Raw genomic sequence first — 72,089 nt, 5'->3', positions numbered from 1 at the left:
TCGAACATGGTCTACATCCTGGCCGTCACCCGACCGACACCTTATATCCAAACATCTTCTCTGTCCATCAAACACTAGTCCTCTCGCTTTATACCTATTTCTCCGATCAAGCATTAAGTAGGAGAGTGTATTTATAATCGCTTGTCACCTTCTTTAATGGTGCCAGTCGCTGGCTGGACATCGTCAGCGACAGACCCCTATGAAGGTTGTATTGATTGTCTGCCCTTTCCTACCAGAAGCAGATTGTTACGGAAAATCAAACCGCAATTGTTTTTAACGATTTATTAATTTTTAGTTTGACGTAAAGCCGCCATGACTAAGTTCAGTTTTTGCAATGACTGAGCGGAAATATATATTGGAGAAGCCAAGTGAAAGAAAAACTAACAGAAAAGATGAATTTTTGGAAAAAGATACGCTCAGAGACAGGACTCGAACCTGCGTTCTTATGCATTCCGTGCATACGAAGGATATAAGGTGTCGGTCGGGTGACGACCAGGATGTAGACCATGTTCGATGTACGTTGCTACCATGTCTGTGAGTTTTAGTGTGGCTAAAGCAAGATCAGAGTGGCGAAATGGTAGCGCGTATGCACGGAATGCATAAGAACGCAGGTTCGAGTCCTGTCTCTGAGCGTATCTTTTTCCAAAAATTCATCTTTTCTGTTAGTTTTTCTTTCACTTGGCTTCTCCAATATATATTTCCGCTCAGTCATTGCAAAAACTGAAATTATTTTGTCGATTACGTCACTTGTAAACAGATATACAGGCTCACATATGAACTGTGTGTAAAATTTGCTCAATCTGCGTGGCGAATACTTGCAGATGTCACCACGATCGACACACGATGCCACCACGATTTGGGTTCCGCTTTCATATGAAATACAATTTTGGGTGCAACATTCACTTCACGCTAGATTTTTGTTTTGCTGTTGGTTAAAATGACAAGTTTGTTTTTGTTTTATTCCGATCAAATTCTCGTGTGATTTATATGACATGGAAAAAAGTTGCCTTTCACACTTAGAGAAATCTTGTGATGAGTGTTAATATTGTCGTAGTTGGAATATTTCTATAACAGGCAGGAGGATTTTGTTATCGTTCCGGAACGTAGTGGAACGTTTTGGAAAATCGCGTGTTTCCAACGTATAGCAAATTTGAAATTTACACAGGATTTTGAAAAAAAAATAGTTCGAACCTGTATATCTGTTATCTGTTACATCTCCATGAACTCAACTATGAAGTCAGTAACATCATTTCCCGGTTGACCGGAATAAGAGCCTTTCGGTGCATTGCACAACTCGTCAAGTCCACCGTAAATAATTCTCGAACAAAATGTATTGGCAACAAGTGGACATAGTGACATGAAATTATTTTCAGCCTATAAGTAAACAAAAAACCTTCGAGTAGTTATAATGTTTCAAAAACTTGTGCACTTTTACCTCACTTCATTCGACGAACCCTTCAAGATATTTTTTCGTTTGGTTAATAAAAAGACACTTACTGACTTACTGTTTGACAGTTAGTTTTCACGACAATCAATATTTACAGAAGTTCGGTTATTGGACGATTATTTTACCATACGGACGATATGGTTTTTACCGTACTCAGTGACTATTCAGATTTACCGTATGAATTGTATATCTATTTACAGAACTCTGTAGTAAAAACTTCGTCTGGCAAAAATTTGCATAATTGTTGTAAAATGAAGTTCATGTACCGAAATCTCGGTAATTTCTATTGATTACCAAAAGTTTTCGTCAGAAAAATTACCGAACAACGGAATCGAATCTGAGTGTGTACGTAAAAAGTAGGGTTGACTCTGTAAACCAAGAGTATGCACTGATGAAAATCGACTCGCTGGGCCGAAGTATTTCACACTAAATTTCGCCGCACATGACTCGACACTTAAATTGCAAGTGTAAATCAATTCCATTACCTGAAAACACAAACCCATCGTATGAGTCATGAAAACAAAACTAAAACAGTGAACAAGTTTACCTTATTTTCCTATTGTTTTGACGCGATCATGAACATTTTCACTGGTCTAGAGATTTTTTTCACTCAAGACTAATTTATGAAAATGGCGTATACGTTTTAAGCCACACTATTTTCAAAGAATTATAACTAAAAATCAATAGTTTCTACCAAAAATATGACTAAGAAGAATTTGTAGATAACCAATACAATTATATTCTAAAAAACCCTTCTTAATCCACCTAGTGGTGTGATAATGCATTTCTCTTCTTTCATAACAGTGTCATGAAAATATATTTCATACTTTTATTAAATAATTTCGGACACTAATTTTGACACCAATTGATTCAGATTGATTAGAGTAGTTCACAAAAGCATTCTTCAGTGTTTATGTCACACAGTCGGCATCATTTTGCCAACCTAGTGCTGGGTACATGAAATTTTTGAAATCGAAAAAAAATTTTGATGCCAAAAGTCTTATAATTGCATGAAACGTCGAGATTTAGTTTCATCTCGAGAAAAAAATTTTTTTTTTCGATCGACTTTCTGGGACTTTCTAATATTTCTCAGTCCCAGACAGTCGATTTTTTTCAAAAATTTTTTTTTTGAGATAACACTAAATCTCGACGTTTCATACAATTTTAAGATTCTTCGCATCAAAAAAAATTTCCGATTTCGGAAGTTTCATCTACTCCCCCCTATGGTGCTTTTTAAAGATCGAAAGTTTTCAAACTTTAACCGCTGGGCAGCAACACTTACCCTTACCCGATTTAGCTCAAATTTTGCATTTTTGGACTTTTTTCGAGGTGTTTAAACTTTTGAACAATAGCGCTTTACGAAATTAGTGATCCCAAAAGATTGGCACTCTTATATACATTAGAGCGATAAAGTCGTTTTGTCGGTTACGTCATTTATACCATCATATTTCCGGAACCAAAAGTAACAGCCATTTGATCTTCGAACTTGATTAATGACCCGACAGTAGCTTTCAAACGAGCCTAAGTTTGTTAAAATCGGTTCAGCCATCTCTGAGAAAATTGAGCGGTAAAAATATCTTCGAAAAGTGCACACACATACACACACAGAAATTTTCCGATCTCATCGAACTGAGTCGAATTGTATATAACACTATGGGTCTCCGAGGCTCCATTCGAAAGTCGGTTTTCCAGCAATTCTAATACCTTTTTATAGAGAAAGGCAAAAATATAAACTGAAAAAATATATTTCGATTTTTCGTGAAATCGAAAATAAAATTTATTTTTCAAAATTGTCAGTAATTTTACTGTACGATTATACTTTACATCACAAAAAACGTCAAGTTACAGTAAAAATACACATTTTTTTATAAATTAGGTATGGTTTTCCATGCGGAATCGGCGAACGAGGTTTTCCATTATTACGAAAAAGTCTACAACAATTATATTTTTCCATCATTAAATCACTGAGCATACTACAGTTTATTTATGCTAGTTTTCACACTGACGCCTTTTATTTCAACAATATGCTTTTATAGTTGGGTGCAGGTAACCTTTTATATCATAGGTAAACTTTTATATCTAAGAGTAGATATTTTTTCCAATATGGCGGTTACTCCCTTGTTGAACCTGTGATTTTTAAACTCAGGCGATTTTTCTTCGATTTTGTTTTCAAAATATCTCCAAAACAGCTACTCACATCGTCTTGATGTCAAAGAATAATTTATTCAAAATTTCATGAGGATTATAAATTTGGCGACTAATTTCCGCCATCTTTTGTAAAGCAATGTTCATCTGCTTTGGCTTTGCCGGCATCTCTTATTTTTAATCTTTCTTCCGCTGAAGGCTATTTTCCTGCGAAATGGGAAGAAGCTGTAATAGTACCAGTTCACAAATCCGGAAACGTACATGACGTCACGAACTACAGAGGCATTTCTATCCTTAGCTGCCTCCCAAAAGTTTTCGAGCGTATGCTGTTGGATATTATTTACCCATAAGTAAAGCACATTCTCACAACCGATCAGCACGGCTTTGTAAAAAAAACGATCAACTACTACGAATCTAATGAGCTACGTTTCTACTCTGATTGACCAACAACATGCGGTGTATTTCGATTTTGCTAAAGCTTTCGATTGTGTTCCTCATGTACTCGCTGTTGAAAAATTGAGACGAAATGGATTTCATGACTGGATAACAAACTGGATTCTTTCGTATCTTACAGATCGTAGTGCTTCAGTTCAAGTCGGAACTGTATAATCTGATCCATTTGATATTACATCAGGTGTTCCACAAGGTAGTCATCTCGGTCCACTTCCGTTTGTGGTATTTGTGAATGATCTTTGCAATGAACTGTCGTCGTTGAAAGTAATGTATGCCGACGATTTAGACCGATGAGCCTTGTAGATTGATGTGCGCTACAAATGGACATTGAATGTGTCATAAGGCGTTTTTCATTGAGAAACACTGGTGGCGTGGATTGCTCTGGTTTTGCACTTTCGAGCATAAATGGCAATGAAACACCGTCAAAATATTGCATTTCTGCTCGAAAGTGCAAAATCAGAGCAATCCACGCTACCAGTGTTTTTCAATGAAAAACGGCAATAGATTGGTGTGATAGAAACGGCATGAGTGTTAATGTTAATAAATGTAATACCATAACATTTGCCGTCCTGGGACTTATCAAACGCAACACTAAAGACTTTAACGACGTTTATTGTCTCAAGGCTGTTTACATTGCTCTAGTGCGCAGTATTCTAGAATACGGAGTTGTAATCTGGGCTCCATACCACAACGTTCACATCGACCGGATCGAACGAGTGCATAAATGTTTTGTCCGATTCGCGCTTCGAAGACTTCCTTGGCTTAATCGACTTCAGCTACCACGTTCAGTGTTGGTGATTGCCGAAAATTTCACAGAAACTGCTATATTGCTATCTATATTGTATACAACATTTTCAATCCGATAGAAGATGCTACAAGAACTCGAGTCTCTCAATGCATGAACCGCGAGAGAATTTTTCTACATTCGTTCGCTCCACTTCATACTCTGAGTATTTCACGACCCTTAAAAAAATACAGTCTGATAATGATCGTTGCTGTGTGGAATTTCCCAAGAGAGAATCGCAAGTTGACAATTATCGCAGAAAATCGAGTCGATGATTCAACTTGATGATTCTCATATTAGGTTGCAATATTTCAAAACCCTTGTGTGGAGCATTCACATACATTTTCATAGACACAACTTAGACAAAGATTATATGCATATAGTTAGAATAAGCGGCAATAGTGAAATGATTCTATCGCAATTATCAACTGCCTGTATAGAATCGGATAGCGAAACAAGAATAAGCGACCGTTTGTTGCTTCAGAGAAGATCCCCACAGCAGCGTGCTAACCTTTGATTCTCAGAAATGTCATCGAGAGAAATTCGCTCTCGCACTGGTGTCGATTCTATGTTAAATGAGCCATGCCGGGTTTTTTGTTGTTGCGATGATTTCCAACTCTTTTTGATGGCACTGATTCAATCGTGGAAGAGTTGCGAGCGAGCATTCTATGATACGATAAAAGCCATCCTTGACCACGTTACGAAGATCGCTGTGTTCTCATCAACTTACCCACGCTGCAAAACCGGCGGATATTTCATGAACGACTTTTCGTTTTTGATTTGCTTAATAATAACATCGACTGCCCCACACTTCTGGCAAGGATTCATATCAATGTTCCGGGAAGATCTTTGCGAAGAATAGACTTCCTACGACGATCAGCTCATCGCACACAGCATGGAAAAATAATCCAATGGATGTTTGCTGTAATCAATTCAATAGAGTTTATCATCTGTTTTATTTTACTTTGAACAAAGACACATTTAATTCGAAAATTTTGTTAAGTTAATGTTTTTAGACTAGATAGATAATAATAAGTCTGTGCGATAGTTTTCACTCTAATCGAAGACAAAAAAAATAATTTTTTTAAAGAGGGCGTATTCTCATAAAATATCAATTTTCTCGTTTTAGTTCGACATATATCTCGAAAATGACTGCATATAGGAAGTAACTTCCTATGCGCTTTTCCATTGAACGTAACTTTGAGAATAATATTTCATTACTCAGATACATTTGTTCCTATAAAGAACATCGTTTTTCGAAAATTGTTAAAAGGTTTTTGTTTGGGAAAATTTTTTATTTATCATCTCTCCAACTTTCTACAACATTCATTAGTTTCCTTGTAACTTGACTTGACTAGTAGGAAGATTTTTTTTCAGTGTATTTTTTTAGAAAGTTCAATTGATTATTTACAACTTCTTCTTAGACATATTTTTTTTTTGTAAAAGCTTTTGATTTCTAGTTTTAATTGTTTGAAAATAATGTGGCTAAAACACACCCTTTTCATAAATTAGTCTTGAGTGAAAAAAATCTGCAGGGGACGTTGATGTTTCTGGTGACTAGAGGTGAATCGTTCACGAATATTTATCATTGTGATTTTTGCTCGGAGTGCTTGGTCGTGTCGTCGCTGTAACTTACTTAGTAAACGACAACGCATAATATGCATATATCCATGAAGCTTTTACAACTTATATTTAAAACAAAGAAGATGATAAATATTAAAAACAGTTTACGGATATTGTCTGCCCAATAACGCTCTAGGAGCTTTAGACAATAATGCCATAAATTTTGTATTCAATGAGCTCACCGAAAATTCTAATTAAAATTCCCTATTAATTATGACATAATCATTATCTAATACCACCGCAATATCGGTTACACGATTACTCCTCCTCTTCTGTATAGTTGATGATACTTCCTCTCTCTCTCTCTCTCTCTTTATAGAATGTTCATAGAATTTATGTAAAATATGCTGTTTTGAACAGCACAGGTTGAAGGTGCGTTGCCGGCTGATTATAGCAGTCAGTATTGGAGTTGATGAAGACGTAAAATCTGTCATCCGAACCTACACCGGCGATTAATGGGTAGAGAGCGATAATACTCGATGTGCACCCCAATTCCTGCTATCGCCTCCAATGGTCTACGGTGGGGTGATGAGGGTTAAAACGATGACAGTTAAAATATTACTACTTCGAAGCAATTACGGAACGCTATGGCTCCAATTGAGTTGTTGATGTAAATTGAGTAGATCTGAATACTGTCAAATCATCCAGCATATTCAAGGGAAAAATAGACGTTTTTCCTTTAATACACATACATACACACCAAAAAAATCTGAATAATACAGGAGACTTAATTCCTCATACGATGTAATTCATAAAGACCTAACTCGTCAAATGACGCGGATAATTTCATTTGTATTGACTTAATGTTAGATTAGCTTGAATTTTACTGGTTTCGACTGTAACTTGCATTATGCTAGCAGTTGCGACTGTATGAATTTAAATGCAACTTTTATCAACCAAGCAGATGTATGTATGCTTCTGTGGCTCAGTCGATTAACAGACGTACATGCGATCCAATGATTCTCGGTTCAAGTCGCGGCGGTTGGTATCAGTATTATTTTTTAATTCCAACGAATTTCATATCATGGAGTTTTAGACACAATATTAAATGTTCTTCCACGTGAATTTGCGTGAACTGCGACGCTCCATTTATGTGCATCTAATAAGATGTAAAATCACAGGGACGCAACCAACTAAATTGATCAATATAGACAAATCAAAATTGATTCAAACATTAGTTACAAAGATTAAATTTTCAAGAAATTTGAGCTCAGTTTACTCCGTTTCCCTCAAACGTAAACATAATGACAATTTTTTAAATTATAATTAATGGTTTAATTAATTACGTATCACACAGAACATCACAACTTAACGCGGTGCTTTACCAAAAATCCGGATAATTTATGACCGGTAGCATTCTTTAATACCAAATGATAATAAGCTTCTCCGTAGTCGGAAGCCTCATTTCATTACATAACATATAATGATAATAATAATAATGATGCGATGATGATGCCGCCTTTTCCGAACAGCAAGTAGAGTATAACGAATCAATTGAATTCCGCGCGCGCTGCCTCGACGGTGCGAGGGAGGAACTGACGGCGGATCATGGGATGTAAATACTTTGGTCGAGATGAAAGGAAATCTTTTATCGAAGCTGCGGATCCGGATCATAAAATAAAAGTTGGCGAGTTGGCTGTAAAAGGAAGCTCCTCTTCGCGACGTGCAATATTATGCTCTTCGCCGTGAGCCCCGGGCTCGGGTTTGGGTTCAGAAAGCAATACAATTTCGGCTAACGAATGGCAGAGTAAATATTTTATGAGATGGTAATAAAATACAAGCTAACGGGTATTATTACACCGCCGAACTTTGTCTACATTGTGGCATTGGCTTTACTTGTTGTAGACTCGCCAACTTTTGTTTATTTTTTAATATTCACTTTGTTTATTTGATATTGAGAATTTTACAACATTGTTATGTGATTATTATTTATGTATTTAAGGACTGGGGATCCGGAAATTCGAATCTCCAGAATTGTTTTTTCATTTTTCATAACAAAACAAAATATCAAAAATCGAAACAAATTTGGCTTGCGAAATATTTTATTAAATTAATGTATTTAAAAATCTCTTGATTCGATGATATTCACAATATTTTTTATTCCTCATGTTTGGGAGCCCGTAATACTGGAGTCCCCTCCGGGCCCAAATGTGTACGATGATTTGAGCGTCCAAGCAAATTTCTTAACGTTCATTGTCATCCTCTTTTTGTGTCACAACAAGCCTAAAGGCTTGTAATAGTAGTATTTCATTTGCGTTCCCTAAGTTCTCTTGTGATTTGGAGCCCTACTGTATTCGTTCTTAATTTTTGTGTGAAACTTTGTAGTCCAGTCTAGCTCCATGGTTCCTGAAATACACCGAAACCTCCATTTACGTAATAATCGGGACTACGTAAATCGTAAAAAAAGTTTTCCTTATGTATATGTATTATTAGATATGTATAACATATTGGATAGTTTTGGAACGGAAATCCAATGTTTTATGTAATGTAAAATTATATTGGCTATATTTTGCAAACATTATTTAATTTAATTCTCAATTTATTGAGTAACTGTGGTTAAACCGGAAGTCGCCATCTTGGAATTCAGAGCCACCTCAAACATCGTTTTCCGATATCTACTCATCAAACCCGTTCCGAAAATACCCATATTGTGGTAATTTCCATGGAATATAAATGAGCCGGAATCAATTTTCATTGTATGCAAAAACCTCTTTTTACGAAGTAGGTTCGTACAAAATGTTTACGTTATTTGGAATTTTCAACGTAAAAAAAGATTACGTTATTTGGGATTTTTGTCGTAAAAAGAGTTACGTAAAAAAAAGTAACGTAAAAAAAGTTTACGTAAACGGAGGTTTGGGTGTATTGGATTTTGGGTTGGCTTTATCGCGACTTGATACGACAATTAATGTATTGTTTTTCAAATCACAAATTGGGAAGTGGAACAGAAGGTTGAAGCTACACAACGATATAGATAACTTGGGTGAAAATCTCGTTGTAATGGATGCTTTTTTTCAATTTCCAAAAAGTGTCCGGATTAGCCCAGTTTCCTCTAAATGGTGCTGTAAATTGTGAGTTCAATGTCATAGATTACTTTGAATAAGGAGTATATCGAAAATAAGCTATCCACATACATTTGTGTTGTACGCATGTATTTGTGATGGTTTCTTATGCTCAGATCACAGCATGCTGTGCGTTTGGCTTTCAACTTCTTTTGTTTACTTGTTTGTGCGGTTGAAATTCTGCGTTTTCAAAATGTCGCGTATTGAAAAGAAATTGAAAATTAAGGTTCTGGACACATGGCTAAGTGAGAAAGGTATTACTATGCGAAAATTGGCGAAGCGGTTTGGAATTCATCATGTCATGCCAGTGTTAAAAACATAATTAATAAATTTGGGGAACATTATTCTTAGGATGAGCTACCAGGAAGAGGCAGAAACCCCGGTTCATCCAACCCGAAACTGGACCAGAAAGTAGTATCTCTAATCATGAAGAACAAATCAATGTCAATACGTGATTTGAAGAAGAAAGCAGGAACGAGTGTCGGAATGGTCCAGCGTATCAAGAGGCGAAATCACCTAAAGACCTACAAGAAGCAAAAAACTCTCGGAACAAAGTGTAAAACAGAAGAAGCAAGCAGCAACAAGGGCCCGGAAATTGTATTCGCGTCTTTTGCAGTGTCCGGATGCATGCGTTTTGATGGACGATGAGACTTATGTAAAAGAGGACTCAAAAACCCTTCCAGGTCCACAATACTTTACTGTCGTCGTTGGGGAGGATGTGAGCGATGCGGACAGGTCGATTCAAGTGGAGAGACTCGGTCGAAAGGTACTAGTATGGCAAGCAATATGTTCCTGTGGTTTGAAGTTAATAATTTTTTACACTACCGGAACTATAAATGCAGAAATCTATCGATCTGAGTGTGTCCAAGAGAGATTGCTGCCTTTATATAAGAAGCTTAGTACACCTCCACTGTTTTGGCTGGATTTGGCGTCGGCTCACTATGCCAAAACCACTCTCAATTGGCTTGAAAAAAGGGTATACATTTCGTTGAGAAAAATATCAATCCACCAAATTGGCCTCAACTTCGACCCATCGAACGTTACTGGGCAATTGTGAAGAGGGTCTTCAAGAAGACTTGTTAGGCAGCTGGGAACATGCAGGAGTTCAAAAAAATTTGGGCTCAAGCGTCCAAAAAATGCGATGCAACACTTGTCCGGAACTTGATGAAGAGCGTTCTATCAAAAGTTCGAAAACTCGTGAAGGAATATTTTAAATTTCATCCGGTTTTCTTTATGCTCAAGTTTAACCTCGTACAATAGAGGATCAATTTTTAGTTTGAATATAATATCGTTTTTTATCATAATTTGAAGAAAAATTTGTGGATAGCTTATTTTCGATACACTCCTTAACGACAATTTATTTCAAATATTTTTTACGAAAAACACGAAAGGGACTGGTTCGAAGTTTATAACAAAATACCTGTAGTTGGTAGTTAAAATTTAAAAAAAAATTTTGGCAAGTTTCAGAGTAAAAGTTCATATACGATATATTGATCGGGTTTGCTTCCTTTATACACACTTAAAACAAATTCTTGAGCTCAACATAACGAAAGACCGAATTTGATCGGTAACACGATATTTTACTGATAGTTCAGTAATCCATATGCTCTTTTCTGAAATTCATTAATGTAATATTCTGATATCTCGGTAAAGCGCGTTCTTTTGCCGAAGTTTGGAAAAATATTATGCTAAGCTTGTCAGTAAACAACAAATATACCGAAATCAGCAAATCCGTTTGCCGAACAGTTAGTTAGCTTTCACTGAAACTCGGCGAAACACTTGTCATTCTCTTGTCGAATGTGCAAAACACCACAGTAGCCATTGCTGGTGGAGCGAGAAAATAATATATCTCGAAAAAAATGGATGAAGGTCAAAAATTCTTATATTTCTTGAAAAGTTCTCAGTAATTATTATTTTGCCGAGATGATTACCGAACTCTCGGCTTTGCAAATCTCGGCATTTTTTTCGAGATTCAGCAATGAAATTTAAGTGTGTAACACATGGTTCAATAAGTCCCGAGACTAAAGCAGAGATGGCGCTCGTAGTAAACCAGTAACCACGTCTTTCTAGAGTACTAACCTTTGCTTGAAACGGGTCAAAATTTTAAGTCGATCCGACCAGAAACAGCTGAGTTATCGAGTTTGGAGTAAAGTCGTTTTGTAGTTTGTTTAAAAAATGGGAAAAAACGAGTTTCGTGTTTTGATAAAACATTGTTTTTTAATGGGTAAAAACACCGTGCAAGCGCAACAATGGATTGAAAAATGTTATCCGGACTCCTGTCCATCAAAAGCAACGATTTGTCGGTGGTTCGCCGAGTTTAAACGTGGTCGAACCGACACAAATGACGCGGAACGCTCGGGTAGATCTGTGGAAGCCGTTACACCTGAAAATGTGAGTAAAGTGACAAAAATTATAATGAAAGATCGTAAAGTGAGATTGTTGAGATGACACAGATATCATATGGAAGTGTATTTACTATCCTTCATAAAAAATTGAGCATGAAAAAGGTTTTTTCTAAGTGGGTGCCGCGATTGCTTTCGATTGAACAAAAACAGCAACGAGTCGATGATTCAGAAAGCAGTTTATCGTTATTTACTCGCAACAAAAAAGATTTCTTGCGTCGTTACGTGACCATGGACGAAACATGGATACATCACTACACTCCAGAGTCGAAGCGGCAGTCATCTGAGTAGCGCACAGCTGGCGAAAGCCGTCCGAAGCGTCCCAAAACGCAGCAGTCAGCTGGCAAAGTCATGGCGTCAGTTTTTCGGGATACGCATGGCGTGATTTTCATTGACTACCTCGAAAAAAGTAAATCGATCAACAGTGATTATTATATTGACTTACTGGTGCGTTTGAAGGAGGAAATCGCAAAAAAACGACCGCACATGCAGAGAAAAAAATCCTTTTTCATCAAGACAATGCACCCTGCCACAAGTCGATGAAAACAATGGCGAAATTGAACAAATTGGGCTTTGATCTGCTTCCCCACCCTTCATACTCGCCAGATTTAGCCCCCAGTGACTACTGGCTCTTTGCTGATCTTAAAAAAATGCTCCAGGGAAAAAGATTTGGCTCAAATGAGGAGGTCATCGCTGAAACTGAAGCTTATTTTGAAGGGAAAGAAAAATTTTTTTTATAAACATGGTATTGAAAAATTGGAAAAACGTTGGAACCATTGTATCACCCTAAAAGGTGATTATGCTGATGAATAAAAAAAAATTTTGCAAAAAAATGTTGTTTCCATTGTTAGTCTCGGGACTTATTGATCCATGTGTTAGGACACCTGTTGTCTCTTTGAACAGGTCCGATAATACAGTTTCGACTAAATTTAGTTAGTTCCAACCATCCAACCAATCGTCTCAAATTTTCTACTGCAAGCAGTTGAGTAACATGGTCTGAAAAATAGAAAAACCTTTGTAATTAGTGGCGTTATGCTCATTTACGGTGTTGTGTACTGGTACTATCAACGTTACTTACCAATCTATAAGAAAACAATACTCTGCAGCAGGTTGAAAAGCAGAGATGTAACAAGGTAGCAAGTTAGTTACTATCCTATTTGATCCACCAATTCGTTGTAGGTGCACTTTTTCAGTGTCTTCTTCCGTCGATTTAAATTAGAATCGTTAAAACATTTTCCGTCGGCATCATCAACGTCGCGACGCTCATTATTAACACCAGCTGTGCGATAAGTTGACTAATGATTTACACAAAGCACTTTTATTTGGAACATACCTCAAATCGCAAGTGAGATTATACAAACTAACCGACTGTTTTTGGTATTAGATTTTATACCGTCACTGCTAACCTCAATCGAATGAACACATTTTGACAGTCCAGCAGTACTGTTTGTAAACAAAGATTTTTTGTTTGTCTGTTATGCCCCGTTTACACTTCTGCTGGCTGCCAGCATGCTGGTGTCAGTGTGCTGCCCTCTTAGGAAAAAACGTTCAACTGTGGTCCAATGATCCAAAGTATTAGACCAACGAAGGGGCATTAACAATTTGGATGAGACAATTTACGGTCCATATCGCCTAAATAGAGTTTTAAAACATTTGTTCACGATTGGATACGGTTTGCTTTTAAGATTTTTTAAATAAAAGTGACTAGTTGCAAAGTGCAAAGATGATTGTTTAAGGCGTGTTCTTCGATTTTTGTTTAAGCTTGTTTGTAAACAGTACCGCTGAACTGTCAAGGATGAATGCTTGTTCATTTGTAACGTCACGATAAAAAATCTAATTTTGTTCTTGTCCAGTAAACCAGCCACATCAATGAACCCGTTATCTATAATAGAGAATTCCGATTCAATTTTTATTAAGAAAAACCAAAAGATTATTTGTATTTGTATTATTGTCAAGACACTTTTTTGGGATAGGAGGTTCTATCATTATGGCCATTTGCCTCACGACTCAGGAATGCTTTCTGAACCTATCAGATTTTCACTTTTACTTTACAAAGGATGTGGAAATTATTGACAGTCCAGTAGGATTTAGTTTTGAGTTTACCTAATGTTGAACAAAGTTGCCTTACGAAGAAAGTCCTACTGGTCCTGTGTCAATTAGGTTTTTTACCGTCACTGCTAACCTCAATCGGATGAACACATTTTGACAGTTCAGCAGTACGGTTTGTAAACAGAAATTTCTTTTGTTTGTTTATTGACAAATTGGATCAGACCATGTACGTTCCGTATCGCCTAAATAAAGTTTTAAAACATTTGTTCACGATTGAATACGGTTCCTTTTTGATATTTATTAAATAAAAGTGACTAGTTGCAAAGTGTAAAGATGATTGTTTTAGATGTGCTCTTCGATTTTTGTTTAAGCTTGTTTGTAAACAGTACCGCTGGACTGTCAAGGATGAATACTTGTTCATTTGTGTCGTCACGATAAAAAACCTAATAATAAGGTTTTTTTTACCGTCGCTGCTAACCTCAATCGGATGAACACATTTTGACAATTAGATTTTTTATCGTGACGTCACAAATGAACAAGAATTCATCCTTGACAGTTCAGCGGTACTGTTTACAAACAAGCTTAAACAATAATCGAAGAACATATTTCAAACAATCATCTTTACACTTTGCAACTAGTGACTTTCTTTTAATAAATCTCAAAAACAAACCGTATCCAATTGTGCACAAATGTTTTAAAACTCTATTTCGGCTATATGGACCGTAAATGGTCTCATTCAATTTGTCAACAGACAAACAAAAACATCTATGTTTACAAACAGTACCGCTGAACTGTCAAAATGTGTTCATCCGATTGAGGTTAGCAGTGACGGTAAAAAACCTAGCTAAGCGGTACTGTTTGTAAAAAGACTTTTTTGTTTGTTTGTCTGTTGACAAGCGAATGAGAACGTTCACGGTCCATATCACCTAAATAGAGTTTCAAAACATTTTTTAACGATTCGTTTCAGAGATTTATTAAATAAAAGTGGCTAGTTGTGAAGTGTAAAGATGATTATTTGAGATTATGTTTAAACTTGTTTGTAAACAGTAGCGCTGAACTGTCAAGGATTAATTCTTGTTCATTTGTGACGTCACGATAAAAAATCTAATATTAAATTCAGCTGAGACCCAATGTGCGGGATCAGGAAAGGATCCCTAGTAGGCTGCGTTTTACTCATCACACAATTATCACCCCCTTGCGAAACTTGTGTCGTTTTCTGACTACTGTCAAATTGTTTGTTTGAAGCCAGTTTCGAACCTGGTTTCAACATCATAGAACTGAAAATCGAGGCAATTTCGAACCTGATCCTTATATCGGGATTGCTTACATCCCTGGTACTAATGTCGTTTTCGCTTGAGTTTCTAAGGGATAAACAGTCTCGGAAAACCGTTTGTTTATTACTAGATTTCCGTTTTTTGTACATTTTCCTGTAGTTTAACATTTCAAAAATATTGTGTCAAAATTTCAAATCAATCAGATGATTCAGTGTAAGTTACCAAAAATATTTAATTTTTCTGAAAACCAATTTTTCGAAGTCTGTTAACACAATCCTGAAAAATCTACTGAACCGATTCTTTTCGAACTTAGAACATACATTCTTGGTATAAAAATGCCTTCCCCTACGTTTTAGAAACTTTTCCATTTTTATATTATGGTAGTTTTTCACCTCAAACTTGGCGGAAAATTTAGCGTAAGATCGCATTTTTTGCTCAAATATGTGGCATATTGCGAAACTAGTGTCGTTTTCTGAACTGTTTAAAAATCAAAATAATTACTTGAGAACGACGGAGGGGGAAGAAATAACTTGTAGTTTAAGCAAATACAAATTATAATACGGAATACTACGACAAATTTTCAAGGACACATTTTGCATCGTGCGGTACACTGTCATGATACACTGTCAGAGTGACAATGTACTTTAACGAGTTTCCTATAAAACTAGCAACACTGAAGGGTAAGAACAAGTTCACCATAGTTACTGTTTATTATAGTGAAAAATAAATAAACAAACAGTTTTTATCTGATAATCAAGATCACAAGCGAAATGTAAGTTAAACAATAATCTAGAATGGTTAGGCCACCATGAATATACTACTAGCTGTATTGATATTTGTAGATTCGTGGGTGTTTGTGTTCATTTTTCATATTTTGTGCTAGTGCCTGTGATATTTAGACTGATTGTTGCAGTTTAATTCAGCCACGATAAACATAAACAAACAAGTTTGTTTTGCACCGTAGCAACTAGCATAAAGCGTTGCCTGAAACGATCTCCTTCCACATTTTCAAACTATCGCAATGAAAGGGAGTAATTTGCTAGGCTTACTTGTTCAGGCTGTGAACCAAACATTGGTGGTTCGTTTATATGGGACTTTGGGGTATTATTATTTGTATTTGGTTTAAGTACATTTAAGAATATTTTTGATTTCAGAAAATTCTACGCCGAATTATTGTGTTCACCGCACAACGTGATTCTAAAAAAGAGGTTTTGGGGAATACTCTGTTACCGCATTATTTTGCAATATTATTATATGGAAATTTAACTGAATATTCTTTAAATGCTTTATAATGTAAAAAAAAAGTTTTGAATAAATTTGCTTAAGTTGTTTCTTCGCAAAAAAATACTAAAAAAGTATTTTTTGATTCAAATTGTCCCTTACTCCCCCCTTAAACCAAGGTAAAATTTGGTAAAATTTATCTATGATCTTGATTGTGTAATAATACAATAAAGTTTACTGTTTAAATGAATTGTATTGATTTCCTTTCTTATAAAACAGAACCATGTTTTTCCCTACGAATAAACTAGAGCATCATTTTATTCGTAAAAACAAACAAAAATGTATGATCTTTGCAAACAAAAGCGTTAGTTATAATAACTAAATTATGGTTCATTCATTTCAACTAAAAAAATTGTAAATTTAAAGTGCTACAATTATTAACTTTATCAAAAGTTTGTTCATTTGAAACTAATTTCTCACATTGAGTTTACTGTGAAATTGTTTGTCCAGAAATATACAGGAACGCAAAAGTAAAATATTTGTTATTTATATTATGAATTATTGAAACTGAGGAGCATCTGAGCAACCGAATGCAATATGTATCAATTGAGGAAAACAAAAATGTTAACGGTCGCATAATTACTGGTGTTCTACAAGGAAACACTTTAGGCCCAATCCTAATTCTATTCTTCATAAATGATCTCGGTTTACTAAACATGAGAGACAGCGTTTGTTTTTCGATGATACGTCTATGTTATGTTCTACTAAACCCTGAAAGTACAGCGAAAAACCAAAATCATATAATTGTAAAATGAATTGTGAATTATGAAAAAAGCATTAAGAGGAGGTGTTATGCCTACGAGAAAATGAGATTCTTATCTATGTTTTATTTCCACAGGCCTTTTCCTGCTCAAGATGAAAGTAAATATAGTTATGTATAATATTAAAAAAACGTAGGAAAAGGTTCAATTATTTGAAGAATACAAAATCAAAGGAAGTGCAAGATGTTCGCACTTGAGCAGAATGAAGAGTGATGAACACGTCATATTTTTACGGATAAATTATTATAGCGTCGTATAATCAAATTATTCAAATCATCAACAAAAAATCTAAGAATTACGCATGATATGTAGAATAATGTTTTATAGTTTTTTTTTTCAATTTCTTCCTAATTAAGTGCAATCTATCTAGAGAATAGACATTTTTCATTCACATTTTTCAAATCATGGAACGACACCAACACAGATAGCGCCCCCCATTAATGACAATCCAAGAATGCATTGGCAATACAATCAGCGGTGACAGTTCATGCCGCAAAAAGCCAGCAAACGCCGACAGCATTGGTAATGACGCTGAGATTTCTATGAATTTTCATCTTCATTACCCCCTGGAAACGGAAGTCGAGACACGTATTTCAACTCCTACACACCATCACCGGAACAGGGACCTCGCCATAGGCGAACGTCGGGGCTGGTAAGCTTTGGAATTCTACGCTTTCTCGTTCCACCCGATTGGCCCCTTTCCCGTTTGCCGTCATCGCAGCACGATCATGAACATTGTGTGCAGCCATCAGTTAATGAAGCGGTACATTGGGGGCAAATGAGTTGCTAGCGCCTATATCAACCTCCCGGCAGAGGAGCCCCATCATTTCAATACTCCCTCGGAAAGACTGGCATACCACGAAGAGTGTAAACATTGTTCCAAATAAATTGGGCTCTCAGACGTTGGTGGGCTGGAAAAACAAACATAATACCACCTGCCACCTGCTTGCTCGTTATCGGGTGTCTCGTTCTGTCACTGGCAACGCGATGCACGTGCCTCGCTCTCGCCCCGATCAGGGGAAATGAGAGAGAAAAATATGCTGAATGTGAAAAATGGAAAAGGCGGAGTTTTACGTCGCTTATGTACACCGGGAAAATGGAGTTTAGATTTCCTACACCAACACAGTGAATGAATATTAGGAAAAGTCTTCTCCGGGCCAGACTCTGCTGGATGGATGCATTCTCGGCCGGCACTGGTAGGTGCTTTACCTTTACAGAACGGCCAAATATTGTTCATCGGACTGAAGCATCACCAACATTATCGGTAGCAAAAATTAGCTCTGTCTCGATTTATAATTGTATTAAAAGCAAATATTGCGCTAGCTTGTATATACCTATTCAGATCGAGCAAATTAGATTTAAATAACTAACATAATCTTTCACGGCAGTAAATATCTGATTGGTGAATAAATAATCATGATTTCAATTATTCGTTATTTCTTTTATTGCCTAACTTTTATGGTGGTCTAGAGAAACTTCCAAACTTTTTAAGCATTTGGAAATGTTGCTATGCCACTGTAAGCGTTTGTAAAAGCTATTCAGTTTGCAATGAAAAAAGTTTGAAAATACACTGCAACCTCAGTTTACGCGTAAAGTCGGGGGTTCGTAAATCAGATTTCGTGTAAATTAAATTAAAGATCACGTTATTTCGTGCAAAATAAGTTTTTTTTTAATGTTATTCAATTCGAGTATAAATAACATAAAAAATCTTAATACGATCATACACAAAAGCATCTGGTACCATCTGGTTATATTTTGAGACTCTGGAAATCCTTAAGAGATATATCAAGATCCAAGGACTACTTGGAATATTGTCCTTAGGGACTACTTTGCGCCACTGCAAGAACTACAACGGGTAATGTCTATTTTTTGCTGTTCGTGGTTCTAGAGTTACACATCGCTAACTTATCTATTTATAGCTGTTCCAGGTACGTTCTCAGTAGTCCAACAACTTCAGTGAAAACAGGTGTTAAGATCTACATGAGCGATCAGCAGCCTAAGATTTACGTTTCAATGCTGCTCATAGTCGTGGAGCTTTTGGTCAATACTGCTTACTTGTCTATTCTGATCTGTTTCATAAATACTTTCTATCATCCAAGGACTTCAGTGAGTCACGAGTATGGATCGAGAAGATTAAGATGTTATTCTGCTGGATCTTAAGGTCTGAAATTCAGGTAGTTTAATTCACAGTAGGCCTATTGATTACATGTGGTATCACGAGTGTGGTCAATTAGTTCATTGATGCACTTTGTTATGCTGGTATATCATATGGCCTGAATTACCGGTAGTTTTTGGATAACCTAGAATATTCACAATAAGTCAATTTCATCAAGTCAGTCAATTTTTTCAGAAAACTCTTGGAAACCCACGATTCTAACTAGAATCTATAAAACCAAACAATTCTGTAATAAAAATTTCCTAATATTCAATTTACTGAAGCATGTTGGGTTGTTTTGTATACTCATAAATAAAAATTTCCTTCATTATGCAAATTAAATTAAATTAAATCGAAAATCGCGTTATTTAAAAAATAAACGCTTAAAAAAAGTAGCGAAAATTAAAGAAATTAAGTTCGCAAAAATCGTGGTTTTAGTAAACAAAATATAGGAAACAGATCAGGTTTTGCACATTCTAAACTGTGAAATCGAAACGAGTCACGGAAAGTGTGCTTTATTATTTCTCAGTTCTCTCTATCTTTTGAAATACTCGTAAACTTGGATTCATATAAAAGGTTCCATAATTCTATAGTCGGCTATTAAATATTATCAAGATCCGTCTCTCGGATTAGGCTTGACGGTAATGAATCTCCGATGACGACTTCCGATCTATTGATATTCCTATGAAACCCTTATAATACGAAGTGTGACAATTAAGTAATAAGACCGATTTTATTGCGGCGCTTATAATAAACCTGCAACCTTGAAATTTTATTCCCCTTCCCCGGCACCCTTCTTCACATTATGGATGGTAAATAATCACTCCAGCTTGTTTGAGTTCACCTGGTGTGTCATTTTGAGGTGAAGTAAATATATTATATATCAATATGGATCACTTAAACGAATCCAATACAATACCTATCGTCTTCTCTTTCAAGAGTTATGAAGTAGTATTCAACTTTCTCATGAATGTTATGATTAGTGCTGAAAAGACGAAATCTATAGACTGTGAAGGCAATGTTTGGCAGATCACTTCTGATATATAGAACAAAATTATAATGAAATGGACGGTGTATTACATGTTACTTTGATTGCGATATTTTTTTTTCATTGCGTTCATGACATTGAATTTAAATTAGCTGCACTTTTTTTTTTCTCTCAGGGAAAGTTAGAATGTAAGAGAAAATTGTCATTTTTTTTAAATTGTCTATGAATTAAAAATGCTTATACTAAGCGATCTGTCCCTTGCTGTGAACTGTTTTGCAAATAGTTTAAACTTTTAGTCAAAATTTGAAATTTCGATATTTATTTTCTAAAAAGTAATTGAATCTCATTCAACAGACGAACCATTCCAAAATTCGACAAATAGTAAGTTTGTTTGTCACTAAAAAAATGTTGATAAATAGTATGATAAGTGCAATACAGTAAGCAAAAGAACAAGTTATACTTATTACTTTTACTTCAACTGATAGCTCTCGTTAAGGCGAATTGCGGTTTATTCATATACTACATTGTTTTGTTTTGAAGCATTTATTTATTTATTAAACAACCTGATATTGTATATTTCTATCACAGTAACCGTAATTTTTAAAATCAATAAATTGTATCACATAATTCGGAAAAGTTGGTAAAATTCTGGAACTAACATTACGATTAATTTGTTTAGTTCTGCGTGCTAATTTCTCACATGTTTATATAAATAGAGATTTTTATAAAAACAAAATGTTCTCATCCGATTTAGTATCAGATTGCGATTCTAAACCGTATTTACAGCTTATTTTTTTCGTGCAGTAGATATCGAGCAAAGTTCCATATATTTGGAGTTGTTTGATTCAGTGTAGTGATTGGGAAAAATGTAATATATGCATTAAACAATTTGTAGTGTATTAGTAACCTTCTTGGTCGTGTCCAGTCAATTACATAAGCGGAACAGTAGTTTCAAAATTGTGTTTTTTCTTTCATTTGCCCTTTAAGTCATTTGCAGTTTCCAGTGAAAATCCCATAGCATGCAGTGTCGATATTCAACCGAAGCTGTGAGAATCGAAAATGACAGAATAAGGTTTCACAATAACTTATACCTATTGGTGCTCGAATTAGTAGTTGTTTAGGTTTCCAAAGAGGTTCTGGGATGTAATTACTTCGATTTGTCATATCTTAGTCACTATTTATAGCCAAGCGTCACAGATTTTTAATACATCGATGAAAGAATGAGAATTGAAATTCTGCTGATGCTCCCTGAAGACGTTAGTTTGGTTTCGTCTTGTCCTAGAGGAAAGAGTGACGTTGGCAATTATACTTTTTCGTTTGTTCGGTCATTTACGAATGAGACAGTAATATATTGAAAATGAGGCTGTTGGATTGGATTCTTTCATTGAGAATAAAATGACAATTTTAAGCTCTGATCACCAAGTTATCGAAGGATTGCGAAAACTAGTTGCAACAACCGCCTTATTCGACCGATGTGTCACCCTGTGACTTTTTTTGTCACAAAATCGGTGGTCAAAAGAACCCATTTTGAGTCAAATACCGACATCCAGGCGGCCGTGACGAAGGTACTTGCGGACATCCTAGTCGAAGGGTTCCAGAAATATTACGAACCATGGAAAACGCGCTGGAATCGTTGTATAGCTGCCCAAAAGAAGAACTTTGAAGGTTGTGGCAGAGTTGTAGAATAATTTTACAATATGCGGTTTTTGTGGAATCAGTCTCATCACTTAATTGTCATAATTCGTATGGATATTTTCACCGCTGCTTCCGTCCGGCGGGTCGGCGGCCAACTCAGCTGGCGTCGCCTCGTCGGCTTTGTGCTGTCGAGCCATCTAGGCTATGTATTCAAAATTACCCTTTCGTAAAAAATGATTCTTTCGGCGAAAGGGCCCTTTCGATGAAATAACCCTTTCGGCGAAATGATCCATTCGTCGAAACGACTTTCAGCGATATGGCATTCGCCGAAACGACTTTCGGCGAAATGACCCGCTCCCCACCACCCATCAAATCATTGAACAAATATCATATTTTTCCATCGTGTTTAAAATATCAAATTTTGTGTAAGAGCATTAATTTTTTGTTTTCATTTGAGGAAATTGCCAATGTCTTCAAAATTTAGTTGAGAATATTCTGTTAAATTTTCAGAATAATTCAATGAGTTTACCGTTCGTGTTATATTTTTTTCTGACTGAAGAACTGCCGAAAGTTGCAACGCTTGGAAAAGCATACCTCTACTTGTTCATCGAATAGCTCATCTTTTAAGGCCGATATAAGCCTGATCTACCGAGACAAAGTCTGCATAATTCGGTTTTATCCGCTTGAATTTCCTGGTAGCGTCCGGAAAAAGTAAAGTAGAGGGGAGATATATAATCGGCTCAACAAGGTTTCTAACCACACAAACGCAAAGGGAATTGAGGGAGCCTCGTTTTCGACTAAAAATTCCTACGCGACCCACTGTGCTCAGACCTCAGTACTAACTGTTAATACTAATACAGCTACAGACAACAAATGATCAATTTGAACAATTAATTGATCCGAAAACGGAAAGTATGGGCTAGAAGACACAGCAAAGAACCCGCTGTATTTACTAGACTTGGCTCCTTCCGACTACCATTTGTGTTCATCGATTGGCTACGGTTCGGCTGAGCAGAATTTCGATTCTCACGGAGAAGTAGTAAATTTGGTGTCTAGTTGGTTTGCTTCAAAATATTTGAATATTTTGTCAATACTTTGAATATTTTCTAAAAATTAGTGTTTCATTTCAATAAAAATCGCTCACTTCATACCAGTATACCTAGTATAGTGATCCTCTATTGTTTGCTGATGGCCATCAAAATTTATAAGACTATTTCCGATAGAAACAAAAAAATGTCAAAAATTCTGAAAATGGAATTGAATAAATTTCTCATATTAGAGATTATGACATTTAAACAAGTTTTGGTAATCCTTATAACTTCGAAATAAATTCGAATTCCAAATTCTGCAACTAGGGATGTTGAATAATCAAGCGATAAACCGAATAATCGAATAAAATTTGAAAGATTAGTTTGAAAAACAATACACGATTATTGAATATTCGAGTTAACTTGAAAATTTTATATTGAATAATCGATCGAATAATCGAATAAAATTTATTCATTCGCATGAAAAATAATACTCGATTATTGAATAATCGAGTAATTCGAAAAATCCGACATCGCTATCTGCAACTCCTAACAAGTGGCATGTTGCTTCTAGTTCAACGTCCACTTAAAGTTTTTTGAAAAATTACAATTTTGTCTAACACACTAGACATCATCTGTAAAATACATTCAACTATATCTCTGTGCATCAGTGTCTGACCGATCATTTTTTCTTTTCATATCTACATACATTTTCAGTCGACCACCCGAACGAAAAACGCTACTACGGAAGATACTGAGGTCCACCGTGCGGTGGGAGGAGGATTAGCATCATTAAGTTTTCCAACGGTGACTCGAGCCTAGCATCACGACAGGACGACGGGAGGCAAACATCAAAGACTGAAAACATTTTAATTGAAATACTTTCAACGCATCCTACGGGAGGGGAATCAGGAAGTGCAATTACCGAAAGGAACTCACACATACAAAAGCAGCATTTCGTTTGCGACGGTAAAAGTTGCTTTGAATCGTGTATACTTCAACGTTTCAATTGTGAAACAGTGAGATGAAAACGGGTTGTGTTCCGCTTCCACAGCACAGCCTGGGTTGGCGGGTAGCGAGGCTCACCAAGTATTTCGTCTTATTCTCAAGTCTCCTACGTCTTATTAGAAGGCATCAGGAGCGTGTAAATGAGCCTCTAATTTCACAGATTGTAATTGAGTTGTTGGATTTGTGGCCAGGGCAAATTAACTGGAAAACGGTTCGCATTGATTGTTCCATCATTCGTCACGTTTCCGTTTCCGTTTCCGGATCGGATAACGAAAGGAATGGGATTTTTTCCAAATAGGTTCAATTGGAATAGCTGCATTGGGTGCTACAGGATTGGTAATGTAGAGACGTCTGGGATTCGACACCCCTTTTAGGGTTTAATACATTCATTTATGCAATGAATTTCAATGTTTTTGAAACTAAATTAGCTCTCAATAAATACTCTAAACTCAATAAATAAATAAATATTTTAGCTCTTTCATTAATAGGACAAGGCTCGGGTTCTGTCTATTTCAATATTTTAAAGAGTTCTCAAAAGAAAAAAAGTATATAGACGATTGAAATATTTGACGAAAATAAAAAATAAGTCTCTCACAGAGGTAAGCAGGCGATTGATAGAAAAAAATCTTGTTAGATGAGTCTGGAAAGTGGAGACTATTATATGAGGTTATTAGACTTCAAGCAACGAGTTTCGATCATACCATTAACCATCTGCCATCTGTTTTACTGATTTGTTTTAGTCTTGTTAAGTCGTAGAGCTGCCTTAGGATTGTTTTAAGGGGCGGGTAGGGTCTAACACTTTTGAAAAATAATTTATTATTTTCTTTATATTTTCTTATAGTAAAACATTTGAAGAATTTTCTGTGAAATTTTCAAGCCTATTGGAACGAAACTCTGGAAGTTATGGACCTTTATCTATGGCTATCTCATTCTACGAAGAAGCAAGAGCTCGGCTCACAGGCCCAAGATTTCTACTTCGATTGACTTCAAAACTTGACAAAACATTCTTGAAATGTTTCCTTTTAATAAATTATAAAGAAAAAATATGATTTTTTGAAAATGTTAGACCCTACGGGCTCCCTGGAGTAATAAATTGTTTCCATTGATTTTATAGACAAAAACCTTTAAACGCGTTTTCTTCGAAAGCAGATTTTGAAATATATAATAGGTATATAAAAATATATATAAAAAACCAGACCCCAACGTTTTCCTTTTCGTTATTTGTTACTTTGGGGATGTTTAACAGCTACAAAATGGCGGATTTTTTCGTGAAAAATCGTAGTTTTCACTTTGAACAACCACCAAAAATTTAAAAAAAATCAAACAGAAACGTTAGGGTCTAGAAAAACTTCTACTATAACTATGCTGCGTTCATTTGTTCACTTCTGATTAGTCTGCGCTGAGATATAGTGGACACCGCAAATCATGATTTTTAAGAAGCGTTCTCGAAAATAACTCTTCACCGACTTATTTCTCAATATTTTTCCACGAAAAAATTACAATATGTTGTTCGAATGATGCTCTTTGTCATGCAAAACAGTTGAATTTATTTTGTTGAGCGATAATTCTGGAAAATATTCGCAAAAATTATGATTTTTTTCATCGTTTAGACCCTACCCCCCTTAAATTTGATCAATATCTAACGAGAAAAACAGACTTGAAAAAATACATGTGAATGCAACTATATAATGAAAGCCGCAAAAATGATGACGCTAATATACCCCATAGGCAGAAAATGAAACAAAAACATAACCTCAAATCAGCGTCTGACGGCAAAGCAGAAAGTGGAGATAGACTTGCGAAGCGTTGTTGTGTTATCTTCTGTTGGATGGGTTCCCATAGAGATAGGACTATAATTGAATGCTGCTATAGGACTATAATTGGCCAAGTAAAGCAAAGCATACTTATTCATTTACAGGGTACACTGCGAAAAATAATGAAATTTACAGGTGACGCAAATGACACAATTTATAAAAACATAATTCGCAAAATGGTTGAATTTTACAAGAATGATTTAAATATGTGTCAAACATAACCCACTTTCCAAGCAGGCGTGTAATTTTACATATTTTAGCTCTGAAAATGTGTCAGAACGCATTGAACATGTGTTAGATCAGCTGTAACAATGCATCATTTTTGACGCTTGAATATATCGATATCAAAAGACTTAAATTTATACGAATTTTTCTAGGCGTGTAGTTTAATTGGCAAAACAATTTCCACGGATAGGAACTAGCTACGGGTTCGAGTCCCGTCTCTGTGGGAACATTTTCGACCATTCGCATGTCATTTTTTCATTCTGTTTTAGTTATTTACCTCGCATAAAGAAAAACCGAATAACTCTGAAAATTCGCATAAAAAAGTCGCCTAAAAAACCGCATAAAAAGATCTTAGTGTACTAATTTTCGATAACTGTGAACAGATGTTCAAAATGAGTAGATTTAAAAACTTTCATTGAGTCAAAATTACTTAATTGCGCCATTCAACATTTTCAAGGTTTTTCAGGTTAGAGACCATTTTGGAATATATGACCACTATTTCCTGTGCTTCCGGAACCGGATACCGGGAACCAGGATAACCGAAATCGGTTTATTTAGTTGTCTACTGCTAATGGCAATCGATTTGTGTAGTTTTGAGACCAGTTCAGAAATTTTTTTACGGTTTTGGTTTCGCCGGTTTAAGTGACGGTGTACAATATTTAACACACTTTACCCTATAACTCCGGAACCGGAACTCGGATGGGACGTATGGGACCGTAAGACCTTTCATTTCAATCTTTTGTCAAAATTGGTTCAGCCATCTCCGAGAAAACCTAGTGAGAGTTCAGCCATCTCCGAAAAACCTAGTCTCTCAGACACACACACACGCACACACACAGTTTTCAGATTTTTTCAATGTTTATACTATGTTCACACCTGCAGAAAATAACACGTTTTAACGATAGTAATATAAAGTTAAAACCTAACTGTTCTCACTTGTATTATGTTATACGCATGACATATTGTTTGTTATTGAGTTTGTTTATAAACAAACTGCAAAATGTTTACGTAGCAAATATTAAGCACTTGTTAAGAAGATAAATTTCTGTGGAACTTTACTGGGTTCCGGAATTCTCAAAGAATAGTTTGTTGTACTTCGGAATAGGAGAATCTACAGTGAAAAAATTGAAGATTGCATTCCCGGTTTCAAGATGCATGGTTTTTCACAATGCCTCGGAAAAATTGATAAAAATATTATGTAAATCGCTTCAATTTTCCACTTCTTCACTCAGAAAGTTTTCTTCTACGTATTAAAAAGTCGTTTCCCTTTTTTGGTTTAAAATGTTTATATCACGTTAGTTGTCAACCTTTCGAAGGGTATTTGCTTCGAAACTTTGGCAATTTACGTGAAATAAATATTTTTAGCAATAAATGACCAAAAAACTCATGTCTTTTAACAAAAAACGAGCATGGTTGTACAAGTTTCCTGTTCTGTTTTGTCATGGCTACTCTGATGGAAAACTGTTTCGATAAAAGCTTGCCAATTGACATAGTCGAAAAATGACGGAAAATGCTAGCAGGGTTGTGCTTGACTGATCATTATATCATGTTATTTTGGGAAAACATGTTTTATGGTGATGTTTCTGATTATGGAATAACACGGAAGAAAAACATGTTATTTCGCTTAAAACACGAAATCAGAGTTAAAACTCGTTTTAACTCGTAGTGTGAACGTGGTATTAACATCTGATTTCTCCATTTTACTAAATTATCTTTTCATTCAACTCCATTCTACTTACCAATTTTTGAATCTACCAGAATCGACCATTGCGGCCGGAATTCGCCACTACCCTAATGATAATACCCTAGTTTTAAGTTAGTCATTAATTAAAATTAGAAAATGCCCTTGGCATATTAGAGCTTAAGCAGTGTGCCTTCAAAAATGTTACTATTGAATAAAAAAAACCTATCAATTTCCGGTTAGCTTCGGAGAAAGTATGTTTTTTTCTTCCATGTCAGTGCATGTCTTTCAAGATTATAAATTGAATGATAAAAATCAACTATTGTGCAAATCCGTTAATATTACAAAGTTAATAACAAAGATAACATATATCGGCATATTTCATAATAATAGTAAAAAAATACTTGTTTGTTTGAAAAAAATAAATAATATTTTCTCCATATCAACCAATTGATAATTTTAATAAATAATAAAAATAATGAAGCGGAAATAATAAACAATCAAGTCGCGCGTGAAATTTGTTGACCTTTGTCTGGTGATTTGAAATGACTTTTAGGAATATGTCACTACAATGAATCAACTATTTTTTCACTACAATAAATCAACGACTTGACTTCGGGAAGTCAGTGAGTTTAGTGGTGCATCCGAGCATCATGAACATACTAGCTCGCGCGCGAATACAACCATTATTGAAATTTATACTAATAAATATCCTTCTCCCGTGACACTTGTGGAGTGCGCAGTAGTATATACGGCCTCTAGTAACAACAAGTATTGGACTAACATCCCTTCCCATTCCTTAGACGATCTACGTTCGGGCCTTTCCGGCGCCGGTACTGATCAACGAATTCTGGGGTTACCAGAAGATGTACATTGAAGGATGATTTACCAGTCCCAGGTCGGATCATCTAGAAATACTCTGGACAATTTCAGCTAATCCCGATCAGTAACGGAGTAGTAACCCGGACCAGGTGGTCGGTCAAGCTCAAGCTCAAGTTTTTCACAACCTCCTTGATCACTTTCTTCGCCGCAGAACTTAAATTTGCCTTGAACTGCATCTCATTCAAAGATGTTAATCTTCTCTGTGTGACGAAGAGCAAGTATAATTTCTCCCCTCGCACTGACAACATCAACGAGAGCTCTTCTCTTTCTCACACATACACCACTGTTATATAAAGTGTGCACGCATCATGAGAGCGCGTGTTTATTTTCTTTCAACTCCAGCACTGGATCACACCAAATCGCTAGAGCAGAGCTCTGAAGTTCTCTGAGGTGGATGAAGATATTTTCTACAAAGTGTGCACGCCGGTGAGGACTCTGGTGTACGGATCGCATAAGAGAAGCGTGGGACATGCATATTCAGCAAAAGCGCAATTTATCGTTCAAATTTAGTTTGGGTGTATTTAGGCGAGAGCGCGTGAGAGCGATCCATGCGAAGAGAAAATGTTTCACTCGCACCAGCTTTTGTAACCACAAGCACACACTTAAGTTATGTCTATTTGACACTGAAAAGAAATGCTTTTTCTTTAGCACGAAGAACATTTGACTCCGAAGTGCTCACTTTTTTGGCCACATCCCGTACTGAAACCTCCTTCTTTTGCTCGAACGCCTTTAGTATACGTTTATCGAACTGAGTGTTAGCAGGACCTTTTTTTCGACCCGTTTTCGGTTTATCCTCCAAGGTGTTATCCTCACCGAACTTCCTGATTGCATTTCGCACGGCTTTTTCACTTACTCCTTTCATTTTTGCTATCTTTCTCAGTGACGGTTCGCGTTCTGTGCACCATTTGTACACAATTTTTCGACGTTGTTCTGCTGAAAGTCCACGCATTTCGAAACAAACTAATGAAAACGAATAAACAACTGCACAAGTGGTTAGAGAAGAGTGTAAACAACAGGACGCAGCCATAACAATTGACAGATTCTGAACCATTGCGAAATGGCAGCGGTTTTTGGTTGCTTCCATACTTTCTGGGACAGTCTTTACGGATACAATATTTTTCGATGGATGGTATTGGACAATATAATCTTGAGTTTATCTTTGGTTCAACTGTTGATCGAAAGGAAAAAAGTGACCAAAATGAATTTCTGTACAGTGAAAAGAAATACAAGCGCATAGTTGCAAGACACAAAAACCTGTTTTAATCCACCTAGTGGTGTAATGATGCCTTTCTCATGTACATATAATATTGTGGTATTCTATTCAAAAATTGTCTCTTCGATTTTTGAAAGAAACCAAGTGATTGTTTATGCATAACATACAGAATAAAACAGTGCTTTGATTGCGTAAGCCATCCTTAAGAGAACGAAATGGGTTCACTATTATATGCACTTCCGGCACCGCAACTCAAGAACCGGTATAATCGAAGTCGGTTCGTACGGCCATCAACTAACATGACACACAAACTCTTCTAGTACGCACCCTATAACTCCGGATTCGGAAGTCAGATCCGGATGAAATTCAGGAATTCCGTATAAGACCGGGAGACCTTTCATTTGAATCTAAGTTTGTGGAAATCGGTCAAACCATCGCTGAGAAAAGTGAGTGAGATCCATTTTGGTATATATGACCACTACTTCTGGTACTTCCGGAACCGGATACCGGGAACCAGGATAGCCGGAATCGGTTTGTTTAGTTGCCTACTGATAATGAATATCGGTTTGTGTAGTTTTGAGACCAGTTTAGAAAAATTTTCACGTTTTTTGTTTCGCCGGTTTAAGTGACGGTGTACAATATTGAACACACTTTACCTTATAATTCCGGAACCGGAAGTCGGATCCGGATGAAATTCAGGAATTCCGTATGGGACCACGAGTTTGACCTTTCATTTGAATCCTAGTTTGTCAAAATCGGTTCTGCCATCTCCGAGAAAACCTAGTGAGATTATTTGACACATACACACACACACACACATACATACACACACACACACACACACACACACACACACACACACACACACACACACACACACACACACACACACACACACACACACACACACACACACACACACACACACACACACACACACACACACACACACACACACACACACACACACACACAGACATTGCTCAGCTCGATTAACTGAGTCGAATGGTATATGGCACTTGGCCCTCCGGGCCAATTTTCACTAGTCGGTTTTTCAAGTGATTGCATAACCTTTCTATATGAGAAAGGCAAAACGTAACTATACACACGTACGAAGTTCAAATGGCACCGAATCGCAATGAACGGCAAAATACGGATTCCGGGACTGTTGTTTTTCATTGCTCATCACAAGGTTCATGTCCCAGAAGACGTTAGAAAGCAGAAAATATCAAAGTTTGCCAAAAATCACATGATTTGGCAATCAATTTGCTCAAGAGAGGCACTTCATTTGTGACAATCAATACAAGCAATAGGCACGTGCTTCCAATGTCCAATGTCCAATGTCAAATGGCCACACAATGGTCCTACGCTTTTCTGGCTTGATTTAGCTTCGTGCTATTACTCGAAAGATGAGTTGGAGCGGTTCAAGGCTACTGCGGTTAACTTCGTGTCGAATGACTTTAATCCCCTGAACACACTGTAATTGCAAAATACTAGGCCATGTTGAAGCTGCCGCTTCGGAAACATGCCAAAGAAGGAGAATAGGAGGAATACATGAAGAAAGAATGAATTTACACGCAAAAAAAAATGTTGGGTCAAACGTTAAAATTGAACAAAGCGAACATGACTTCCTAAAAGTTTTGATAATATCGGTTGAATGCGTAAATATTGGCGAATATTTTCTAGTGATACAATTTCAGTCCATACACCCTTTGTATTCTAAAGACAGCATTAAGAAAGTGTGTCTCTACTTTTTGGAATGAATTTTTGACTGTTGATACGATCGGTCACAATCACAAAATATTGAGTTCTTGAAGTAAGTGAATTGGCAACAAACAACACACCATTTCTATTTGAAAAGAGCAATTTCAAATTCGAATTAACTTACCAAAGCTTTGATGGACTATTATTCGATACTTAAATTTGAACTCAAATTTATCATTACTTAGGATTACTGAAGGTTAGGGGTTTGAATTTTCAAATATTTTAGAAAATTGCATCTTAAATGTTAATAATTTGAAATCAAAATATTGCTCATAAAATATTCTAACGAGTTAACGAAATGATTTGATAATACTTGAAACATTTCAATTTAAATAACACTATTCCCAGATGATTTTCTTCATATCCCAGAGATATAATGTTGAAGGGAATGGAAAATAATTATCGTTCAAAATGCCGTCGGAAAAACCATTCTGTTCTATTAAGGGAACTAATTTTGTCCCTGCTAATGTCTGGACTGGCCCAACGATAAACTGAAAATGGCGTTCGGTAGGGATCAAACCGGAGAGAGAGTAATCTATCGACAGGTGGGTGGGAGCTACCACTCATGCGCGTTGCATCCGTACATAAACCCAACTGCGAAGGGGAAATTGTTTTTGTTTACTCTCCTGCTTTCGACAGATCATTGCCCATTTACGTTGACATCTCCATTAGGGTCTGCATACAAATACAACCGTATGGGAGCGGCACAGCGCCTACTGAGAGCTCGATTCATTTGTTTGTGGGAAAAATTACCCACATTCTATGGCTAATGCTGTCATCGTCGTCATCGTCGTCAAGTGTTATGATTTTATTTTCAACCTGCCAATTCTCTGGTCTACCCCTCCCGAGAGTCTACAGTGCCTTCGCACAGCTCATATTTCACGTCTGAGGGCAGGAAAAAAACCATTCACAGCCGCATCGGTTAAGTCCGGATATACAACGTGTAATATCGCATTTATATATAAAGGTACCTATTTAGAATCACTGTATCGCATGGTTTCGCTTGGATGATGGTATAATTTGTTGCTCTTTCATACGGGAGTTTGAGAGATTTTATAGTATCCATTTATCTTTTTTTTCCGATGCATGATTTAGGACCGGTTACCAGTTTTTGTTTTTTCACAAAATCGATAAGTTGGTATCAGAGTATGTTCGGGAATGTTTTAGTTCTAGAATGCCTATGACAGTTTTAAAAATTGAATCTACAAATTAAAACAAAAATACTGGCAACCCCAGCAGAGTTTCGTTCATGTTTCAAATAAAGAACAAGTAGAACTACAGTGTATATCATTTTAAGTTTGACAATAGAACTGTTAAATTTCGAGCTGCTGACTATGCTTTAAGTATATAGATTATAAATTTACGGATGAATTTCGATAAAAAACCAACCAAGCCTGCTACTCTGAAACATGTTCTGAGTCTGTTTGGGCAACTTTGTTAGCAAAAGAATTGTGGAAACTTTTTTAACTCAAATGTATTCTTCTATTCTGACAACACTGATCCAGCTAAATAAATCGCTAGCAAATTAAGGCAAATCGTTGTCCTGATTTGATTGTTCGCAGAGGGTGGGGTGAGCACGCACCGCTCGCTTTGCTCTCGTTTTTCAGCACTCCTGCTCAACCCCTCGACCATTCAGAGATGACCTGTCTCCTCTCCATCGTAACCGTAATCATCATCATCGTTATTATCCTTGTCTATCGTGCACCGCACCACATAACACACACACTCACATAAACGTACTTACATAGCAATAATAGCTCCGGAGGGATCAAGGCGGCAGTCACTAGCTTTACACATTTTTGCATAACCTTATCAACTTCCGTGCCTGCTGTAATGAGGCACCAATGATGAGCAAGTCGTTTACGGTGCCACGGAGAACCTGATACTGCCTGCAGGCCATCAGTCGGTTCTGGTCCGGTCGACGTACAGCACATACTTTCAGGAGCTGCTTACGATTCATGCTGTCTACATTCAGGCTGATTTAGTCAAGATACGATCCTTTCGAAAAAAGATATTGTGACCGGAAAAAAAGGGACGGACATCCGGAAAATTTTCCTTTTTCATTAGTGCTATTGCCGAGTGAGTTGAAGTTAAAAAATTCACCACCATACAGATATTTGAAGATCCCACTTTTCCGGTGAATTGATCTCAGCCAGTGACAACATCGTTTCTGCAGAAGGACGCAGTGAACCGTTGCGAGGATTATGTTTCCTCAGTCGGTCGGTGGTCGGTCGGCATGAAGTTGGAGTCAGACAAGTATTGTGGTAAAGTGAATTCATTATTACACACTCGGGCTATCCTCTAGTGGGTGCCGTATGTGTCGTCTGCCGGAACGGAAAGTGGCTTTTGATTTGGCTGGCTTCTTCGGTGGTCAAACAGCTTCCCTTGTGTCTAACCGTAAATGATGATGATGACCTGAGAATGGAAAACAATTTCCTCCGGAAAGGGAGCGTGGAAGATCATTTGCCAACTGGATTTTGTTCGGAACTGTGTGTATTCCCTGGACTGTGAAGTTTAGTTTCCGTCGGATTAGACGAGTTTTAAGAATGAATTAGTGTTGCTACAGCTATTCCACTTTGTTTAGATTGGTTCAGAGAAAACCATACACACTTTACTGAACTGAGAGCTAATTAAGAGGCGGTAGCGTTGGGATTACACAACTCGAAAGTGAAATTGTGCACAGAATTGGATTTTCCTACAACAACTTGTGGTCTGTGCTTGTCAAGGAATATAATTGAGGATAGAGGTAATTAAAATAAGGGATTCGTTGTATGTTTTGAAGGTTATGCGTTTGAAATCTTTCATTGAATTTCAAAATTTTTATCTCTTCGGTGAAAAACGAATCAATTTATCAATCAGTGATTTCACAATCTACGATCATTACAATTATGCCACTTTTATCAGGAGCCTATCAGTGTGCTTTGAAGTTGAAGGCCTAAAATCGTACTTAGGGCATGTTCAGGAGTGTTCCAGTTATAGAAGCATAATTTATGTCAGTTTTAAAAGTTAAATCTGGAAATTATCACAAGAAAAACTAGCAGCCCCAGTAGCGTTTTAATCGTGTTTCAAAAATACAAAAAATAGAACGGCATCGTATACCAGTTTTGAATTTGCCAGTAGAACTGTTCGAATAAATAAAACTAGAACGGCCAGTCAGCCGTTTGTTTCAGTTTTAGTTCTGTTATAGATCGCCCATATAAAACTTCCAACTGCTGAATTTGCTCTTATGTTTCTCTAAAAAACTATACAAATCAACAAACTTATGACTAACAAAAACTGCTTACTATATCAATACCAGGCCATTTTGTTCTAAACAAAAACGTAACATTGATTGAAACAGACCATTTGAATTGCTATAACGAAAGGCATCTATATCGCGAATGTATTCATTAATATGATAATGAAACAGACAATATTTTTTGACGTGAATACGTCTTACTTTACTATGGAACGCCTTTTCACAATTCGCCCTGTTGAAGAATGGGTAAAACATAATCGAGAATATCTTGAGTTGTGCTAAATGTAACAACATAATTCTTTCTCCATGTCATCAGAAATAAGATCACCAATTTATGATTAATTTTGCAACAGTGTGAGAAAACCATCAATGATTCAAAAATTTTGCTTTTGAAAACAAAGCTTGAATGCCTTTTTCGCGCTCGGACGACGGCTCAAAACTTGGATTCTGATCCACAGAATTCAGAACTTGGATTCTGAACTTAATTTAAGGTTAAGAGCTTAGTTTTAGAATTTAGTTTTCGAATACAGGTTCAAAAGTTAAAACTAAGACTCAGGAACTGAATTCTAATTCTAGTTCTGCAACTAAATTTTCTTAACTAGATTGGAACGGAATTTGGCTCCTTTATTTAAGTTCGGAACTCGTATTGAGAATTCAACTTCAGATTTCTGGCACGAAATTCAAAAAATGAATTCTAGATCTGGATTCTGAAACAAAATTTTAGATCTTAACTTCGAACCAGAATTTTTGAACTGCTTTTAAAACCATAATTTAGTTTCAGAATTCAGTTTCCGAATTTATTTAGTAAATTCAGTTCCAGAATTCATGTTCGAAATTCAAGTTCAGGATTCATATCTAGAATTGAATTCGGAACCGGGACTCCGAAAATGAGTTCTGTTCCAGAATTTCAGAATTACTCAAGTTCATAAATTAGAACTATATGTCAGAATGCGAGTATCGGTTTGAGTGAAAGCCAAGCCGAGCCACTAGTTCTCTCGCATTCAATCTTAAATTAGATTAAAAGTTGAGTTTTCTGTGTAAAAATAAAAATAGAGAATTGGTTGACGGACTTTAAAGATACGTTTTATTTTCATTAATCCTTTTCGAATCCGTCCGTTTTCAAAAGCATCACTAGAAGATTCTGTCAAGATTTTTTTTTAACTTTGCATTATTTGGTATGACAGTTTGAAAGTTTTGATACTCATTGCCCTTACTATAATTTCGGGACCGGAAGTCGGATCTGGATGAAATTGCACAGTACCTTTCAAGACACTGAGAGCTTTAATTTGAAACATGATTTGTGAAAATCGATTTAACTGTTGCTGAAAAATCGAAGTGAGTTCCGTTTTTGGAGCTTTGCTTCACTATTACCGTTGTGTTCGGAAGCGGGAACCGGGCACGTAGTAAATTTAGATATCCACCAACTAACAATGTCTGTCAACTAGATGAATTTACCACTAAATTTTATAAAAATGTGCATCTCGTTTCGCCATCGCTTGTAAAAAACGTGTTTAATCAACCTACCTTTTTTTATCAATACGTATGAGTTTTTTGCATGAATATTCTCCGGTGTTTTAGTTCTCATGACATTATTTTAATGACCGTCGTTTTAAGCGGCAATTCAAAATTTTAATCACTCATTACTCTGTAATGTCGAAGCTGCAAATCGGATCGAATTTGAATCTAAACGTGTGACAATCGATTGAACATTCCATGAGATGTCGAAGAAAGTTTCAGTTTAGAGTTATTTACGGTACTTCCACAGTCGGTATTCAGAAACCAGCAAAACCCAAAACGATTCGAATGGCCAAAAAATATATATGACGAAATTGCAATAGTTTTCAGTCCAACTTTGAAGATTTTTAGAATTGTCATCTTCTATATCGGCTTGAATTTTAAAAACTCATCACCCTGTAATAACAGAATCGGTAATCAGAATCGGATAAAATTCATTAATTGTGCATGGGACCATTTTTGAAATTCAATTTTTTGAGAAAACGATTGGATACTGCAACCGGAATTCAAAATCAGTGTAGCCGATATCAGTCAAATTCACCTGAGGAGTTGTATAGTTTACATTTGATTCAAAATGTTCGAAAATCAGTGCAGACTGACTAAAAACCAAGATGTTTTATAGAACCTTAAGACCCTTCATTTGAATCTTAGATGGTTCTTAGATTTCATTTGAATCTTAGATCGGTTCAGCCATCTGTGAGAAAAATGAGTAACACTATTTTAATTTCGTTCGACATATCATCCTGTAGCTCAGGAACCAGAAGTCGGATCCAGACGTAATTCAGGAGCTTTGTTTGGAAGCACTTCTCGTATGAATCTGAGTTTGTAGAAAATGGTTGAGTCATCTCCAAGAAAATTGAGTGAAATTATTTTCCACACAAGCATTTGCTGATCTCGACGAACTGATTCGAATGGTATATTGGTGTCATGTTCTTCCAGCATGCATTACTGTTAGTAATTTAAATCGATATAATTATGCAATTGTTTTAAACTCGAAAATGCTGCCATCTTGGCCATCATCTGATTTACATATGTCGTATTCGAACGATTATGTTGCCAAAAACGAACCGAGCTAAATTCGGTCCGAGGCAAACTGTCATGAAAAAGGATGTTGTACACAGTCTTAGTGGTACTTAGAAACAATCGTATGTAACAGTATAAAAAATCGTGTTTCACGTTGCTCCCAAGCATTGCATTATCATATAGCGCTCAAAATTCCTACTACTGGAATAAGGGGAAAAGTCGCTTACACAAAAATATCGATATCTCCGTTAAAAATGGACGGATTTTAACAATCTATGACTTGTTGGATAGCTACTACCGTGTGGAATCTAAATGTAAAAACATATTCTGTTTTCAAGGTCAAGTGTGACAGATACTGTCAAAAAACTAAAAATTTTGACATAAAACTTCGTATAACTCAAAATCGGTCCAGCAGATCTCAGATCTCGACCTCTTAGTTGACAACACACATACAGACAAGGATGGCTTTTATCGTATCAAAGAATGCTCACTCGCAACTCTTCCACGATTAAATCTGTACCATCAAAGAGAATCGGAAATCATCGCAACAACAAAAAAACCGGCATGGTACATTTAACATAGAATAGACACTAGTGCGAGAGCGAATTTCTCTCGATGACATTTCTGAGAATCAACGGCTAGCACGCTGCTGTGGGGATTCTCTCTGAAGCAACAAACGGTCGCTTATTCTCGTTTCGCGATCCGATTCTGTATGGGCAGTGGATAGTTGCGATAGAATCATTTTACTATTGCCGCTTATTTTAACTATGTGCTTATAACCTTTGTTTAATTTGTGTCTATGAAAATGTATGTGAATGCTCCACACAAGGGTTTTTAAATATTGCAACCTAGTATGAGAATCATCAAGTTGAATCATCGATTCGATTATCTGCGATAATTGTAAACTTGCGATTCTCTCTTGTGTATGACATGGGTTGAATCGAAATTTTGATTGAAAACCTTCATCGATTCAAAACTAAATTGGTTTGCATTGAATTCTCAATGAATATAACTGTGTCTTTCAATTAACGCCTAATTTGCGATTAAATTGTATTGAAACGTACAGTATTGTAAAGTAATTTTATGTTTAATTACCTGCTTCAAATATGTGCATGAAAATAGATGTAAATTCACAAAATATTTTTATCTATGTATTAAAAATTTATTAGGTAAATTATTTTCTTTTAGCTTAGAAGTTTTGTGAAGAGAAATTTTTTTTAAAGATTTTCTTCTCTTAAGGGGCGGGTAGGGTCTAGCATTATTTTCTTATAGTAAAACATTTCAATAATATTCTGTGAAATTTTCAAGTCAATCGGAACAAAACTCAGCAAGTTATTGGCACACTGGCCCAAGATTTTTGCTTCGATCGACTTGAAAACTTGACAAAACATTCTTGAAATGTTTTATTATAACAAATTATAAAAGAAATATATGATTTTTGAAAATGTTACACCCTACGGGCTCCCTAGAGTAATAAATTGTTTCCTTCGAGTTTACAGACAAAAAAAAACGTTAATCGCGTTTTTCTCGAAAGCCATCGTGTCCATCGCCATTCAAAAACTACTACACCAATATTTGTCAAATTTCGCAAACACTTTCTACTTGTAAAATACCATACCTCAACGTTTTCCTTTTTGTTATTTGTTACCTTGAGGAGGTTTTACAGCTACAGAATGACGGATTTTTTCGTGCAAAATCGTAGTTTTGGCTTTATACAACCACCAAAAATAAAAAAAATAAAAGGCGGGTGGGTAATGTCAGAGACATAACTGGATGTCGTGAATACGAAAACAACTGACATGTTCCTTAACACTTCCGAATATCAATTAGTTGATTAATTGTATGAATTATGCAAGCATTCCTCTTTTTCACATTTTTCGCAAAAACAAAGAAGGCTTCACTTGATCTTTATTACTGTGAATTTCACACAGCGAAAAGAGCACAAATCAAATCAAACAGTTCTAGATTTGCACTAAACTAAGGATATTTACCTTCGATTTGCGAGCAAGAATTCGTAATAGTTCTTTAGAAAACTTTTAGAGCCATTAGAACGGCTGATTTTGTGTGATGCTCTCCACCGTTGTTTTTTTACCAATCCAAATGACTGGCAGCTGTGACGTAATCGCTCTTGTCGGAAGCGAAAGTAGCTTTGCAAACGACATAAAATACATCTGCTCGCAGTAGCGATAGAATCCAAACTGATCCAATTTATGTTAGGAGGTTTGTTTTTACGTGATTTCGTCTGTAGCTTTTTCACTAATAGGCGGACCTAACGGCTATAAAAATAGCAGCATATAGAATTTTAATTTCGATTATTTCATTTTCGGCATTTCATTGAAAGAAACTATCAGGATGCTGTACGGGATTCATTCCTGCCTTTCAGAAGGACCAAATTGTGGAACTCACTACGATATTAAACACTGCTCGGAATATTTTTCTTGAACGACAGCAGCAGATATTTTGTTTTCTTCCTCAGGACGCGTTCTGATTGGCGGGTGTTGACATGGGTCAAATGAGACAGGTTTTTCAATAGTGTATAATTGAAATACTTCAATGCTTTTGCTATACACGTTTAAGTTGAAAAATTTCGATTCTATTGGTAGTTAGATTATAGAAATCCTTTCACAGATCACTGAGCTATGAGCTTTAAAAATACGAGAAAGGCAAACGCGCCTTATGAGTTATCCTCTTTGATACTCGTTTATACCAAACATTTCAGAAAAGTTTAATTTTGAATTATTTGAGATTATGTCACACAGCTGAAAATTTTATCATGAAATTGTGATCATATTTCCGATGGCATGTAGCAGAAATTATGTTGATTCGTTAGATACAACAAGAGATATTCATGATCAAAAACTTTTTGAAAAGGCACCCCATAGTAAAGTGAGTCGTATTCACGACAAAAAATTCAAACAGAAACGTTAGGGTCTATAAAAACTTCTACTCTATCTATACTGCTTTAATTTGTTGACGATTGTTGTTGATTAGTCAGCGTTGAGATACAGTGAACACCGCAAATCTTGATTTTTATTAAGCGTTCTCAAAAATACCTCTTCACCGATGTTCTTCAAATGATGCTTTGTGTTATTTAAAACGTTTGAATTTATTTCGTTGAGCAATAATTCTGAGAAAAAAATTCGCAAAAATGATGTTTTTGTCATCATTTAGACCCTACCCCCTCTTAGCTCCTCTATTCATCTCATACACTAAAACAACTTGACAAACGCTTTTGGCATTAAAAATGCCTTACTCTTCACTATATGGGGACGGGTGTCAATTAAAAGTTTCAAAAATAGTCGCGTAACCTTTTTGTGTCATAATTTTGAACGTTAATAACTCGGTCATTTGTTGATGGATTGTTATAATTTAACAACCAATCGATTCGGAAACTTTTAACTTAAACATGTATGACGACGTCGTTTCAGTATTTCAATAGTATACTATTGAAAAATTGGTTGGAATCGACCTATGTTTTCGTCCACCAATCCCTGTTGTACAAAATGACGTCAACTTCTTGTTCGGCATAGGAGGCTTTGCGTCATGCATAAAAAACACCGTATCGTTATGCGTAGTATGAAGAGAAATCTATAAATATAGGCTTCACACTATTTCTTTGCCTAGTTGATGTTTGACTGTGAATGAAACAGGTAGCTTGTCCAGTGAGCTGATGATGGAAGACTCTCATGAAATATTCAATTCACCGGCCACTGCCGATCACCAGCTGAAGGCTGGATCTGGCAAAGTTAAGCACTGCGACACAAATATGACATTACTCAATGATACAACCCTAGTTTTAAGTTAGTCGTTAGTTAAAATTAGTAAAAGCCCTTGGCATCTTAGAGCTTAAGCAGTGTGCCTTAAACATTATATTCTTGAATAAAAAAAAAGTGGGCTGATGACTGGATTGTATATGCGTTCACTTGCTGGATTGTCGCTTTTGCATTATGTGTTGGTGAAATTTCCTGTTATCTGTGCAACACCGTGTTCGCTTGAGTATCTTATTTATCATCTGGCTATTAAAGAACCGAATCAGCGTGGTAATCGATTCTTTTGAAATATCCCATGTATTTAGCAAATTTTTGCCTTGCACTTTGCTTTCCGAGGCTGGGTGTCAAATTAAAACATGGAAAACTAATCGCGTAACATTTTTCTGTCATAATTTTGAACGCATATAACTCAGTCATTTGTTGATGGATTTATTTAATTCAACAACTAATCGATTCGGAAACATTTAACTTAAACTTATGAGATAACGTCATTTGAATATTTCAATTGCATACTATTGAAAAATTGGTTTGAATTGGGTATTTTATTTTGGTTCTTAGATTAGATTTTTCGGATCTAATTGCGGATTTGCAGCGCTTGTTCCCTGATGATTTGTTAATGGATTTTCCTAATTTAAATGATTCCAAAGCTTCAATATTGTAAGCTTAAAAATGTTTTAATTTGTCAACGGATCGGTTTGCATACTTGAATCTCCATTCCCATGCGAACAAAACGTGACAATGTGACTGAACAAGTTGTTGTCCCACCAGGAATTAAACGCTTCAAAAGATTCAAAATTAAATTCTGAAACTTATCTAAAAGCGGCCTCCTCGGTTTAGTAGTATAAATGAGTTCCACAGGCTCACATATACAGTACAATTAGATGCAATATCATATAGTATCAAAAATAAACTCAAGGTAAGTTTACCTGCGATTTTACATGTATCGTTTTAATAGGAACCCTCGTAGAATTTGGTTAACCGCCAGTTTCAGTTAAATTATTATTTGCCTCAAAACAATAAGCGTCTGATGGCTACAAGCGTTGTAACTATGACAATGTTTATTCATGTTTTAATAACATCAAGTTACAATATGAACAAAATTTCGGAATTTTGTTGCGTATCCATTCCGTATATTCCTAATACGCCAAAGCGAAAATCAATGTAAGTAACTGAATATTTTATGCGGACTGTTTCACATGTTTTCTTCCTCGTATTGTTGCCATATTATTTACGACACTTTCCGAAGATTATCGACGATTTTGAAGGATTAATAAAATAACACCATTACTGAGATTACTGGTACACCATTCTTTTGGATCGATTAATTGTTTATAAAATTAATAAGTCCATCCAGTTAACGACCATTATTAGGTTAAAACTGGGGGTAAATAAACGATATAAATCAAATCAAATTAACAAGTTTGTACGTTTCTCGAAAATTATCATCATAAAATAAAATAGTTTCATTTGTTCAGGTTTAAATCTTTAGGTTGTTTGTATCTAAAATTGAGCTTTCAAGTAACTTTGAAGTGCAGTGAAGTTTAGTGTATCATCATCATAATTATCATTATTTTTGTATTTATTATGAAGACCCTAGGAACGTTTCATTTTTAATGTTATTGTGCTCGGTCGTGTCTTGAATACAACCCTCTAATTTCTTTTTTTTAACTCGAACCTGACGGGTATGGATCGAGTTTGGGTAGGTAATTACACCACACTTAAATTTTATTGCTGAATATCAGTCAAAATAATTCCAAGATTTGTACCGCCGAGTGCTCGGTAACCGTTTCTGCAAAGTGTATAATTACTTAGAATATCAGTAATACTGAAATTAGTCACTGTCAATTATGTCGCATTACATACGTTTCGTTTTCGACTTATCAGTGCGTTAGCAACTGTTAATGCCTCATCGCGGGTCAACACAATCAGCTAAGCAGACGTAAAGTTAATGCAACGTCTTTCCGAATGTGGCATTAGCAGTTCTACATAATGTGCTAATGCATTGATGAGCCGAAGACGAAACGTAAAAAATTTGAATTAAGTGGTGTGCACCAAACAGTTATCTACGAGGTACCAAATGCCTTGAATGACTGTCAATTATGGCCAAATTGGCTAAGCAGTTGTATTTCTTAATACCTCTACCTTTAAATAAGTATATATCTAAACCTATAAATGAAAAGTATATTCTTAGATTTTAATTTGTTGGATATGACCGTATTTTTGCGAAATATCGAGATCTTTGACTTTCCACAATATGCATATTTTCCAGTTCCATGAATAAATGGAAGCGTATATTTATTATTCACTTACAACTTCAGCAAATTCGGTAAAAAGATGCGCCTCATCGAAATAATCAGAATATTATTCTATTCATTTGAATTAGCCTCAAAGAAAACGGTAACGGCTACCTTGGCTGACATTATGTATCTTGATTCAAACAAGATTTGATCGAAGGGAATAGAAGAATCATTAATTTATCGAGAAATTTTGACATTATGAGACCAATATCATTGATCTCTGAAAGGACAGTGTCATAAATTGACAAAGTTTATCAGAGATTTTTTGTATTGATTATCTTTGTTCTCATGCGTTTTGTGTAAATAATTGTATATTCTGAAAAGGGTTGTTATATTACGTTCAAGTTTAACATATTCATTGAAAACTACGGGCTATTTAGTTTATGTCACAAGAGTAAAACGAAATTATACGTGGGAATAGATTTCTAGCAACTTGAGATTCTAATCCTAAATAAATATTAGAATTTAGCTTTACTGTTAATCAATACTCAGTGAATGACAGATTGAGACACACTTGTTTATGAGAAATTGAAAGAAATGTCCTGAGGCAGGATTAGAACTTGCTAACCTTCTCCAATTCTTCACATTCGGACCCGGACAAAATTCAATAGCAATCTAATCTGTATTTAATCTATGAGTATGTTTCACTAAATTCAAAAATATTTTCTGGTATCGCGATAGTACCGATCATTATAGGAACGTTATTTAGTATCAAACGAAACAAACCGTTACATCGTAACTAAACGATCGGTACAAAGAGAGATCAGTAGACAACCCAACACCGGTCTAGATAGGAAATCATTTGAATAAGTGCCCGAGGGGAACATCTCATTGAGACACAGTAAAATAGAAATGCAAGAAACAGTGCCGATGCGATCGGTTGGGTGTGATGTCTGCTTGCGGGGTCGGTTACCTTCGAATTATTGCCAGTTACAGGTGGTGATGAAAATTGCATCTAGGTGTAGTGCCAGTAAGGGGTCTCGTTTATGAGCAATATTTTCGTCTTATTGTGTGGTGCAGACGAAACCGCACACCATTTAGGAGGATATCTATTTCGACCTGCTAACCGCAATGTACTGATTCTCCCCAATGAATAAGTTTGATATCACATTTCCGCAGCAAAGGGAGCTGTTTATATTTTATCATGAGGTTTCACTAAAATGATGTGTGGTGCTTTACATGTTGCTGAAATTTGAAAATTTAGCAACTAAACAAATTCAACTATAAGGTAGTCGTTAAATCAAAGATAAACTCAAGATTACAATGTCCCTTACGATCCATTGGAAAATGTTGGGCACGTAATCATGAACCAGTAGGCTCAGTAATAGTGTCATTCTATTGACCCTTCGTAAATGCCATGGAAACAATTAGGTTTTGAAAGATGACATCACAAATTTTATGTTTGACCACCGCGGTGGATTGTTTACATTTCTAATAACTCGTATTCAAATAAGGATGAACACGTAAACAAACCACCGTTAGCTGTGAAATGACATTCATTCAGTGAATTTTGTGAGGTTATCTCATGTTCGTTCAAAATCGAATACATGTTAAAACGGAAGGAAACATATACATTCAGCACAAAATGATTTGTTGCTTCCATTGATTTCAATACTTTGTGGGATAAGAAAAAAAATAAATTTAATAAATTCTATGCTACAATTCTCAGTAATTTTTAATTTCTTATTTCAAGAAACACTGGATATGCAGGAAAATTGCTCAATATCGTTCATATTGTAACTATATTTTAGAAACATAAACACGCATTGTCATAGTTACGACGCATGTAGCGATTTGTTCACTGAAAATAATTTCCACGCTAACATCATGTGCAAAGCATTCGATCTATCACTGCTTGTAGAACACATGAAATTCATGAAAATAAACACTTAACTCATAAAATGAGTGTAAAAACTGTTGATATGTAGTGGAAATCATGCTACGTTTATATGAAATGCACTTAAAAACGATCAGATATATCGTTATCTCTAGATTCTATATGCATTTTATGTGAATGTCACATAGTTTCCCACATAGATTTCAATTGAAACACAGTTGATCGAATCAAGTGTTTTGCACATACATTTGTGTTGTACTCATTTCCACTAGAAAATAAAGTGTTTCACACATGGAGCTCGATTCAATAGCAAAACACATCACATCCTAAGGAAAAACACATCAAAGCTAAGTGAAAAATAATCTAATCTCGCATCTTAGTGAATTTGCACATGAAATCTTGAAACAAATCGCTTTGGATATGTATTGAAATGGAAAAGCATAATAAATTGAAGTGCTGTTTACATATGAATCGATCGTGCAAATTTTTATCAGTGTTGTTTTGCTTCAAACCAAAGATGCCAGATATTTGCATAAAAAATCTGTATTTATCAGTTTTCACTAATAAAACGAAATTTCTACAATAAAAATATGTTATTCTAATGGATTATGGTTATAGAATAAAAATTCATTGAGTTACAGAATAATAAATAGAATAGAATTATATATAGGTTATAGAATAATAAATTCAAATTTTCTTAAGTCACAAGAATATTGAACGACGGAATTTAATAGTTTTTTTTTTTATCTAAATTAAATCAATTAGATTGTATTTTCATATATTTGTTTAGAAATGTAGACTTCACAAGTTGACATGGAATTCTATCGCCCAGTATGCAACGACAAGTCAGGTTCAAACAACTCTCAGTGTGACAATAAAGTTTCACGATGGCTCCTTGACTTCCTTGAATATCAATACAAATTGGTTTCAAATTATAATATAAATGTATTTCAGTGTTTATCATCAATTTATCATTTGTCCGTTGATTAATGAACTTTTATCTCATCACTGCAATCAAATACTAATTGATTGCTCAGAGTTAATAGTTTATTTTTTTCTTTCATATTTTTTGTGAAATCTTATAAAATCTGTAGCCGTTTCGCCGAAAGGGTTACTTCGCCGAATGACATTTCGCCAAACGACATTCCGCCGAAAACCATTTCGTTGAAAACCATTTCGCCGAATATTGTGAATATTGTCTTAATATCGTAATTCGAATTGATTTAAAATAAGGACAAATGAAAGATGATAGCGTTAACGCCCGTTTTGTTGACTTTCAATTGTACTTCTGAAATATTTCACAATTAAAATAACGGATAAATTCATATCCCCGCGTTTAATCCAGAATGACTACTGGCCACTTAATTGATATTGTTTTCATGAAACATGTAGGAGGATTATTATTATTATTATTATTATTATTTTTATTATTATTATTATTATTATGATTATGATTATTATTATTATTATTATTATTATTATTATTATTATTATTATTATTATTATTATTATTATTATTATTATTATTATTATTATTATTATTATTATTATTATTATTGACATCACTACTCAACTAAAACGTTATGACTGCACTACCGTCTGTGCAAATTGCATATTTTTTCAAAAAAAATTTAATTCAATAACATTAGTTTTCATTTTTTTACGTTTCGCATTCAGCTCATCAGTGCGTCAGCAGTTTATGTTGAACTGCTAACGCCACCTAACGGTTCAACATAAACCGCTGAGCAGACGTTAAGTATTTGCTACTTACAAATCACTTATTGGCACTGAAGTGCCATGTCTATCCTGACGTGACGTGTAAACATTCGTTTATTCTTTCGGTCGTACTTATTACAGAATAGCTAGAATTTTTATCAACCGCAGTGCCGTCTTTTACCAATATCACACACCAGTAGCAGACATCCGTAACTGTTTCGATTTTTTCATAGCGTGTACGAAATATAACAAAACACGCCTCGTTCGTTTTGTGTTTTCTATATGGCAATTTGAAAACTTTGACACTCATCGCTCTGTAACTGCGTAACCGGAAGTCGGATCCGAATGAAATTTCACAGTAGCTTTAGAGATAATATGAGCTTCAATTTAAACCGAAATTTGTGAAAATCGGTTCAAGCATCGCAGAGAATTCGTTTTAGAGAAAATTGAGTGCACACTTCTTCTCTAATTTTCACATATTACCATGTAACTCCGGAACCGGAAGTTGGATCCAAATGAAATTCACTAGCAGGCTATGGGATCAACAGTCCTTTCATTTGAATCTAAGTTTGTAAAAATCGGGTCAACCATCTCCGAGAAAAGTGAGTACATATTTTTTCCATTTTGTTTTGGTACATAAAATCATATATCTCCGGAACCGGAAGCCGGATTGGGATAATATTCAATAGCAGGCTATGGCCACCCGCCGGGTATTCGTAGCCTGGGGGGGTTTCCCGCGGGCCCACACGGACCGAGGGATGCGGCCAACGTCATCTGGAAGACTCATGATATATTCCATCCACCGGCCGGTGCCGATCGCCAGCTGAAGGCTGGATCTGCCATAGTCGACCACTGCGACCCCAATACAACATTATCAAATTATACTATCGTAGTTTTAAGTTAGTCGTTAAAAAAATTAGAAAAAGCCCTTGGCCCCTTAGAGCTTAAGCAGTGTGCCTTATAAAAAAAATATATTATTGAATAAAAAAAATAGCAGGCTATGGGACCATGAGACCTTTAATTTGAATATTAGTTTGTGAAAATCGGTTCAGCCATTTCCAAGAAAAGTGAGGGCATATTTTTGTTACATACACACAGACATTTGCTCAGTTCGTCGAGCTGAGTCGAGTGGTATATTACATTCGGCCCTCCGGGCCTCGGGTAAAAAGTCGGTTTTCACAGTGATTGCATAGCCTTTCTATATGAAAAAGGCAAAAATATCTAATACGGCTTCGCCACATAGTTTTAGTTAGTGTGCTGTCCGACCTCACTACCGCTCGTTCGGGTCTAACGAAAGCAAAGAAACCTAGCTTTGAGTAGACCGGACAAACGAGGCTGTTACAGGTTTATATGCGAAAGCCCACCGCTTCCGACCACCACATCAATTATTTAGGAGACATAAAAAAATAATGTTTTGTATTCTAAATTACCCTTTCGGCGAAACGACTCTTTAGGCGAAACGACTTTATTCGACGAAATGGGATTCGGCGGAACGACTTTCGGCAAAATAACCCGCTCCGGAATATTTCTTATTTATATATCCAGACACCCTGGATATTGAAATACCTCAATCCTCAACTAGTGGGCGTATTATAATGTTCTTTCTTGGACATTGGAAATCTGTTTAAAGTATGAATTAGTGGAATATTAGAAAAAAGCGAAACAGAGGCGATATAAGCCTATTCTAAAAACCTGTTTTAATCCACCTAGTGGTGTACTGATGCCTTTCTCATATCAATTATACTATCATATACTAAGGTATTCTTCAAAATAATTTTTTTCGATTCTTAAAAGAATAACCGAAATCGGTTTGTTTGACCGTCTACTGATAAAAACTATCAATTGGAGAAGATTTGAGGTCGATTTAGAAAACTGTTTGGTTTTTCCCCATTTTCAGTGATGGCATAAAATATTTAACACACTTTACCCTATATTTCCGGATCCGGATGAAATTCAGGGATTTCGTATGGGACCACAGGACCTTTCATTTGAATCTAAGTTTGTGAAAATCGGTTTAGCCATTTCCGAGAAAAGTTAGTGCAAAAAACGTTACACACACATACACACACACACACACATTTTGCGTACTCGACGAACTGAGTCGAATGGTATATGACAATCGGCCCTCCGGGCCTCGGTTCAAAAGTCGGTTTTCACTGTGATTGCATAACCTTTCTATATGAGAAAGGCAAAACGAGAATTTTTATTTCACAAACCGGGGAATTGAAATCAGCAATCGATTGGCCACCCTGGTTCTATGAGAAAGACATAGTTACATCACTAGGTGGATTAAAACCAAAGTTAAATATCAATATATATTAAATTCGACTTTAGAAATGCAATAATAAAAAAAAACAGTTTAATAGATTTCAATGATTATACATTTATTTGAAAGGTTGATTCATGTAATTTATTTATGAAAAATGTTTGGTTTCAACAGATCGGTGCTACGTGCCACACAGCCAACGAAACAATCGATGCTCTGTGAACAATCTTTGAAAATCGAATAATCAGCAGAAATGGTGCGATTTGACGTCGCTGAATTATTTTCTTTAGGGAACGGTTAAAGATAAATGTTACGTCAACCATTCAGAAACAATTGAAGACCTCAGGCACGAAATTCAAGTCGCTAATGATGACATAAGATCAGAAACAATTGAAAGTGTACTAAAAAATTGGGTGGATCTAATTGGTTACTGTCAAACCAGCCGTGGGAGTCATTTGAACGAAATTGTTTTTCATAAGAATTTCATGAATCAAACTTTCAAATAAATGTACAATCATTTAAATCTATCAAACCGTTTTGCCTTTCTCTATAGAAAGGTATGAAAATTGCTGCAAAAACCGACTTTGGAACGGAGCCTCGGAGACCCATAGTGTTGTATACCATTCGACTCAGTTCAACGAGATAGGAAGTGTTTGTGTGTGTGCACTTTTCGAAGATATTTTTACCCCTCAATTTTCTCAGAGATGGCTGGATCGGCTGAACTCGTTTGAAAGCTACTATCGGGCTATTCATCAAGTTAAAAGATCAAATGGTTGTGACTTTTGGTTCCAGAGTTATAATGGTATAAGTGACGTAACCGACAAAACACGTTGTTTTGTACCGCACTAATGTATATAAAGGTGCCAATATTTTGGGATCACCTCTAATTTCGTAAAGCTCTAGGGCTTAACGGTTTAAGCACCTCGAAAAAAGTCCCCATGCAAAAATTTGAGCTAAATCGGACTGCTCGGCGGTTAAGGTTTCAAAATTTTCGATCTTGAAAAAGTACGTAGTAAAAAAAGTAAGTAAAGTAAGTAGTAAAAAAAGCTTCTAAAATCGAAAATTTTCGTTTATGCCAAAAGTCTTAAAATTGCATGAAACGTCGAGATTTAGTGTTATTTCGAAAAAAAAATTTTTTTTAATATCGACTTTCAAATTTTGAGTCTCAGAAAGTCGATAAAAAAATTTTTTTCCAGATGACACTAAATCTCGACGTTGCATGCAATTTTAAGACTTTTGGCATCAAATTTTTTTTTGATTTCGAAAATTTCATGCACGGTTAGTTTTTGGCAGCATATTCGTTCGAATATGACATATGTAAACCAGAAGTTGGCAAAGATGGCAGCATTTTCGAGTTGAAAACAGTACCATAATTATATTGATTTAAACTAGTTACAGTAATAAATACTGGAAGTACAGAACATCCATATACCATTCGATTCAGTTCGTCAAGATCAGCAAATGCTTGTGTGACAAATAATTTAGCTCAATTTTCTCTAAGATGGCTCAATCGTTTTCTACAAACTCAGATTCATATGGAAAGTCGTGTACTCCCAACCAAGGTTCCTGAATTTCATTTCGATCCGATACCTGGTTCCGGAACTACAGGAGGATATGTGAAATGAAATTAAAATAATGCAACTCATTTTTCTCGTAGATGGCTAAACCGATCTAAGATTTAAATGAAAAGTCTTAAGATCATATGAAACATCTTGCTTTTTAGTAAGATTCGCCTTCCGGTTTAGGAGATACAGGGTGATTAGTAAAAAATGTCCATTTCACATAAATTTTTCAGGTTTGCACATATGAATAGTCGATAACCAAATAAACTTATTTCAGTTTAACCGGTATTCAATTTTCGATCCGGAAGGTACCCACAAATTTAATTCGCACTACGATTGCTCAAATATGTCTACACTGATTTTCAAAAATTTTGTTTCAAATGTAAACTATACAGCTCCTTAGGTTAAATTAACTGACCGGCTACACCGATTTGCGAACTCCGGTACCGGTGTCGAATCGTTTTTCAAAGCTCAATCATTTTCTCAAAAAAGGCCAAACCGAATTTCGTAAACAAAAGTTCAAATTAGAAAACTTATGGTACTATACAAAATTGATTAATTTCATCCGATTCTGTAATTACAGGGTGGTGAGTTTTTAAAATTCAAACCGATATAGAAGAAGAAAATACTAAAAAGCTTCAACGTTGGACTCAAAGCTATTGCAATTTATTCGTCATATTAATTTATGGCCATACAAACCGTTTTGGGTTATGCTGGTTCCTGAAAACCGGCACTGGAAGTATAACAAATAATGACGAAAAACTCTAAAGTGGAACTTACTTTGATATTTCATGGAATGTTCAATCGATTGTCACACGTTTAGATTCAAATTCGATCCGATTTGAAGTTCCGACATTACAGGGTAATGAGTGATTGGAATTTCAAACTGCCGTTTGAAACGACGGTCATTGAAATAATGTCATGAGAACTAAAACACCGAAAAATATTCATGCCAAAAAGGCAAAACACATGCGGATTGATGAAAAAAGATATCATCTCACTTCTATGTGGATTAAGCACGTTTTTTATTATTGCATTTTTGAATTCGAAATTTTTCGTTTGACACCCTGTAAAAAATATTCGGTGAAGTGACAAATTTTTTTCAAAGGAGACCTTTTTGTGGGAATTTGTTAACTTTTCCGCGTACAGTTTAGTAATTGAGATACCAGATGTCTCCAAAGCCCAAGTCTTAACTCTCTTCAAATCGTGCTTACAAGCTACAAAATATTTACACAGTATTATGAGGCTCAAAAACATACAGCAAAAGGGCCCTATTCTTGATTTCCTGACTGTAATCTTGATTTTAAAAATGCATGGAGAACACTTACTGATTTCAGCAAATTTACAACTCCTCTAAACGTACCCGAACTGGGTTACATACTAATGGAAGCACTGTAAAATCGTATTCCAAGTAAATACCACAATGGCACCATCCATGTACACATGGTTACAGTCTGGTAAACTTTCAAGTAATCTGATATATTCTTAATCTCCCAATCTACCCGTAAGAAAGCTAATGGAGACGCCTTATGGAGCACACAGAAAAAATGAAACTAGAACAAAATTTCCGCCTTTAATCACAATGTACAATAGCGTCTTCTCGAAACTCCCAACTATTGTTCCGTTGACGGCGAGCAAGCTTCTTGTTTTACTTGATACAATTCAATTAAAGCTATGCGTCTCAATTTAGCATGAACTTAATTTGCTTCGCTTGGGGAAGATGAAAGAGCTTTCTGTGTGACAATTCGCTTAGCTAATTTAATACATTCCCTTCTCATCTCTCGTTTCAGTGCAAAATTTCTTCGCTTCGTCGGGACAAAGTGAGGAAAATGGAAAAAAAGTTTTCCATCCCATTAGAATACAACATTCTCGGATGAGGCTGACCCTCATCAAGGAGACGATTGACTAATTCACTGCTTTATCAGAACAAGAGAGAGAGTGAGAGAGGGAGAAGAGCCACCGGACGAAACTGGCGGGGAAACAAGGAATAGTTTTCCATAATTAAGTCTGCCCGGCTCAATGAGTGTCTTCATTATTGGAAAGTTGCGTTACAAGCAGTAAATTAGCAATGATTCACCACCAGCCAACGAAATACCATTCGAATCCTTTGACACATTTTCTCAACTTACACAACTCGCATGCCACTGCGGCAGCGGCAGCCGCAGCTGCTGCAGCTGCAGCCGCTGCCCTGGATCAGCATCAGCAGCAATTTCACCAGCACACGCATCAAAAACTTGATGATGATTTGAATCTGCTCAACAACAATAACACGGTCGGTGGAAATGATGACTTCGATAAGCACCCGGAAGCAGTGGGTGGGAGCAGTTTGGACATCGAGAACAACGATACAAATCAGTCTAGTGACGCCGAGAATAACAATATAGACATTATCGATGACGATGAAGACGAAGAGTGCGAGGAAGACGTGCTGGAAATGGTACGAAATGACAATCACACTCCCGGAACCACTTCACTGGATGCCGAAGGAATTGGAAAATCTTTCACCATAGCAGCCATCTTGGGGTTGAAAAAGAAACACGACTCCGATGGCCATCACTTCAGTGATGTTATGAATCTTTCGCTAAACAATCACGGTGACAGTGGGTCTGCCTTTCAGCAGCGGGTAAACCGAGAAACGGACTTACCCTCACCGTACGAAAACAGCCCGAATCAAGCCAATCATCACATATCACAATCGCCGCAAAGCAATGTTAACAGCAGCTTAGCGGCACTTCAGACACTTCACCACATTCACAGCACTGCCGGTGGCTTCGCCGCGTCACATCAATTCCACCATCAGCATCCTCCTCCAGGCGCCAATGGTAGCAGTATCAGCGCTGTCAGTAATGGTGGTCCGTTACATTCATCCCTACCGTCGCATCATACCGCCCAGCATTCACACCATCTGCATGCGCACCAGGCCTTGTCGGGACATCCCGGGGCACATCTTGGAGGCCATCAGCAGACACCACAACAGCCACTTCTTTCCAACAACCATCATCACCACCCGCACCATCATCATCATCATCACCATTTGGCGATGGCGGCACATCATCATGCGCAGAATCATAACCGGGATAAATTTAAGGGTAAGGTATACATTTTTTCAATGTTTCGACAATTTTTTTTTCGCTTTACACTTCTTAATTGCTCAACCTATTTTCAATGAAGCGAAGATCATGAGAATTTGTGAATAGGATAGATCGTTCGTAAAAAAAAAAAAGAAATTAGAGGGTTGTATTCAAGACACGACCGAGCACAATAACATTAAAAATGAAACGTTCCTAGGGTCTTCATAATAAATACAAAAATAATGATAATTATGATGATGATACACTAAACTTCACTGCACTTCAAAGTTACTTGAAAGCTCAATTTTAGATACAAACAACCTAAAGATTTAAACCTGAACAAATGAAACTATTTTATTTTATGATGATAATTTTCGAGAAACGTACAAATTTGATTTGATTTATATCGTTTATTTACCCCCAGTTTTAACCTAATAATGGTCGTTAACTGGATGGACTTATTAATTTTATAAACAATTAATCGATCCAAAAGAATGGTGTACCAGTAATCTCAGTAATGGTGTTATTTTATTAATCCTTCAAAATCGTCGATAATCTTCGGAAAGTGTCGTAAATAATATGGCAACAATACGAGGAAGAAAACATGTGAAACAGTCCGCATAAAATATTCAGTTACTTACATTGATTTTCGCTTTGGCGTATTAGGAATATACGGAATGGATACGCAACAAAATTCCGAAATTTTGTTCATATTGTAACTTGATGTTATTAAAACATGAATAAACATTGTCATAGTTACAACGCTTGTAGCCATCAGACGCTTATTGTTTTGAGGCAAATAATAATTTAACTGAAACTGGCGGTTAACCAAATTCTACGAGGGTTCCTATTAAAACGATACATGTAAAATCGCAGGTAAACTTACCTTGAGTTTATTTTTGATACTATATGATATTGCATCTAATTGTACTGTATATGTGAGCCTGTGGAACTCATTTATACTACTAAACCGAGGAGGCCGCTTTTAGATAAGTTTCAGAATTTAATTTTGAATCTTTTGAAGCGTTTAATTCCTGGTGGGACAACAACTTGTTCAGTCACATTGTCACGTTTTGTTCGCATGGGAATGGAGATTCAAGTATGCAAACCGATCCGTTGACAAATTAAAACATTTTTAAGCTTACAATATTGAAGCTTTGGAATCATTTAAATTAGGAAAATCCATTAACAAATCATCAGGGAACAAGCGCTGCAAATCCGCAATTAGATCCGAAAAATCTAATCTAAGAACCAAAATAAAATACCCAATTCAAACCAATTTTTCAATAGTATGCAATTGAAATATTCAAATGACGTTATCTCATAAGTTTAAGTTAAATGTTTCCGAATCGATTAGTTGTTGAATTAAATAAATCCATCAACAAATGACTGAGTTATATGCGTTCAAAATTATGACAGAAAAATGTTACGCGATTAGTTTTCCATGTTTTAATTTGACACCCAGCCTCGGGAAGCAAAGTGCAAGGCAAAAATTTGCTAAATACATGGGATATTTCAAAAGAATCGATTACCACGCTGATTCGGTTCTTTAATAGCCAGATGATAAATAAGATACTCAAGCGAACACGGTGTTGCACAGATAACAGGAAATTTCACCAACACATAATGCAAAAGCGACAATCCAGCAAGTGAACGCATATACAATCCAGTCATCAGCCCACTTTTTTTTTATTCAAGAATATAATGTTTAAGGCACACTGCTTAAGCTCTAAGATGCCAAGGGCTTTTACTAATTTTAACTAACGACTAACTTAAAACTAGGGTTGTATCATTGAGTAATGTCATATTTGTGTCGCAGTGCTTAACTTTGCCAGATCCAGCCTTCAGCTGGTGATCGGCAGTGGCCGGTGAATTGAATATTTCATGAGAGTCTTCCATCATCAGCTCACTGGACAAGCTACCTGTTTCATTCACAGTCAAACATCAACTAGGCAAAGAAATAGTGTGAAGCCTATATTTATAGATTTCTCTTCATACTACGCATAACGATACGGTGTTTTTTATGCATGACGCAAAGCCTCCTATGCCGAACAAGAAGTTGACGTCATTTTGTACAACAGGGATTGGTGGACGAAAACATAGGTCGATTCCAACCAATTTTTCAATAGTATACTATTGAAATACTGAAACGACGTCGTCATACATGTTTAAGTTAAAAGTTTCCGAATCGATTGGTTGTTAAATTATAACAATCCATCAACAAATGACCGAGTTATTAACGTTCAAAATTATGACACAAAAAGGTTACGCGACTATTTTTGAAACTTTTAATTGACACCCGGCCCCATATAGTGAAGAGTAAGGCATTTTTAATGCCAAAAATTGCTAAACAATCATTTGAATGAAGATTGTGAAATCGGTTAATTAAGTCATTTCTGAAATATTAGAATGATGTGGAGTTTTAGACCACTAACGCTTGACTTTTTCAGATGGTGTGACGCGACTTCCGCTTCCTGACATGTTCACCAGGTACTTTTTCACTGTTGCACCGACCTCCCGGCCAAGCACTGAAGCCACTTTTCCCTCGGTCTTCCTCTTCAGCTTCCTTTGGAGCTTCTTGTCTCTCAGGGTCTTCGGCCGTCCGGAACTGGGCTTTCTCTCGATGCTCTTATTGTCTAACAGTGCCAAGATGTTGTAGCTGCCGGAACGGGCGTATCCGGCGTCCGCAAAGTGCGTCACGATGTCCGTTTTCGACACGGCGGAGTTCCGTTCTTTGAACGCGCACACTCCTGAACGGTCTTCTTCTTATGGTTGGCGTAACCTCACTTGAGATGACGCCGATTTGATGGCCCAGCATCTTAGCCTACATTGCCAGTCGTTTATAGTCCAATTGACTTTCTTTCCACTGGACTACAAGCGAAAATTTACATCGAGTCGTCGAGAGTTTCACCGGAAGTGTTTTGGCCATCACGGTTAGAGTTCGACTGATAGAGCTGTCAAATTTGAGTAACAATTTCTGAAGCGCCAGAAGACATAGAATGAAGAAAAAATTGTTTAAAAATGTTAAATTTTACTAAACTTTTTATTTAAATTTTCCAAAGAAATCAAAATTAAAGTACCTTCTTCAAGCGAATTTTATTTCTTTTGAATGTTAAAATACTGCATATATTTTTGGTTTTCATGACCAGCAAAAAAATTTATGTGCTCAAAATGGGTGTTTAAACATTTGATTTTTTGTGTACGCGCGTTGTATGCAAAGTGCATCGCGTGACCGAATCGGTATGGTGCGGCAGGGTTCGGTGCGATTGAAGTGAGCTGCGACAGGTTTGGACTAATGTCCCGTTCACACTTCTGCTGGCTGCCAGCATGCTTGTGCCAGTGTACTGCCCTCTTAGGAAAAATCGTTCAACTGTGGTCCAATGTATTAGACCAACGAAGGACCACCGCTGAACTTTTTTTTTTAAAAGAGGGCAGTACACTGGCACCAGCACGCTGGCAGCCAGCAGAAGTGTAAACGGGACATAAAGATGGGCAATCCGTTCGCGAATGGTTCAAATGAGTGATCAATAGTTCTTTGTTCAAGAACGGTATTTCTCTAATAAAAGTGCGCATTACGAAACCGACCTTTTTCTTTGTTTTTTCTTTTGCTCGCTAAGCTTAAGCTCTCGTGTAGTCTTTGTAGAAACATACAAAGCACGAACGAAAGAACTAGTTTTTTTTTATTGAACTGTCTAGTTCTGAACGATTCAATCAAAATGAACGGTTTTGCCCATCACTACATTATTCTTTACAATAATCTTGTCAAGTTTTGGCCTGTTTGGAAAGCTGTCACTCACGGAACGACCGAAATTAACTCTGCGCCTAATTCGTATTACTGTTTTTGAATTAGTAAATTTTAACAACAAAACTTCCAAAATAACTATGAAACTAGTTAAAATTGAGAATTTACTTTGCTGAAAAAAACTTATTTTTAGATAATGTGTTTAGTTGGCGAATATCCTGGACACAAACCAGCAATATTTCAGTCCAGCACGTAATTCTCATTGAAAACTAATTTTGTTATCAAAATCAGAAAATTTGTTTCTATTTATCTATCACCATCATTGCTGAAAAGAAAACAAAAATTAAATTGGGTTTATTAACAAGTTTATTAGCCAAAAACTCATGAGAAGTGTGAAAGCAAAACAGTCCACTAAAAACTAAAAATGACAGTCTTGTTGAAACTGCTTGCAAATTGTTCTGATGTTTTTCGCATGTGTTACGATATATCCATATATAAATCTCTAAACCGATATGTAAAAATGACTTGAACTCTTAGTGGAAAGTGTATTTATTCAGAATTTGTACGCATTTAAAGCGATTGTGCGTAATATTGTATATGTCAAATGATGTTTTTTGTATCTTCCAACCTTTCGGCGACGCCGTCCGGTGTACTGCACGCAGAGAAAAATATTGTAAAAATAACTAAATTTGGGTTTTATACAACGAATTTTTTTATTGAAATAGTGACAAAAGAAAATCTGGGTTGATATTGCAAATATTGCTACTTGAAACTACAAAACATGATGATTAATTTTTCTCAGTGGAATAGTTTGTTTCAATCAATATTTTGATAGAAATAACAAATATTCTACTTGTGTGTTCCTGTCAATTTCTTGTCAAACAATTTCACAGTAAATTCAATTAGAAAAATTAGTTTTAAATGAACGAAGTCAAGTTCAAGTAAACTATTTTTAGCGCTTTAAATTTACAAATTGAATTAAATGAATTTAAATTTAACTATTTCTACTAACGCTTTTGTTTGTTATAATCACATATTTTGTGTTTGGTTTTAAGAATAAAATTATTTTTTTTTACTAAATTTGCAAGGTGTTTTTTACGCTACTTTATTTCGATTTATGTTCGTATTCAAATTCTTAAACATTATTCACATTGAAGCCCGGGCATTTTGATTAGTATCCAATGTTTTGGTTCTTCATCAGTCCGGTCAAGATATCTGTATCAAATAATTATTTTTCAAAAAAATATGTTATTCAATGTTATGCCATTCTCAAGAATATTATAAATTACCAATACATACGCTTGGATTGTTTAAAACCCTCTATGGAATGAAAGAAGTTTATCAAATTTTACTTTCGAAACACGCACAAACTTTATCCGCGAGAGAAAAAATACTGTTTATTCACGCGGAACAAATTGCTCTTATTTATAAAAAATAAATTTAATATGGTTCATTTAAATAGTAAACTCTGTTGTATCATAACACAAATAAGATCATAGATAAATTGAACCAATTTTTGTCGTTCAACTAAAAAATTAGTTGAATGGAAATAAGTGTGCCTTGGTCCAGAAATGACAGCACGTTGAATTGGTGAATTCAACTAAAAAATAGCCATTTCAACAAATATTTTATTATTATTATTATTATTATTAAGGGAAAGAGAATTAAAAAATCTAAATTAGCAAAAGTAAGATTTTTTTAGTTGTCTCAAAAAATAACTAACTAAAATCAGGAAATCAACTAATGTTTTCGCCAAAATGCTGATTTCGGTCTTCCAAATATTACGAAATAACCAGTATATTTTTCTATTTTTATCGTGGTGCTTCTGAAAAGAACCTTTTATGAAGGCGTTCGAGATGAAGCAGTTGACGAGTTGAGTTCAAATTTCGCTGGATACCGCTGACTTCCGTCATCTATTTCCAGGCTGACCTGTTGTCCGTGGGTGCGATACTGATATGTGTTCTGTTGGAGTATCCTGCTTTTTCCGCTTGCGGTAACAAGCTTTGTGTTTTGCTTGGAGATTCCTCGATCGCACCATAATTAACACGATGACAACGACAGCCAAATTCGAAATGAATGGCTTTTGAGTCTGTGCTATGCATTTTATATAGCAAATCAGCAGAAAGTTTAACTCAAACTACAACTGGTTGAAAATTCCCGCGGACCCATTGAAACGTATAATCGTCATCTGGAAGAAACTAATGCCATATTTAATCCACCGACCATTGCCGATCGCCAGCTGCAGACTGAATCTGCAGAATCGACCATTGCGACCGGAATTCGCCACTACCCTAATGATAATACCCTAGTTTTAAGTTAGTTTTAATTTAAAATAAGAAAATGCCCTTGGCATCTAAGAGCTTAAGCAGTGTGCCTTCAAATATGTTACTATTGAATAAAAAAATAAAAAAACTGGTTGAAAAATGGGTCGTCTACAGTAAAGTGAAGTAAAATTTCGCATAATTCTTTGGGTATAGAATTATGGTTCTAAATGGCACCTTAGAAAATTTTGATGTGTATTATTCCATTGCGGATTTCAATATTTCAGTAAAAGAAGGTATCAAAATGTTGTACGGGATTGATTTCTGGCATCCCACAAGCGCCAAATTGTATAATTCTCTAAGATATTAAACACTGATCGGATATAAATGATTTTAAACACTGTTGCGAATAAATCACTGTAAAAATTGAAAAATAACTAATCAAATTATCTGAGTTTTGCACTACACTGCTAATTTGAATTTTCGATTTACAAAGAAGCAATCTTTATAGTTCTTTAGGTAACATTTAGAGCCATTAGAACGGCTGATTTTATATAATGTTGTCCATTTTTCGTTTTCTTTCTCTCCAATACAAACGACCAGAAGCTCTGTTGTATGATGCAATCGCTCTTGTTTGAGTTGAAACTAGCTTTGCGTACAAACCGCATCACATCCGCTCGCAGTGCCAAATGATGCGAAACTGGTTTAAAGCGCTATCCACACTAGGCCGTGACGTAGTATCCGGAACGGGACCGGGATTTATTTGTAAAATATTCTCATCATACCGTGCACTTTCCGTGTCGCTACCGTTAGGATCATGAACTCAGAATGACGAAGATAATCAGCAGTTTAAAAACAAACAAAAAAAGAAAGAAGATTTGAATGCACGAACTTTGGCGAAGAAGAGCAGTAGAGGGTGAATTCATCATCTTATACAGGGTAATTTTTTAAGAGCTTGAGAACTTTTTTAAACAATAAAACGCATAAAATTTGCAAAATCTCATCGGTTCTTTATTTTAAACGTTAGATTGGTACATGACATTTACTTTTTGAAGATAATTTCATTTAAATGTTGACCGCGGCTGCGTCTTAGGTGGTCCATTCGAAAAGTCCAATTTTGGGCAACTTTTTCGAGCATTTCGGCCGGAATAGCCCGAATTTCTTCGGAAATGTTGTCTTCCAAAGCTGGAATAGTTACTGGCTTATTTCTGTAGACTTTAGACTTGACGTAGCCCCACAAAAAATAGTCTAAAGGCGTCAAATCGCATGATCTTGGTGGCCAACTTACCGGTCCATTTCTTGAGATGAATTGTTCTCCGAAGTTTTCCCTCAAAATGGCCATAGAATCGCGAGCTGTGTGGCATGTAGCGCCATCTTGTTGAAACCACATGTCAACCAAGTTCAGTTCTTCCATTTTTGGCAACAAAAAGTTTGTTAGCATCGAACGATAGCGATCGCCATTCACTGTAACGTTGCGTCCAACAGCATCTTTGAAAAAATACGGTCCAATGATTCCACCAGCGTACAAACCACACCAAACAGTGCATTTTTCGGGATGCATGGGCAGTTCTTGAACGGCTTCTGGTTGCTCTTCACTCCAAATGCGGCAATTTTGCTTATTTACGTAGCCATTCAACCAGAAATGAGCCTCATCGCTGAACAAAATTTGTCGATAAAAAAGCGGATTTTCTGCCAACTGATTTTGGTAATAAAATTCAATGATTTGCAAGCGTTGCTCGTTAGTAAGTCTATTCATGATGAAATGTCAAAGCATACTGAGCAAATAATAATGCATGAAAATCATAACCTCAAAAAATCTGAGCAAATACTAATGCATGAAAATCCTAACCTCAAAAAAATCACCTTTTATAAGCAGCTTGTGAATGACGAGATCTAAGAGACACACAAAAAACCATAGCATTTAGTTACAGACTTAGGGCTGTCTACCAGATTGTTCACGAGATATGTCGTTTAATTACGAAAAAAATAATCGACGATGCAACGCCGAAACCAACAGAAGATATGTGAAAGAAGATTGCTAACGATTTTTGTGGAATTTCCCGCTGTATCTTGGAGCCTTGGATGAAAGCATGTGACAATTCCAGTCCCTGCCAATAGTAACTTTGAGTCAACGCATGCTTTGACCGTGCTTCGGACGTGTGTCGATACTTACACGGGTACGACACGGTCTAGTGAGAATATTCACATGGAGCTGCATTAAACAAATTTGAAGCGTAACCCGGACGGGTTCCGGTCCAGTCCCGTTCCGGATACGTCACGGCCTAGTGTGAATAGCGCTTAATCCATCTTCTCGCCTTGACGACCGGAAGGCAAATGAGAACTACGACCTGAGCGTTCTGAGGATTTTAACCACGCATGAGGTGCGCTCTCCGATGCCGCTACTTGAATGCGTTTTCTCGCCCCGACATCTGCTTCCATCCAACGCTGAAGAAGAAATGATCAATTTTCGACCACGGTTCCCCTTTTATAACGTTCAGTTGAAGATATGTACCTAACTACCTCAAAATCGTCATCCTTGCGCGAAAAACCCAAGCGAAAGTAAAGAGTTTTCCGCGTTGTTTTAAAATTTTGCGAAAATTTAATTTTTGAGTTTTTTATGGTTATCTCACACTGTTCAAAATATTATCCTAAATTCCTGATCATATTTTTTATGAAATAGTGAGAGAATTATGTTGCTAACAATTAATACAAGTCGATTTTCACGATTAAGTTTTGCCCATTCTTCCATATGGCTAATTTTGAAAAGGCACCCCATAGTAAAGTAAGTCGTATCCACGACAAAAGTTATTCTCAATTATAAGATGTATTTTGCTTTGTGTGTCAAATTATATACGGAAGATACGCAAAATGCTAATAAATTAATTGCAAGGAATGCTGCAGATGATTTCCATGAAAACGAGTTGACAATTTAAAGTCACATTAAGGGTTTAAATGCACTTTAGCAGTAGGACGTCAAGGCGAAATACTTATTGAAGAATTTTCAATAATTTTCGAGTTTCATATGACTTATTACATACAAACCAATTCGCACCCTCTCATTCTGCTACTAACGCAGACGGCGATAGCACCCAATCGACGCCGTTCTATTGACCAAATGTTATCATAGACACACGGGGAGGCATGAGATAGGAACTTGTGAGCACTTAGTTATCTCACCTTTTGACGACTGTTTTGGTTTTTAATTTAATTTATATCGTTTATTCATACCCGGCTTTAACCTAGTTGCAGTCGTTCGCCGGACGACCTATATTCTTGTATGAAAACAAAAAAAAACCTGTTGAAGGTATTAAAGTCAAGTATACTGGCTATACTTTCTGTTTATCAACTTTTGCGAAAAAAATGTAGTCCAAAGATGATAAATCCTACAAAAAATTGTTGTGAAAGTAATGTTCACCAAATAAGTCAAACTTTCGAATGAAAATACTGAAAAAAAAACTTTACGAACCCTACACTAAAAAAATTCATTTAAAAATTTTAAGACAAATTACAAAAACACCATTCTTTATTTGAATGAAATTATCCCAACATAGATAAATATGTTCCCCGTCAACCGTCTATATGTAGCAAGAAAGCCAAAACCTTTTTGCTTTTCTCTATAGAAAGGTATTAGAATTGCTGGAAAAACCGACTTTCGAACGGAGCCTCGGAGACCCATAGTGTTATATACCATTCGACTCAGCTCGACGAGATCGGAAAATGTCTGTGTGTGTGTGTGTGTGTGTATGTGTGTGTGTGTGTATGTGTGTGTGTATGTGTGTGTGTGTATGTATGTGCACTTTTCGAAGATATTTGAACGCGCTCAATTTTCTCAGAGATGGCTCAACCGATTTTAACAAACTTGGGCTCGTTTGAAAGCTACTGTCGGGCCATTGATCAAGTTCGAAGATCAAATGGCTGTGACTTTTGGTTCCGGAGATATGATTGTATAAGTGACGTAACCGACAAAAATCGTGCTATTTGAACGCGCTCAATTTTCTCAGAGATGGCTGAACCGATTTTAACAAACTTGGGCTCGTTTGAAAGCTACTGTCGGGCCATTGCTCAAGTTCAAAGATCAAATGGCTGTGACTTTTGGTTCCGGAGATATGATTGTATAAGTGACGTAACCGACAAAAATCGTGCTATTTGAACGCGCTCAATTTTCTCAGAGATGGCTGAACCGATTTTAACAAACTTGGGCTCGTTTGAAAGCTACTGTCGGGCCGTTGATCAGGTTCGAAGATCAAATGGTTGTGACTTTTGGTTCCAGATATATGATGGTATAAGTGACGTAACCGACAAAACACGTTGATTTTTACCGCTCTTATATATATATAAGGGTGCCAAAATTTTGGGATCAACTCTATTTTCGTAAACTTCTAGTGCTCAAAAGTTTAAGCACATCGAAAAAAGCCTTCATGCAAAATTTGACCTAAATCGGACATGCTTAAGGGGTGCTGCCCGGTGGTAAAGGTTTGAAAATTTTCGATCTTGAAAAAGCACCATAGGGGGGAGTACATGAAATTTCCAAAATCGAATTTTTCATATTTTTTCTAAGTCCCAAAAAGTCGATTTTTTCAAAAAAAAATTTTTTAGAGATGACACTAAATCTCGACGTTTCATGCAATTCTAAGCCTTTTGGCATCAAAAATTTTTTTTCGATTTCGAAAATTTCATGTACTCCCCCCTATGGTGATTTTTAAAGATATATGAAAATTCCACTAAGTGGACTAAGAAGGGTTTTGCCTTTCTCTATAGAAAGGTATTAGAATTGCTGGAAAAACCGACTTTCGAACGGAGCCTCGGAGACCCATAGTGTTATATACCATTCGACTCAGTTCGTCGAGATCGGAAAATGTCTGTGTGTGTGTGTGTGTGTGTGTGTGTGTGTGTGTGTGTGTGTGTGTGTGTGTGTGTGTGTGTGTATGTGTGTGTGTGTGTGTGTGTATGTATGTGCACTTTTCGAAGATATTTGAACGCGCTCAATTTTCTCAGAGATGGCTGAACCGATTTTAACAAACTTGGACTCGTTTGAAAGCTACTGTCGGGCCATTGATCAAGTTCGAAGATCAAATGGCTGTGACTTTTGGTTCCGGAGATATGATTGTATAAGTGACGTAACCGACAAAAATCGTTGTATTTGAACGCGCTCAATTTTCTCAGAGATGGCTGAACCGATTTTAACAAACTTGGGCTCGTTTGAAAGCTACTGTCGGGCCATTGATCAAGTTCAAAGATCAAATGGCTGTGACTTTTGGTTCCGGAGATATGATTGTATAAGTGACGTAACCGACAAAAAGCGTTGTAACCGACAAAACACATTGATTTTTACCGCTCTTATATATATGGGTGCCAAAATTTTAGGATCACTTCTATTTTCGTTAAGCTCTAGTGCTCAAAAGTTTAAGCACCTCGAAAAAAGCCTTCATGCAAAATTTGATCTAAATCGGACATGCGTAAGGGGTGCTGCCCGGTGGTAAAGGTTTGAAAATTTTCGATCTTGAAAAAGCACCATAGGGGGGAGTACATGAAATTTCCAAAACCGAAATTTTTTTTGATGCCGAAACTCTTAAAACTGCATGAAACATCGAAATTTAGTGTCATCTCAAAAAAAATTTTTTTTGAAAAAATCAACTTTCTGGGACTTAGAAAAATTTTCATATTTTTTCTAAGTCCCAAAAAGTCGACATTTTCAAAAATTTTTTTCGAGATGACACTAAATCTCGACGTTTCATGCAATTCTAAGCCTTTTGGCATCAAAAATTTTTTTTCGATTTCGAAAATTTCATGTACTTTTTCAAGATATATGAAAATTCCACTAAGTGTATCCAAATTTATTTAATAAAAGTATGAAACATATTTTCATGAGACTGTTATGAAAGAAGAGAAAGGCATTATCACACCACTAGGTGGATTAAGAAGGGTTTTTATTTAGCACTGATAGTTTTTGCTAATACCGGACAACTAGCAGTATTCGGTCTAATTTATGAGAACTGTCGTTACGCCATTAAATTTGAAAAAGTTAAATCAAATATTGGGAATAATTTAACTCCATGATAAAATCATGTTTCATCCCGTTTCAAGATTCTATCTCCAGACTCCATCAGCTAAGTGGCGCCCTAGCGCACAGTGATTTAGTTCAATAAAAACCGACACACAACTTAGCTATCCATTCTTGTTAAAATTAATTAAAAACTCATTCCATTACAGATCTGGGAAAGAAATCCTCCATCGCCGCTTCGTCAGCGCTCAAAAGCAAACGTGTCCGTACGATCTTCACACCGGAACAATTGGAACGACTCGAAGCCGAGTTTGAACGGCAACAGTACATGGTTGGTCCCGAGCGGTTGTACCTGGCGCATACTCTTCAACTTACTGAAGCACAGGTAGAGACCGGTTTCGAAGTTTCCTCTCACAAAAACTAACCGTTTCATTTTAGGTTAAAGTTTGGTTCCAAAACCGTCGCATTAAATGGCGCAAACATCATCTCGAAATCACCCAGCAACGTTTGGCTCTGATACGACAACGACAGATCGCAAGTGGCGTTGTTCCTCCGTCAGCAGCACCTAGCGCAACTAGTGATCGTGTGTCTCCATCGTCCGATGGGACGCAGCAGATCATCAACAGTGGGCGCATGATACTCGAGCACGTGGGCGGAGGCACTGAATCACCAGAACTGACTATCTGTACAGATTCGTTAGAGGCACGAAGCGTCAGTGAGAGTGATGATTGAGCAGAGAAGGGAAAAAAACGATTGCACAAGGATCAGCAGTACCGTGCAACGAACCTAAAATTGTAATAAAATACAGGGAATAGAGATTTATGTTGAAACATTTGTTTGTAATCACTGGGGTGATTGAAATTGTAGAATTATATCTTATTTGAATACTTACGATCCAACACGATAATCACTTTTATGTAAACGGTAGAGAATATGTGTATAAAATGTTGAAAACTGCTAGCTAGTTTTATTTTTCGAAAGAAATAATATCTGCAGCAGCTCTACTAATCCAGGAAGCACACATAAGTAATCGAGTTCTGATGCAGCGAAGCGAGTAATGAGGACTAACGGATGAACAAATTAGTTACAAGTTTGAACAAGTAGTGTTCTTGTGAAATGTGGTTCCATTCCATTTTAAGGGAAGCTCATTTGCAAAGTAGTTCCACTGATTGGAGGTGATTTTTAGGTTTTAGTCTCACTACTGGGAAACACATCTCGACAGATTCGTTTTCGTTATTCCATTCATATATATTTTTACCACTCTCATATAGAAAGGCTATGTTAGCATTGTGAAAACCGACGTTTGAATCGAGGTCTGGACAGCCGAGTGTCATATACCATTCGACTTAGTACGTCTAGTATACAAAATGTCTATGTGTGTATGCAACAAAAAGTTGACTCGATTTTATCGGAGATGGCTTTACTGATTTTCCCAAACTTAGATTCAAACGAAAGGTCTCTTGATCCCATAGATTCCTATTGAATTTTACCAGGATCGACCTTCCGGTTCGAGAGTAAGTTCCTATTGAATTTCATCTGGATCCGACTTCCGGTTCCGGAATAACGGAGTAAATTGTGCAAAATGAACATGTGCACTCGATGTTCTGACAGACCACTCATCCTATTTTCAAATTAAAGGTCTTACAATTCCATATCCGAATTTCCTACTGAATCATCCGGATTCAACCTCCGGTTCCGGAATTACTGATAAGTATAAAAATTTCTTTTTCAGAAACGTGTTTTTATTCATGACCCGGAGAAATCATACAAAATACATTCAAAAGACCGTACAATTCTTTAAGTAGGCAGGTTAATTGATGACCAAATACGTTGATTTTGGGTATACCGGATCATCGTTCTTGGTTCCGGAAGTACCGAGAAAGTGCTCATATGCTGCAAACCGGCAATCACTTTATTTTCTCAGAAACAGCCAGATCGATCTTCGCAAACTCAGATTCAAATTGAGGTACTATTTTTTATGAGTTGATGCAGAATTTTATCCAGATCTGGCTGCCGGTTCCAGCAACACAGGGTAGTGTGTATGAAATTGCAATCTGTCATATAGAGCGATAATGCAAAAAATAACGTAAACATTCTTATGAATTTGGTTCAAAACTGTTTCAATTCATAGGTTTATATGTTTATTTATTTATAGGCCAAACGAACCGATTTCCGCTATGCCGGTTCCGGAAGTACTGGAAATAGTTGTCGAATACTCAAAAACGGAATTCCATTCTTTTTCTCAGCAACATCTGGATCGATTTTTACAAACTTAGACTCGAGTAAAAGGGTCAACACACCAAATCTTATTTTCGGATGTCGGCAAAATTTTACTTATTTTCAAACAGCTGAACATTAAGAAAACATTTCAGTAGATTTTATTTTCTGAAAGATCGATAGAGTTGTCCTGAACATCTTCCTGTTATAATTATACAAATGTTCGATGAAATTTACGAATAATCCGAAAATAAATAAACATCGTGATTTTCACTGTTTTTCAGTAAATTTTACTTAAACCCGTGAAATGGTGACCAACAAGTTACAGGGTCCGGCACTCGAAGTGTAACGAATTAAAAAGGCCATAAATTCAGTTTGGAAAATTACTTTTACTTAATTCAAAGTACAAAATGTGTAAAAATAATACAAAATTCAGAATCAATTCACTTTTCCTCGATATGACCACCTTTTGCCTTGACTATGGCCTTGAGACGGTCAAAAAACGAATCGCAAGCTGCCCGAATGTGACTTGCAGGTGTATTTTGGCCCACTCGCGGACAATAACTTTGTCAGCGCCTCGAGACTGGTGTATCTTTTAGTTCGGACTTTGCTCTCCAAAATGGCCCAAAGAGAATAATCCATTGGATTCGCATCTGGTGAATTCGAGAGCCATTGCGTGGACGTGATGAAGTTCGGAACGTTGTTTTTCAGCCATTCTTGGTTCACTCGAGCTTTGTGAGACGGTGCCGAGTCCTGCTGAAACGTCCATGGTCTGCCACCGAAATGTTTGTCTGCCCACGGCTTCAAAGCAACCTCCAGAATACTTTCCCGATAATATGTCGCATTTACCTTGACGCCAGGCTCGAAGGTCTGAAGTTGGTTACACTTCGAGTGCCGGACCCTGTAATTTAATCATGATTACTGGATTAAATACTTGCTATTCAAAAATGATTTTTGCTATTATTATGATTACAATTCATATCATTAATCATCGTTGACGGAAGCGAAAAGTATGCGATCACCCGTCATTTTGATAAAGAGTTGAAATATTAACTTTAGGCAACATTAAAAAATATATACTGAAAAATTTGCTTATCATCAGAAAATTAAACGAATTTAGTGTTGCTTGAACAATTTTCTCAATGCAAGATTAGGTTTTTCCAGACCCTGTCAGCTTGGAGCGAAATCAATCTTCAGTTCAGCAACGCCACCGCACGGCATCACATTCATCATATCATGTCAATTGTACGGGTACGCAGTGCTGCTATTTTGGCGCGCACTAATTTGACATTTCTCTCCCCTACTTCTAAGTACGAGATTCAATGGGGACTCGTCTGAGAGCGCCAGGCTCGCAAAAAGGATGTTGCAAATGATTTGTTCGGGAAATGTAAGAGCTGGATATCTTGTTAATATGATGTCTTTGGTTTTTCCCAGCCTCCTACTAAGACGTCATGTAACTGTGACCAGCATCATTCTGCACAAATCAAAACAATGAAGATAAATGGCTAACAAAAAATTGGATAGTACACACTACTTGTTTATTCTGTACCCTTTACCGCACTTCCCCACAAATTATCGATCAGAATATCATCACTACGATAAGAAAATTAGGCTTTACTCGATTTAAAATGCTCTGATTGCCCGCCAAATGCCCCAGATGTTGGCTACGGTAGCACTTGCTTGGGCACCTTATCCTTGCCATTTGCCTTTTTAACTCACAAAAATAAATAAATTTGACAGATATGAATCTCAGTCAGTAATGTTTACAGAAATTGTTTATTATTATTATTATTATTATTAATAATTGACTAAAAATTGAGAATTTTTTTTACTGAATTCTCGGTTGATTTTTCATTAGGGCGTATAAGCAAGTGACAGTTTCTCTTTGTTTACTTTCTCTTCTATTAATTACCAAGCGGTTTCCACGTTTATCACTCAACTCTTTGCATGAAATGATACCCGAAACTTTCCACTTTCAAACAGAATAGTGATGTCAAAGAAAATCTTTTTAATCACATCAATAATCGAAAGAGAGAGTGATTAAAGAGAAACTGTCACTTGCTTATACGCCCTAATGAAAAATCAACCGAGAATTGGGTAAAAGCAATGACACTGTAAAGTTAACAGATCATGTCAGTAAAACAAAAGAGAATGTTTCTTAATATTGTTATAAGATTTTCGAAATCCGGTAGTTTATTGACATATGACTGTAAACTGGATCGATTTCAAATCTATATATATATAAAAATGCATAGATCATTCTTTGTAATCGCATCACGTAAGAACGGATGGACGGATTGAGATGATTTTTTTTTGTTTTATCAGTTTTTACCCCCACCGGGTTCGTACACTCAAGCAAAAAATATATGGAATTTCATAGTGATTTCGTATGATTTTTAGCCACAAGAATATCCTAAGCAAGACATAAGACCGCCTTATGAAATCCCGAAAATAGGAATTCCAATAAAACGCCTTATGAAATTCATACGCAATTTTTAGGAACATTGTGCGAAATTTCTATGACAAACATAACATCTCTCATATATTGTGAAGTTCATAAGTTGTTCGTATGAAAACTATAATAGTGATAGATGAGATGTATGTTGCAGAGGTATATTTTTCATATTTATCTTATGAAATTATGATTTAGGTGATTTTTGATGCATCATAAGATTTGCCTTATGATATTCACTACTCAAATTGCTTGAGTGTACATCAAAAAAATTAGGAAAACTTACCGGAAAAGTGGGAAAAGCCAATAAAGTTATTTTGTATGGACAATGGAATTTTCCACTGAAAAAGTCGCCAATGATTGCTAGATTTACGATCGATGACGCGCATCGAGTTGCATAAGTGCTTGACCGTCGAAGGAAAGAATACTAGATCGTCGAATAAATTTTTTGGCGCACAACGAATAGTTTTGTGTGGAGATTTTACATGCATGATTGATTCGTCATTTGGAAACACGTGCCTAAGAGCAAATTCAGCAGCTGCAAGATTCATATGGGTGGTCTATAATGTAAATGAAACTGAAACAAACGTATCCCCAGCAATCCGTTTTAGTTTTATTTATTCGACCAGTTCTACTGTCAAATTTAAAACTGGTATACATTGCCGTTCTATTTTTTCTATATTTGAAACACAGATGAAACGCTGCTGGGGCTGCCAGTTTATTTTGTTATAATTTCTAGATTTAAATTTTAAAACTGACATAAATTATGCATCTAGAACTAGAACACTCCTGAATATGCCCTAATAGGGTATCAAAATGATTACTTGCCAAATGATCTTACGGTGGAATGCACATGACTGTTTTAGGTATAGTAGATGTAGTTAAATGAATAATGTTGGCCATCGTGGGCGTGAGTTGAACAAATCAAATAATGTAACGATTTTTTTTACGTATCAATGATAGGATTCTGCTGTTGAAATAATGAGTTCAGATGAAAATATTTTCCTGGCATTTAGCATGCTGAAGTTTGTTCAGCCGATTCGGGTAAGTTTTCAAGAGTGGTTTACTTCAAAACGGTCTGCTTAGGATGCACATATACATTTATGTATGAAATGTTTAAAACGACGAATGTAAAAATGAGAGATTCTCTTTGTTTATTTTCTCTTTCGATTATTGCGAAACATTCCTGCTTTTTGACGGTAATTTATTCAGTGCAGATTCAAAGATGATAGCTTTAGTTATTATTATCGGTAAATAATTTGAGTGAAGGATTACTAAGAGTACCGTAATAATCCAAAGAGAAAGTAAACAAAGAGAATCTCTCATTGTTTCATTCGTCGTTTTGAACATTTCATACAGATTTGTAAGCTGCTTAAGCCAAATCATTTCATTTTCCGAACTTTTAATTATTTGACGAATTACCTTATGCGAATCATGAACATCATATCTG

At 36.1% G+C, this 72,089-nt stretch overlaps 1 protein-coding gene across 1 annotated transcript; it reads left to right on the top strand.

Moving 5' to 3' along the window:
* The first annotated feature begins 33,589 nt into the window (after positions 1 to 33,589).
* Positions 33,590 to 66,919, top strand: LOC131429466 (homeobox protein goosecoid-like). Its single transcript, XM_058593606.1, has 4 exons — positions 33,590 to 34,417; positions 52,686 to 53,984; positions 66,180 to 66,355; positions 66,409 to 66,919. The coding sequence occupies exons 2-4, from the start codon at positions 52,964 to 52,966 to the stop codon at positions 66,700 to 66,702; spliced, it is 1,491 nt and encodes a 496-aa protein (XP_058449589.1). The 5' UTR covers positions 33,590 to 34,417; positions 52,686 to 52,963; the 3' UTR covers positions 66,703 to 66,919.
* The last annotated feature ends 5,170 nt before the right edge of the window (positions 66,920 to 72,089 follow it).

This window comes from Malaya genurostris, chromosome 2 (assembly GCF_030247185.1).
Source record: "Malaya genurostris strain Urasoe2022 chromosome 2, Malgen_1.1, whole genome shotgun sequence".
In the NCBI taxonomy this organism is placed as follows: Eukaryota; Metazoa; Arthropoda; class Insecta; order Diptera; family Culicidae; genus Malaya; species Malaya genurostris.
The sequence above is the reverse complement of the archived record's forward strand: the minus strand, read 5'-3'. Positions and strand labels throughout refer to the sequence as shown.

Bases quoted from the DNA above. Each gene is read 5' to 3' on its own strand.
- LOC131429466 (XM_058593606.1), top strand. From the start codon at position 52,964: ATGATTCACCACCAGCCAACGAAATACCATTCGAATCCTTTGACACAT. The intron at 53,985-66,179 runs GTAAGGTATACA...ATTCCATTACAG, and splicing joins TAACCGGGATAAATTTAAGG to ATCTGGGAAAGAAATCCTCC. The intron at 66,356-66,408 runs GTAGAGACCGGT...GTTTCATTTTAG, and splicing joins TTCAACTTACTGAAGCACAG to GTTAAAGTTTGGTTCCAAAA.